General features: G+C 39.8%; 2 protein-coding genes across 2 annotated transcripts in view; both read right to left on the bottom strand.

Annotated features, from left to right (window-relative positions):
- cfap299 (cilia and flagella associated protein 299) overlaps positions 1-26,636 on the bottom strand; it is a 127,057-nt gene extending 100,421 nt beyond the window's left edge. The window contains exons 1-2 of the mRNA XM_053326265.1: positions 26,526-26,636; positions 23,193-23,335 (exon numbers count right to left, since the gene is read on the bottom strand). Coding sequence (XP_053182240.1) covers positions 23,193-23,335; positions 26,526-26,636 — 254 coding nt within the window. The remainder of the gene's footprint in view (positions 1-23,192; positions 23,336-26,525) is intronic.
- Positions 26,637-38,386: 11,750 nt separating this feature from the next.
- On the bottom strand, positions 38,387-63,540 carry fgf5 (fibroblast growth factor 5). Its single transcript, XM_053325460.1, has 3 exons — positions 63,312-63,540; positions 56,648-56,751; positions 38,387-38,800 (listed from the first exon to the last, which is right to left on the bottom strand). Exons 1-3 carry the CDS (start codon positions 63,538-63,540, stop codon positions 38,387-38,389), a joined length of 747 nt encoding a protein of 248 aa, XP_053181435.1.
- Positions 63,541-72,089: the final 8,549 nt, after the last annotated feature.

Raw genomic sequence — 72,089 nt, 5'->3', positions numbered from 1 at the left:
GAGATCATTGCTGTGATGTGATGTACTCTGCTACATACCTCATATACTGTGTATTCACTGGACTGGACTGTCATAATTTTGAAAATGTTCAATAAAAATAATGTTCAAAAAAAAAAAAAAGATTACTTTTATTTCCATTTTTATATAATGAGGGTAATATTAGGAAAAGTTTGGCTTAAAAAAATGTGTATATGCTGTTTTTACAGATCTCAAATGGAAAAAATGGGTCAAATTTGAACCTGAACAGTATGTAAGGGTCTAAGGATATTTCAAGAGCTCTATAAAAATGAATCTTGGTAACTGAATATAGTTGAAAACAAAAGGTAGTTTACATTCAATTGGCTTTAACATTTTACACTTTCACCTAAATGAATATAGCCATAATGGCAGTTATGTCTTACCAGCTCATTTCTGAAAAGTACAGGTAAACTTTGGGACTGACAACCAAATATTTTGAGATAGATAACTTAAGATAATTTAGAATAAATATAATGTTTTAATTATCAAAGTTATGTTATCATCACATGGCAACTGAAAACTTCAATAGTCCCTGGTACCAGTACAGTACAGCTGATATTCAGTGCTGATGCCAGAATTATACTTTTTTAATACATATACATACATTCATAGTTTCATCTTATGTCTTAAAAGCTCAATTGTTAAATGAACACAGGCACACAGTCCTACAAAATAAAATACAGTCTATAATTAGTAGAATTCTTCCAAATCTTTCCTACACAGAAGTTTTAAGAGGAAGCAACAATCACATCCTTCCTTTCAAACACTGAGTTTAAACCAGCAACCCCCTGCTTACATAAATCTGTTTCCTTTATCTTTAACTTTTATTGCTGAATATTCAAAAATGACTGAATCCGGTTCTGTCTGCTACTCTGACAGCTTCAAGTGATTCTACATTTATGGCTCCTTAAATCCACTTTCCATTCCCAAAGCATTTCAAAAAAGCCACAACAGCCACAACAAGCACAGACACAAAGCCAACTTCTGCTCTATTAGTCCATCTTCACATTAAAAGAGCCTCAACAGTATAAAACAGAGAACAGGATCTGAATGTTTAAATTTTCTAGAATTTAGAAATGGATTGTAATTTATACTCGTCGTTTGGCCCGTGCCCCATAATGAAAGTCTTAAAGGAATCACACAGCGGTAAAAGTGCAGGGACAGCACATATTTGGAGGCTGGAACCTCACTCCATCTTCTGAGTGAGTGAAGGATTGCTGCTGGGTCATGGGGGCCGCGGCCCCAAAGTAAACACAGGTGTTGAGGAGGCAAGTGACTGGGGTTACCCCATCCAGTAGCTAAAGCAACACACACAGTCACGGAGAGTGAATAATACTTCAGCAAAACATGTGGACCGCTTCGAGTTTCAGTTTCCCGTCAATTAACAAATTTCTTATCAAGCCTCATTTAGAAGGGATAACAAGAATTTTGCTATTAAATGATGGTTATTAGAGGCTAATGACTAGGTATTAAGCTAGCTGTGATCCAAGCCTGTGTTTTTAAGTGTCTTGTTTTTGGATTGTGGTCAAGGCAGGTGGGCCCTGAAATTAGTACAGAAGAGGTGAGGGAGGGATGTGAACAGTCACCATCTGGCTTGTTGAAACAAGACTATGTCCAAAGCTAGTGTACGCTGTTTGAAACGCTGTAGAGGGCTTTGAGTTTTTAAACGAGGGCCAACCAATAGTTTAAATTCATGGTAAAAGCTTAGTTTATCAGCTAGAACAGAGATGTCAAACTCATTTTCATTCAAGGGCCACATACAGACCAATTTGATCTGATGTGATCATTAAAAAGATGGAAGGAATGAAGGAACGAAGGGAAGGAGTCTAAGAGTGAGGAAGGAAGGAAAGAAGGAAGAAAGAAAGAAAGAAAGAAAGAAAGAAAGAAAGAAAGAAAGAAAGAAAGAAAGAAAGAAAGAAAGAAAGAAAGAAAGAAAGAAAGAAAGAAAGAAAGAAAGAAAGAAAGAAAGAAAAAAAAGAAAGAAAGAAAGAAAGGACAAATGGAAGGAAGACAGGACAGGTGGAAGGAAGGAAGGAAAAGAAGACAGAAAGATAGGAAGGAAGGAAGGAAGGAAGGAAGGAAGGAAGAAAGAAAGAAAAGGAGGAAGGAAAGATGGAAGGAAAGATGGAAGGAAGTAAGGAAAAGAAGACAGAAAGGAAAGATGGAAGGAAGGAAGGAAGGAAGGAAGGAAGGAAGGAAGAAAGGAAGGAAGGATCAAAGAAAGAAAAGGAGGAAGGAAAGATGGAAGGAAGGAAGGAAGGAATTAAGTAACAAACAACGAAAAGAAGGAAGGAAAAGAAGACAGGAAGTGGGCCGGGGGGGGGGGCCTCTCGGCAGGCCGATTCTGGCCCACGGGCCGCATGTTTGACACCCCTGAGTTAGAAGAACTCATGAGGGTTATTCAATGTAGCACCAACTTAACTTCATCACTCAGTCACATGGCATTCAGCCGACCAATGGCGTAACTTCGGATTTAAAGGGTTGGCCAAAACAAACATTTTGTCGATACGAATATAAAACTCCTTGTACCAAGTTTATGTAATGTTGTGCCAAAAAATTTAAGCAAATACTTCAAACCAACATAAATCTAATTTTGAGGCTCCATGAGTGTCACAGTATCTGTTTCTAGAGTGTTGAAACTTTCCTAAGTCTGGAGTTTTAAGATCAAATAGTTTAAATCTAATATGTTTTCCTGCCAAGTGACCTCCAGCAGGCACGTGATCAAAGAATAACAGCAGCATCGGGCTTTTACTACAATGATATGGGTCAAAGTAGCGAACGGATGGCTGGTTGTACAAAGTGAGTGCAATTTATTCAATTTTACATCCTGTCTAGAAAAAACAACACTGGTTTCTTTTACCGGTCACCACAATCTTTCCCTAAACTTAACCACGTAGTCTTAGCCGCTAGATGTACACTGAACTTAGGGGCTGCTTGATTATGGAAAATATCTTAAGCACGATTATTTGGGTCAAAATTGAATTGATTTTTTTTTTTTTTTACTTTAGAAATTGGGCATTTCTTGTCCATTCAGCTTAATTAATTTTCTCTCCAAGCAGCAGCCTTTTATCAACGGAAAATTACAAAAAATTGTTTTATCCCCAAAAGAGATCATTTGGCCCCAAAATCGTAATCACGATCAAATTTCGATTAATTGAGCAGCCGTAACTAAACTTTAATCATGCAGGCAGCAGATCAATTAAAGATCAAATAAGTAATTTATGTAACATCAAATGTGTTGTTTTGGAGATTTTCAACCAAATTTTCTGTCATTTATGTTGAAGCATTTTTGAGTTTTTTTAAATTAAACATAAAATGAAATAAAATAAATTAAACAAACATTGACATAGTAGCTTTTGGAATAGGTAGGGGCAAGAGTATCAGGTATTTACCAGGCGGGGAGTTAAGGTCCTCTGAAATGAGGCCAACGTGGAAGTAACTTAGAGCTGCATTCTATCAAAAGGCCACCAGGGGGCGACCGTCTCTATACAAGTCAATGGAGACTTCACCAACTTCTCACTTGATTTCTAACCTCAGTAAACGTTTTCAAAATGTGTTTATGGTCTCAATCGCTAGTTTAAAGCCTTCTTCAATGCAGTATGATGTTCATTTGGGACATTTTGGACTCCCTGATTTTATATTTGACGATAAAGCAGGCTACGTGGCTACGTTGTGATTGACAGGGTGATTGACCAATGTCCTTGAGATCCAGCCCTCGCAACCAATCGCAGCCTCCCCGCTCCGCCGTTAGTCCCGCCCATACTTCCGTCCATGACTCCGCCTCATGCCCATATAAGTAGAATCTGTGTTCTTTTTTTCCCAGCATGCACCTGAAATTTTCAAGATGGTGCTGCCTAGATTCGAAACTATTGGCTTCCGAGCAGCAGTCCACAAACCAATGGGTGACGTCACGGATGTTACGTCCATTTCTTATATACAGTCTATGCTTTTACTACAATGATATGGGTCAAAGTAGCGAACGGATGGCTGGTTGTACAAAGTGAGTGCAATTTATTCAATTTTACATCCTGTCTAGAAAAAACAACACTGGTTTCTTTTACCGGTCACCACAATCTTTCCCTAAACTTAACCACGTAGTCTTAGCCGCTTGATGTACACTGAACTTAGGGCTGTTCGATTATGGAAAATATCATAAGCATCATTATTTGGGTCAAAATTGAATTGATTTTTTTTTTTTTTTACTTTAGAAATTGGGCATTTCTTGTCCATTCAGCTTAATTAATTTTCTCTCCAAGCAGCAGCCTTCTATCAATGGAAAATTACAAAAAATTGTTTTATCCCCAAAAGAGATCATTTGGCCCCAAAATCGTAATCACGATCAAATTTCGATTAATTGAGCAGCCGTAACTAAACTTTAATCATGCAGGCAGCAGATCAACTAAAGATCATATAAGTAATTTATGTAACATCAAATGTGTTGTTTTGGAGATTTTCTACCACAATTCTTGCATTTTGGTTTTTTTTTAATTAAAATTGACATAGTAGCTTTTGGAATAGGTAGGGGCTACAATGGTGTGCGTAACATAATAAAAAAATAGCTTGTAACCCTAAAATATAGAGCAAGAGTATCAGGTATTTACCAGGCGGGGAGTTCTGGTCCTCTGAAATGAGGCCAACGCGGAAGTAACTTAGAACTGCATTCTATCAAAAGGCCACCAGGGGGCGACAGTCAATGGAGAATTCACCAACTTCTCACTTGATTTCTAACCTCAGTAAACGTTTTCAAAATGTGTTTATGGTCTCAATCGCTAGTTTAAAGCCTTCTTCAATGCAGTATGATGTTCATTTAGGACATTTTGGCCTCCCTGATTTTATATTTCACGATAAAGCAAGGTATGCATTAGGGCGTGGCTACGTCCTGATTGACAGGTTGATTGACCAATGTTCTCGAGATCCAGTCCTCGTAACCATAGCAACCTCCCCGCTCCGCCCATGGCCTCGCCTCATGCCCATATAAGTAGAATGCTTGTTTTTATTTTTCCCAGCATGCACCTGAAATTTTCAAGATGGCACTGCCTAGATTCGAAACTATTGGCTTCCGAGCAGCAGTCCACAAACCAATGGGTGACGTCACGGATGTTACGTCCATTTCTTTTATACAGTCTATGGTATTTACATGTCCTAAAGTAAATTCCAGAGTACCATCCGAAAATAAGTCAATACCTTGTTACATTAGCTCCGAACAACTAGACTTTACAGATGTAGCATTGCAGTCAGTCATGGTTGAGTCAAGTTGCTGCAGCACTTCTGATCAACTTCACATCATAAATTATACTAACTTATAATCAATTACAATTATGGCGTAAAGAAAGTCTCACAATCAGAGACAAAGTAAAAATTGGGTCATTGTTCTTAAACTCTTGGACTGGACTTTATGCAACTCTTTTTTCCACCTCTGCTGGGGGTGGACAGATGTTCCTGCACTGTAACTGTCCTCCAAGTGTGTTTATGCACATATAAACACTTCATAATGTGCTCAACCATACCTAAAACTGAGGGGCCTTCTTCCTGGGCCATGAGCCTCGTAAACTGTTTAAAAATAGCATTTCCTCAGTAATATCTAAGCTCTTATAGCTCTATCGGAAGTTCTGGATTTAATGTATTTGTATATTTCTTTTAGCTCAGACCAGAGGTGTCAAACTCATTTTCATTCAAGGGCCACATACAGACCAATTTGATCTCATGTGGGCCGGATCATTAAAGAGATGGAAGGAAAGAAGGAAGGAAGGAAGGAAGGAAGGAAGGAAGGAAGGAAGGAAGGAAGGAAAAAAGGAGAAGAAGGAAGAGAAGAAAGGAAGAAAAGATGGAAAGAAGACAGGACAGGTGGAAGGAAGGAAGGAAAAGAAGACAGAAAGGAAGGAAGGAAGGAAGAAAAGGAGGAAGGAAAGATGGAAGGAAAGATGGAAGGAAGGAAGGAAAGAAAGAAAAGGAGGAAGGAAAGATGGAAGGAAGGGAGGAAGGAAGGAAGGAAGGAAAGATGGAAGGAAGGAAGGAAGGAATTAAGTAACAAACAACGAAAAGAAGGAAGGAAAAGAAGACAGGAAGTGGGCCGGGGCGGACCTCTCGGCGGGCCGATTCTGGCCCACGGGCCGCATGTTTGACACCCCTGGCTTAGATGGTTCTATTTAAAGATTTAAGCACCATTAAGGTTTTAAAATTGTAAAATGAGATCAGTACCAGCTTTTTCTATCCTGCATATGGGCAATTATTAAAGGTTGCTATGGCGATGAAAGATGGATCAAATGGGTAATACATACTAGATTCTCGTTTTATTCATAATATTTAATTCCAAATTGACTTTCCTGGAAATAAAAGTTCAACAAACTTACAGTGTTTATTGTTTTATTCTCCAAAAAACAAAAAAAATGCAGTGATATTTCAAAACCTTGTTGTTTCACCTGCGGAACTGGCAGAGTAGACTGGATATTGTACCACCATCATGCAGGACTGAAAAGAACCGGCCTTGTTCCAGACCTCTAAATCACTGTTTATATCTAAGATTTGTTCAGAGATAAAAGTAAAAATCTGCTGTTGTGACCACTGATGGATATTTCCACTGGTTTGTTTTCATTGATCAAGAACGTTCTGAGATGATCTGCTCCTGGTAAATATTACTGCAGCTTCCATGACAACTGTAACTAACTGATGATCACACACACATCGCACATCATGGTTGTGTTACATGCTGTCACGTTATCTTATGTGAGGAGATCTAATCTATCTATCTATCCATCTACCTACCTATATACCTACCTCTCTATCTATCTCTATAGTATCTATCTATCTCTATAGTATCTATCTATCTATCTATCTATCTATCTATCTATCTCTATAGTATCTATCTATCTATCTATCTATCTATCTATCTATCTCTATAGTATCTATCTATCTATCTATCTATCTATCTATCTATCTATCTATCTATCTCTATAGTATCTATCTATCTCTATAGTATCTATCTATCTATCTCTATAGTATCTATCTATCTATCTATCTATCTATCTATCTATCTATCTCTATAGTATCTATCTATCTATCTATCTATCTATCTATCTATCTCTATAGTATCTATCTATCTATCTATCTATCTATCTATCTATCTATCTATCTATCTCTATAGTATCTATCTATCTCTATAGTATCTATCTATCTATCTCTATAGTATCTATCTATCTACCTACCTATCTATAGTATCTATCTATAGTATCTACCTACCTACAGTACCTACCTACCTATCTATAGTATCTATCTATAGTATCTACCTACCTACAGTACCTACCTACCTACCTATAGTATCTACCTACCTACCTACCTATAGTATCTACCTACCTACCTACCTATAGTATCTACCTACCTACCTACAGTACCTACCTACCTACAGTACCTACCTACCTACCTATAGTATCTACCTACCTACCTACCTATAGTATCTACCTACCTACCTACCTACCTATAGTATCTACCTACCTACCTACCTACCTATAGTATCTACCTACCTACCTACCTACCTACCTACCTATAGTATCTACCTACCTACCTACCTACCTACCTACCTACCTATAGTATCTATCCATCCATCCATCCATCTATCCACAGTATCTATCCATCTATCCACCTACCTACCTACCTACCTACCTATCTATATATCTCTCTCTCTCTATCCATCTACCTATCTATCTATCTGTTTGAATCCACAGCATTAAATTCACATTTTGGGGTTGTGCTAATTTGACAAAGTCGTGTATAAAATCTTTGCATGTCTTTCTCACACTGTCCTTCTTTTAGAGGCCTCTGCTCGCTCTCTTCACGCTTTAACTTCTCACATCCTTCACCTTTGAATCTTTGTTCACCTAATGACCTACAACCTGAACAATGATGCATCTCTTTTCTGATCTCTTAAGACAATTTCCTTTTTACTGTTTGCACAGAGGAAAATCTATCCTTATTGCAGGGGAATGATGAAGTAACTCAATATGCTGTACTGTAGTAATTTCAACACCCATGCCAAACTAATTTGATCTGTACAAACGTGTGTCCTCTTTCACAAGTGCAAAAAATTTGCAAATAATTTCCAACATAATTAAAGGAATGTCATTAAAAAGTTCTTTGTGGAATCGGGCAGATGGCATTCCTCCTTAATTTGTAGGCAAATAAATATTCACCAACTGGACAAATGGTGGGGGTGGGGGGGTGGGGGGTGGCGGGTTTTGAGAGAGAGAGATTTTCACTTCATGACGGTTAACAGATGTTGTGCTTTGAAATGATTTCTTCTTTTATTCTTGAGACAGATTAACAGATTGAAGCTTTCATTATCCTGCAGCTTTCGATGGTTTGGCAGATGGGAACTTTCAATAATACAGTGATTTCTTATGAAACAACACATACTGTACCAGAATATTTTTCCTCAGAGTGCTTGGGAAAATGAATCTTATGGAAAATATTATTTTGGGCTGGTGAACGTCAAGGGAAATTCCACACAGCATGACAATTTACTTTATTTTGGGCTTTTTCTAAAATCCTCTGTCACCTCTGATTACAATGAGCCGAATGTATCAGTTACACATGTGCCACACATGATATTCTACCTGAGCCTTCTTTGTGTATTGTGGACACCTTAGCTTTTTTGGGGGGGTTGGGGAGGTTGCACATTGCACATTGCCTTCCTGAGTCCTGAGTAGAGTATATTTTTGTTAATGTGGATCAAAGGAATCATTGTCATCTTTTGCATAATGAGCTCTTATTGAGAAACTAGATCTATTCTATTTGGATACAGACTATAGAGTCGAGCTCTTGCTGTATTTAGCGATGGAGAGGTCAAACAGAGAGTGAAAGGAGCCGTAATGATTCAGATTCATGTTTTGAAGTCAACTCTAGTGTGTAGATTTGGAACCGAGCTGCAGGAAACTTCAAAAGTTTTTCTGGAAAAAGAAAATCTATCCCAATGTAAGCTCTCATCCCTGAAAGCCTGCTGCCTCGCACATGTTAACAGTGTGGTTTCCTCCTCATCAGTTTATTAGCTAACAATGTAATGAAAAGCAACACTTATGAAATCATTTAAAAAGTAGTTTGAACTCATTTCAACTGCTGATTAGTAAAGAATGAAAGTCTTTTTTGTTGTAATACACTGCTGGAACTATTCACAACCTGGATCTGAACTCATACAGTACTTTCACTCTAAAATCTGTTGGGTTTTTTTTTAAGAAGAGGTGGCAATAAAGACCAGGTTTCAGTGCAGCAGGCCTCAGTTTTAAGCAGAACCTTACAGTCTGATTAATGCATCACACTCGTCATCCATCCAAAACACTCAGAAGTACAAAAGGAGAAGATGACAGTGCAGCCTGGTAGCCTGATGGTAACGCTTACATGAGGTGGAAACCACTTCCTCCCCTTCATCAAGGGCTCTAAGCTACAGGTTACTAGGTGTGGGGTAAAAAGGCAGATGTCTTCTATCACATGTGATTCCTACTGTATACTGTACTGAGTCTGAGGATATGAACCCAGTAGAGCTCTGAGATCTACTGACTCAGGTCAGATAGGTTAGCCCAGAGTTCAAACTAAACATGATGAAGCAGCTTTTACACAACTGGAACAAACTACCAGCAGAACTGAAATCATTTTTATATCCAGGTTAACCCTTGTGTCGTCCTCCCGGGTCAAATTGACCATGTCTGTTTTGACTCTTCCTACCTTCCTTCCTTCCTTCCTTCCTTCCTCCCTTCCTTCCCTCTTTCTTCCTCCCTTCCTTCCTTCCTTCCTTCCCTCTTTCTTCCTCCCTTCAATTCTTCCTTGCCTTCCTTCCCTCCTCCCTTCCTTCCTTCCTTCCTTCCTTCCTTCTTTTCTTTCCTCACTCCCTCCTTTCCTTCCTCCCTTCCTTCTCCCTCCCTCTCTTACTCCTCCCTCCCTCCCTCCCTCCCCCCCCTTCCTTCCCTCTTTCTTCCTCCCTTCCTCCCTCCCTCCCTCCCTCCCTTCCTTCCTCCCTTCCTTCTCCCTCCCTCCCTTCCTTCCTTCCTCCCTTCCTCCCTCCCTCCCTTCCTTCCATCCTCCCCTCCTTGACTCGAGGACAACAGGAGAGTTAAAAACACTTCTCTTCTCCTGTGCTTATGATTGAGCTCTTTTAAAGCACTTTACATTTTAATCTTTCATTTGCACTCTACATGTCCTTTTAATGATTTTAAAGCTAATCATTATTTTATGCTGAAATCTTATATTTAATGCTCTATTCTAGTATTTTATTTCTCTCTTTCTATTTTTCTGTACTTTGTTTTTATTATGGGGGGGGGGGGGTAATTGTATGTTTTAATGTTTCTCAAATTACATGTTTTTCTGTTTTATATAAAGCACATTGAGTTGCCATTGTGTATGAAATGTGCTATATAAATAAAACTGCCTCACCTTACCTTGCCTTGAGGCTGCAGGATGTGAGAGGTAAAAGTAGAAAGAATCCTCCAATAAGTCATTTAGTCTGTGTCCGAAATCCCTCTCTTGTTCACTACTCGCTATATAATAGATGCTAAATTGTTGACTCAAATCAAGATTTCAGACACTAACTAATCATCATCATCATATTGTGTTGTCACCATCAGCAGTAGAGTCACATAACAGTAGTTGTCCCATCTTTAAAATGTGGAGTATTGCTATTGGGATTGTATTATAAATGCCATGGATACTACTTTTTCGTTCCTATATAGTGGATATATTTACACACTCAGGATTTTGGAAATAAAATGGTAAATGTAGTGCACGGTATAGTAAACAGGAAGTGATTTCAAACATAGCTAAAGTGTTGCAGAATCTGAATATGATGCAAATTAGAAGAAATGACTACTTTAATTACACTCTTTATCATTTCCTGTGCATTTTAAACTAAACCTCTAAAACCCTGTCTGTCCTAGTAGAAGATATTCATTCTTAATATTTTAAAAGCCAAAAGTTTCAAGCCTGATATATATCAGCTAGCAGTTGTATGTACAACTGTAGACCAGTAAGAAAAATAACTTCTCTAATTGGAATTTGGCTGATGAAGCATTTTTCTTGACGCTTTTACAAAACTGTGACTGCCTCAAATTTGTCACCAATTCTCAGCTCGTCTTACGTTACACATGTGTCTAAATAGTGAACAAAGGGTTTAGGGGTAGGGGGTAAATTCCAGATTAAAATGTTTATCATTGACTTACCATTCACACATGGTATTATTATACAATCTCTATGTGGGTATCTTATCTCGGAGAAAAATGCATGTTTATCCAAGATGTAAATGCACCCAAAAACACATTTCAGTCAGACCATATCTAAACAAAATCGTATTGTTTTGCAACTGATGCGATTTAAAGCGTTGGAAAAAGCTCGTAAGAAGACCCGGAGTTCAGATTATTTTGTCGAGATAAATCATAATATTTTTTGTTGTCTCACATATCAAATGTAGCCAGTGAGTGAAGGCAGATGTTTCATTAAATCAAGTCATTACTATGAAATATGCAATGACTTCTAAAATGTGGAAACATCCAGGTCAAACGACAGCTTGTTATTTATTAACTGCTGCACCAGCTGGTCCCGGAGTGGCGTATATGTTGATCTATGTGCTGCTGCGTGGTGGGATGTGGTGGCGAGCTTAAGCCTGGCAGGATGTGTGTGTCTCTGGACTGAGCTTGCAGGGGGAGAGCTCCAAAGTTACACACCCGTCCAAAATCACAGAGTGCAAGGAAGGCAATTGGCTTGACAGCACATGTAATAGAGACTGCAAAACCTCGTCGCCTGAGGGCCCTCGCCAGAGTAGCAGTCGCGGAGAGTGGCGGGGGTTTGGCTGGCTAAAAAATGAGGCTGGGATCAGCTTTGTGAGGCTTCTCATGTCAGTCACATCCACAATCTTATTTTTGCTAAGCATCTGGAGGTCGGATCCGCAGTGAAATGTATTCACTGTGCGTGTTCGTGGCACTGGTTTTACTTGGCACAGCAAGTGATAGCTCACTTTTAATATAGAGTAGAGAGTTAGAGAGCGGAGAATTCTTGAGGCGGACTGTAAAAACGTAGCAGCACAATGGACAATGAGCATGGCTGTGGTTTGGACTGTGGGGAGATCGCGGGGAGCCTGATGGAAACCTCGCAGGGCTGCCGTGAGCACGCGAGGTCAGGACATATGCTGACATGGACTTCTGGGCCCGAGCCAGAGCCGGAGCTGAGAGGAAGCGGAGGCCTCACGTCTGCTCAGCAGTGCTCCCCTTGCTCCCTTTGTTTGTCTCTCACTTTATATCAAATGTTATGCTTCACCGAGATGAAAACGTGAGACTATAAAAAAGGACTTACGATATGGATGTGACACTGAAAGGGTTTTTTTTATTCATTTTTTGAATCATAACACAATTTCCAATGGTAAATAATATGTAATATTTAAAAAAGAACAAGTCTTTATGATGTAATATAACACCACGCCTTTAAAACAAATGGACACACAAGCCTAATTCATTATGTCACTTCATGATCACAACACTTTATTAAATCAGAGTCAAGCTCTTATTAGATTTCTTTAGGTTTAGTTTTCTACAAACGTAAGCAGCTAAGTTAATTACACTGCATTAGTAATCTATTTATAATCATTAAAATAGCTGATTATTAAGATTGTACAGTCATGCTAGCAGCTCTGTGAGGCTGGTGTTTTAACATGCAGGTATGATGTTTGACATAGATTGACTAAACAGCTGAATATCACTAGTTTTTTAGATCATATCACTAAAATAAAATATTATAATGTGAAAGAGAACACTAAGGGATCACGGAGGTTTTTTAAAATTCACCGTGAGGGGAAAAAATAAGCATCTGTACCGAATTTCATAGCAAACCCGTCAAGTAGTGTTTGAGACATTCCAGTCCGAACCACAAATGTAAACATGAAGGTGGCATTGGAGCAAGAGTCACTGAAGTCATTAAGGATTCATCACCTGGGGAACACGAGTGTTTGTACAAAGCTGTATGGAAATCCATCCGGTAGTTGATGAGACGAGGAAACACAGACGGAGCGACCGACACTGACATCTATAGAGCCGTGCTGCTACTGAGGCTGAAAATCAATGTACTGACAATTAACCTTTGTGTCGTCTTCCTTCCTTCCTTCCTTCCTTCCTTCCTCCCTCCCTCCCTCCCTCCCTCCCTCCCTCCTTCCTTCCCCCTACCTTCACCCCTTCCTTCTTTCCTCTGTCCTTCTTTCCCTCCTTCCTTCTTTCCTCCCTCCCTCCTACCTTCCTTCCTTCATTTCCTTCCTCCCTCTCTTCTTTCCTCCCTTCCTTCCTCCCTTCTTTCCTTCCTTCCTTCCTTCTCTCCTTCCTCCTTTACTTCCTTCTTCCTCCCTTCTTCCCTTCCTCCTTTCTTTCCTTCCATCCTTCTCTCCTTCCTTCTTCCTCCCTTCTTCCCTTCCTCCTTTCCTTCCTTCTACCTCCCTTCCTTCCTTGAATTGAGGACAACAGGAGGGTTAAAGAACTAAAACTCAAGTTTCATCTGATTGCATTTGCTGCTTACAACTATCTGAATGCTTATAGTAAGTTTCTCTTTGATAAGAAAAAGACATCTATAGAGCCGTGCTGCTACTGTGGCTGAAAATCAATGTATTGACAATTAAAGAAGTAAAACTCAAGTTTCATCTGATTACTTTTCTGATCTGAATCAAATGGCACTTTTCCACTACACAGTTCCAGCACTACTCGACTTGACTCGACTCGGCTCGGCTCCAGGAACGACCTTTTCCATTACAAAGAAGTACCTACTCAACGTGGGTGGGGTAGTCATAGCAACGGCTCCCTCCTACCTTCCTTCCTTCCTTCCTTCCTTCCGTTTGTCCTTCCTTCCCTTTGTCCTTCTTTCCTTCCCTCTGTCCTTCCTTCCTTTCTTCCCTCTGTCCTTCCTTCCTTCCCTCTGTCCTTCCTTCCTTTCTTCCCTCTGTCCTTCCTTCCTTCCCTCTGTCCTTCCTTCCTTTCTTCCCTCTGTCCTTCCTTCCTTCCCTCTGTCCTTCCTTCCTTTCTTCCCTCCCTCCTTCCTTCCTTCCTGCTGCTGTATGTGGCTTCCTGTCACACACAAAGCAAGAACATTGAGCCGTATGGCTGTAACATTGTTGCCGGTATTTAAAAGTGGCGGGTTTGATTCTTGTGTGGGACGACTCATGACTCTTCCAGCGACTCTCTGACCAATCAGTGGCCGGCAGTCTGTTGACGTCACATTTAGTATCGGCTCGGCTCGCTTGGAACCTCAGCAGAGCAGGTACTAAAAAAGTAGCAGGTACCAGGTACTATCCCTAGTGGAAACGCAAAAAAAACGAGTCGAGTTGAGTCGTGCTGGAACACTATGTAATGGAAAAGCGCCATTAGTACGTTTCTCTTTGATAAGAAAAAGAAGGAAGAATAAATAAATAAATGACTCAGCTTTAAAAAATTCTGTATATTTTACCAACTTGGAATCAGATCCAAAATTGAAGCCGACAAACAACCCAACCCTGTTCTTTTGCAATAGTTGATTCTGACTTTATCTATTTGGCATCCCCCAAACCAAACAACCACACAACTGACTAAGCATCCCATTCATTCATTCAAGTTTCCTTTTTCAATCACGTATTGAATTTCACTTAGGTCTGATGAGAGCACCGGGTCTTTTGTTTGGTCTTTTTCTCTCTTTTTTTTTTTTTGTGATGTGCTGGCAAAGCCCCCCTCCTTTCACAGCCAAATCTGTCAGGAGGAGCATGTTGTCCTTAAGAATGAGACAGGGCAACAACAGGGCAACATCTGATTAGCATTCACGGCACTATCTCCACTCCCTTTGGTATTTTATTACCACAGGTGCAGGGGTATTCATTGATCAGATGCACGCTACAGGCGAGGTTAGCCCTTAATTGAAAACAGCTCTATTTATACACCTGCAGGCACTAAAGGTCTCCAAGAGAGCACGGGGAGGTTGAAAAGAAGAGAAAGGAAGGGGTGGGGGGGTGGAGGGTGGAAAACAGAGAGCAGTGACAGAACAGTGAAAAAAGACATGCCTTGGGAGACATAGGTTAAGGCCTACAAAGGAGGCAAAAGGCATTCCCAAAACAGCATGGCTACCCAGTGCCATGTGGGTGGATATAAGTATGCAGGTGCAAAAGTCTTCAGGGGGAATACGAGGTTTTTTGAAAAAGCAGATTACCATGTGTTGAAAAGAGGCACAATCACATGCAAATCCAAATGCTTTCCAAAGAAGAAGAAGAACTACATTTAGTTTGTTTACCGTGCAACTGCCAGTTCTTTGCAGCCACGCTAATTTTTCAGAACACTGTACTGATTGTGCTTAGCCCCCCCCCCTTTTTTTTTTTTTGCAGGTGGTACATTGCATCTCGGGGGCCTCTTATTTTCACAATGTGACCATAACGCGAGGTCACGGGGTCAGTTTTTGGTGGAAGTCCAATCAGAAAAACCACAGAGGAAAGAGCAATCTGCATTTCAACATAGAAGGTGACACAGCTCAAACTTGTCACTTTTTTTAGATGGAAAGGAGCTGCTAGAAAAAGCTGTAGGGAGGGTAATGGGGGGGGGGGGGGTCTGTCTTGTCAAGGGCCTTTTGCAAAACTTCAAATCCCCAAATGTGGGAAAGCAATGAAAGCTGTTAATTAGTTCAAAAGCCATACTGTTAAAAAAAAAAAAAAAAAAGTCAGCCTATATTCGCCTACAGGTTGTTGGCATTGAAGCAATAATCCAAACAGCAGGTGAAATGTACTGGATTTCTTTCCCCACACTTCAGTCTCAGGTCACATAATGCAAGAGCAAAAAGTGTGAGAAACTCTTAAAACACAAGCAGATGTATCCGATGATTATTTAAGGGTTAAATTTAATATAAAAAAATTAACATTAATTTGCTGTAAAGCTATCACTTACCTAGAACAGGATCACATCCAATGTAAAGTGTTTTCCTTTTGAAATAACATAACACCGCTGCTTAATTACCTTGGAGGGGATTCAAAAACCACTCGCTCCAGTCCAGCCGGCTCAGAACAACAGACTGTAAAATGGTTACGAGTGATGCTTTTCCCAGCAATGTCCGATTATTAACAGAGCGTTTTCATCTGTCCACTGCAGAGCCCTGATGAAAACACAAGCTACTCTATGATTAATTAGGGGTTTTTGTGTTTTTGTTTTTTTTAAAAAGGGCCAAATACTTCATTTCTAGAACAGGTGCTTTAATATTCAAAATAAAAAATCATTAAGATGACCGATAGGCAGATGGAAAGCAGCGAGTGATTAAACATATCTTCCCCATTGTTTCATATTAATGTCTCCTGTACGCGGTCCCTGTCAAATTTAATATAAAATAAGCCAAAGGGAAACAACTCTGCACCCTTATTACACTTGTGGTGTTGACATTCATTGAACACTTGCCTAGTTAAGACTAATATCCATTAATCCAGTGTAGCTTTGTCATAGTCGAGGCAAAGCTTTTAAGGAATATTTGACTGAAAATCGAGATTTTTAGTATTAAATAATAAATATTGCTGGTGTGGTTGAAAAATGGCTCTCAGAGTGGAATTGGAGTTGTTGATTAATCAGTAATAATCCTTTAAAGCAGAGGTGTCGAACTCATTTTCATTCAAGGGCCACATACAGACCAATTTCATCTCATGTGGGCCGGATCATTAAAAAGATGGAGGGAAAGAAGGAAGGAAGGAAGGAAGGAAGGAAGGAAGGAAGGAAGGAAATAAGAAGGGAAGGAAGGAAGGAAGGAAGGAAATAAGAAGGGAAGGAAGGAAAGACAGATGGAAGGAAGGAAGAAAGGGAGGAAGGGCAGAAGGAAGAAAGGTAGGAAGGACAGATGGAAGGAAGAAAGGAAGGAAGGAACAAAGAAAGGATAAAAGGAAGGTAGGAAGGACAGATGGAAGGAAGGACAGATGGAAGGAAGGAAAAGAACACAGGAAGGAAAGTGGGCCAGATCGCACCCCTTGGCGGGCCGGTTCTGGCCCACGGGCCGCATGTTTGACACCCCTGCTTTAAAGTCACTTTTCATCCTAGGAGGCAGACTGTATGTCTTGCTCTTTATTCATCATGATGCACAGTATTTCCATTGTATCGATATATTTATATTTTCAATTGTGATGCTGATGTGATGTGATACTCAATGTAATTATAACATTGGTTTCTGTACTATTGTGCCTTACCTCCTAATAAAAATATGAACATTAAAAAAAAAGTCACTTTTCAAGCAAAATGCCAAACTTTTTTTTTAAATTCAAGCTTTTCAACTGTGAGGATTTACTTGTTTTCTTTGATCCCATGTTGACTAGAGGACACATTTTGCTTTCAATGTATGTGAATGTTTCGAGATGATAAGAAAGAATATTAATCTTACTCTTGAATTTAACCCTCCTGTTGTCCTCAGGTCAAGGAAGGACAGAAGGAAGGAGGAAAAGAGGAAGGAAGGAGGGAAGGAGAGGAGATGGAAGGAGGGAAGGAAAGAGATAGGAGGAAGGAAGGAAGAAAGGAGTAAGGAGGGAGGGAAGGAAGGAAGGAGGGAAGCAAGGAAGGATGGAAGGAGGAGGGAGCAAAGAAAGAGAGGAGGAAGGAAGGAAGGAAGGAAGGAAAGAAAGAAAGGAGTAAGGAGGGAGGGAAGGAAGCAAGCAAGGAAGGAAGGAGGAGGGAGCAAAGAAAGAGGGGAGGAAGGAAGGAAGGACGGAAGGAAGGAACGAAGGAACGAAAGAAGGAAGGAAGGAAAGGAGGAAGTAATTTAGGAGAGAAGGAAAGGAGGAAGGAAGGAAAGGATGAAGGAAGGAAGGAAGGAAGGAAGAGTCAAAAGAGATGGGGTCAATTTGACCCGGGAAGACAACACAAGGGTTCAAATATTTCATTTTTGGGCTGTGGGCTCACCTTCAGCTTTAGGTAATGATTATATATTCTGCAGCGTGGGACGATGATACGCTGTCATCTTTGATTCATGACAGTTACATTAGGTTTCTATGGTAACCCACAGTCACAGTCACAGAGGAATATAATATCAAGAAACATAAAAACTTATGTTATTCATGCTATAGAAACCTCTTTAACCACTCCTGCAACATAATCCGCTTCTCCACTAAGGCTGGCTGGGTTTGCTTTGAAATGTTCTGCTACTAGTGTGGATACTTTATTTAGGTACAGACAGACAGCCACAATACCTATTTCAATACCTCACTCTGAGAAATATGAACATGTTTTACTATGCAAACCTTTTTCCAACAGAAGTCAAGGTTGTCTCGTCTAAGGCGGTAAAATCAGACACATAAAATATTTAACAAAAAGAGACCCCAAACTCTGGAGTGAACTTCATGTGGACATTAGACCGTCTTCATCAATGTCAACATTTACTAAACCTACTTTTTTTAGGATGGCATTGTTGTAATATACTCATGATGAGAGCGTGTGTCCTCGTTTTTGGCCTGCCGAGAGGTCCACTTCGACTCACTTTTATTCTTTCCTTCCTTCCTTCCTTCCACGTGTCCTTTCTTCCTTCTCCTTATCTTTCCTTCTTACCTTCCTTCCTTTCTGCCTTCCTTCCTTCCACCCATCCTTCCATCTTTCCATCCTTCCATCTGTCCTTCCTCTCGTCCTTTCCTTCCATCTTTCCTCCCTGTTTTCTTTTCCCATCTTTCCTTTCTTCCTTCCTTCCTTCCTTCCTTCCTTCTTTCTTTCCTTCCTGTCTTCTTCTCTTTCCTTCCTTCCTTCCTTCCACCCATCCTTCCATCTGTCCTTCCTCCCATCTTTCCTCTCTGTCTTCTTTTCTAATCTTTCCTTTCTTCCTTCCTCACTTTTATTCATTCATTCCTTCCTTCCACCTTTTTCCAACAGAAGTCAAGGTTGTCTCGTCTAAAGCGGTAAAATCAGACAAATACAATATTTAACAAAAAAAGAGGCCCCAAACTCTGGAATGAACTTCATGTGGACATTAGACTGTCTTCATCAATGTCAACATTTACTAAACCCTACTTTTTTTAGGATGGCATTGTTGTAATATACTCATGTTGAGAGTGTGTGTCCTAGTTTTTGGTGTATTTTATTTTTAACTTATATAATCTCTTCAATACTCTCTTTAATATTCTATTACTTTATGTGTTGTTGCTGTCTCTACTCCAGGGGTGTCAAACATGCGGCCCGTGGGCCAGAACCGGCCCGCCGAGAGGTCCACTTCGGCCCACTTTCCTTCCCTGTCTTTTTTTTTCTTCCTTCCTTCCATCTGTCTTTCCTTCCTTCCATCTTTCCTTCCTGTCTTCTTCTCCTTCCTTCCTTCCACCCTTCCTTCCATCTTTCCATCCTTCCATCTGTCCTTCCTGTCTTCTTCTTCCACCCATCCTTCCATTCTTCCTTCCTTCCACCCTTCCTTCCATCTTTCCATCCTTCCATCTGTCCTTCCTGTCTTCTTCTTCCACCCATCCTTCCATCTGTCCTTCCTGTCTTCTTCTTCCACCCATCCTTCCATCTTTCCTTCCTCCCTTCCTACCTTCCATCTTTCCTCCCTGTCTTCTTTTCCAATCTTTCCTTTCTTCCTTCCTCACTTTTATTCTTTCCTTCCTTCCTTCCTTCCTTCCACCTGTCCTTTCTTCCTTCTCCTTATCTTTCCTTCTCACCTTCCTTCCTTTCTGCCTTCCTTCTTTTCCTTCCTTCTTTTTAACGGTCCGGCCCACATGAGCTCAAATTGGGCTGTTTGTGGCCTTCAAATGAAAATGAGTTTGACACCCCTGCTCTACTCTTATGTAATCTGTGGCCTGTGAAACACTTTGTAACATTTGTTTTAAAAAAAGTGCTGTATAAATAAATAAAGATGATTATGAATATTATTATAAAATGGCAGAATTTTGACTCAGATTAGGAAACCAGACGAGTAAACGAGATTTCAAATCTGAGCAGACACTTGATACAAACTGTCGGTACTTGGAGTTCAACAAACACATGCCAGTAACTAACCAAAAACATGGCCAAGAACTACTCTGCTATTGATTATATGTCAACAGTGGAGAAATTAATTACGCAGCAGCGGTTTGAGAAGTTGGACAATTAGATGCTTTTTTTTTTCAGATGTTTCCGAACTTTTCAAGGCTGCAGGGTGCAAATGTTTGCTATACTCAAAACACGGGATGTCGGTGGAGCGCTTCTTCAAACTCCCAATCTGCCTGGATGTTGTCAAAGTGAAGCATCTGATCCCGCACTCCAATCGAAAAATTTGTGACCTTTACAACCACACATTTTTACAGATCACAGACTTCACAACAACCTCGACACAGAGATTGTAGATCTTGGAAACTGAACAAACTGCTGTGTATATAACATCCCCGATGTTCCCGTACAACATTTCCCTGGATCCTGTTGGGACAAGATGAAAGGCTTTGTGGCCTAATATCACTATAACTGCAGGTGTGGAGGCTCCCATTTCACCAGTGTCACTGATGTTCACAGACATTCAGAGGAGGGAGGTAGGGGGGGAGGGGGGGTGGGGGGTGACAGCGGCGAGACATCTGCACATTTGGATAAGCATCTGAGGGTTCAATCAAATTCAACACCTAGCAGGTAAATGTTTGGATACCTCTAAAACCCCTCAGTGTGTGTGTGTGTGTGAATAAGTTGTGTGTGTGTGTGTAGTTACTAGTCTTGTTTGGAGTCTGTTCTGGCTTGTCATCAAAGGCGATACCACAAGCACATGGCTTTATCAAAAGGGGAACAATATCTGTGTGATCACTTTCCTCAGGAGGGGCAGTTTATAGAGGTCTCCAGTTTGTAGTTTTGTCATTCGGCTTGTTTATATTAACATTTTTGATCTGGATTTAGACAGATGGCCGGGCCTTGTTCAAATAACAGCCATGTTGATACCAGGTCACCTTCTTGATGAATTACTCCCATTTGCCTCGTCTTTTATTAGATGCAATCGCAAAAGATTAAATAAGCTGCTCAAACCGCTACCGCACCGGATACAGCTATCAAATATAACAACACTTCCTCGTAATTAAAAAAAGGACCACATAGGTTGATTGTACCTCAAGCTCCAGAACGACTGATAGGAGCATTTTCTGCAATGCCGGATTAGTCTGTGCTTTCTAAAAGGGTTACAAATCACTGTTAAAAAACAATAATGATGTTTTATGGTGTGACAAGTCTAGTTGGTTAAGGTCTGGTTATGTTTAGGCACAAAAAAACACTTGGTTAGTGTGGTTACGGTAAGGAGAGATCATGGTTAAGGCTAAAATTATGACTTGAAACATAATGTCATGAATGTATAAAGAGAACTGGATACAGCGTTGGAGGAAGAACCCCACTCATTCCTATGAAAGCTGCTCAGTGGCTCATGAAGTCAAAAAACTTCCTTTTTTTACATCATTGGGCCCATAGAGCAAGCTCACTAGCAACTTCCTGTTTAGCTCACCAGCTAACTTGAATAAAGATTAAACAATCTAAATGTGCAGCTCTTCTAAACTCTCTAAATGTAATCAGAGTCAAATTTTGAGTCAAAAATTCATTTTGGGCCCAATAGCAGCATGTGGCGTTGTAATTACACAGTTTGGCCACTATGTCAAATTGGCTTCAAAGCCCAGCGCTCTACTTGGGGTCTTGCCTACTGCCATATAATTAGACAACCTTCGTCATGATGGTAACAGTAAACAACACAACAACTGTAATTATGTTTTTTAAAAAGCTGTCCTAACTCGCGGTTGGAAATGTGACACTTGCAGTTAGGAACAGTGACAGTCTCCTGCAGCGAGTCCACTTTTTTGCAAGCCGCCACCTCCAATAATGGGAATTTGTCACCTTATATAGTCGTCAACTGCATCACTTCTGCAGGTTTTTACTACAGCTACTGGATGCCAGTCTCGAATGTAAGCGTAAGTCGTTTTTGGTGACTGAAATTATGACCTATACTGTCTTTTTTTTGTTTTTGGGGAGGACAGACTGAAGATTTTGACTGAATGACCTCTCAATCTTTGATTACCAGTCAGTCAAAAACACATTTTACATTTCCTTCCATACATTTTACTGCAGCAGCTCACTGCAGGAAGAATTTAATGCCTAAAGAACAAAGAAAGAAAGAAAAACACCATTGTATATCTTAAAAGTTCACTCAAACTTTGACTTGGCAACTAGCACCCGATAAGGGGAAAGTTGTATAAGTCCTTGGATGTTCTCTACAGTGTAATTGGTGATTCAGCTTGTTCGGCTGTTCTCTTGTCAGACAAGTGTTATGGATTTATATGGTGTCAAAGCCCAATTAGTTGAACTTGAAATTGTATGTGTGTGCCACTGTGGCCGTGCAGCTGCCCAAGATAACACATCCACATCTAAAATATGGGTCTGGCTCAGCACAATAATGAACTTGTGTGTCTGAAGGGAAACAGCTATTGTTTTTTTTATACTAGACAATAGTAGAGCATCAAAATACAGCCCCCTCATTCATTTTGGTAAGATCACTGCATTGATGCAACACAAGTATCTACACAGGGCCATGTGACATAATTTGGCTCAACAAATATGCAAGTGCAACATAAACTGAATACTTTTAGTTTTTCATCAAGTCGAGGGATCAAGTAATTTTCCACAGCTGTGAAATGTCCCACTATTACGTAAGGGAGAAACAGAGAAACAAGGAGGGTCAAAGGTCAGAGGTTGGAATGAGCTATACAACAACAGTCCTGAAGCTGATAGTCAGTGTCTGTCTTTGACCCTGTTTTTGTTTTTAACACTTAACAGATTTCACTTTGTGCAAAACACCTTGACAGTAAGGCAAATGTTCCAGTGTTAATGTAAAACTATGGACAATTCATGTCTGGTTTGCAGGTAAATCTGGCTGAATACTAGTCTGAGGACTGCAGACCACTCGTCTGAAATCCCCTCATCTGTTCTTTCACACTGAATGAGAAGTCAGTACAATGAACCACAGAACACTAACATAGACAGACAGAGAGGAGGAGAGAAACGTTTCTTCTAGCCACAGCGACTGATTAATTCAAACATCCTCTGACCACATTCAGACTTTAAAACAGCCAAATTTCATTTTCAGAATGTAACTGAACTTCCTGATATCTAGCTTTTGTCTGGTGATTTGGGTGTGCAAACTTGTTGCCCCCCCCCCCCCCACTCCCCTCCCTGTTACTCATGCAGATGACACCTCGGCGTGGTGGGGCTGTTGAGAAGTTAACTCACATTGGCCGGCTCCTGTTATAGAAAGCGTTGGTCCTCGCAGCCTCTGCAGCCTGTGCAGCTGCTTTCCTCTCCTCGAATTCCTCCCTGCTCAGGACCGTGCCCTTGTGGCCGTGCTCCACCAGCTTGCGGGCCAACTCCCTGCTCTGCGAGAGAGAAAAGAATAGGAGAGGAGTCAGTCAAGGAAAGGTGACACGGCCTGCAGTCAGGGCTGGAGATTCTCAGCGTTTGGCAGCAGTCCATGGTGTGATTTTGGAAGTGCACTTCCTAGAGATAACTGCCAAGGCTGCAACTAACAGTTATTTTCAGTACTGATTGATCTGTGGGTTTCATTCAATTAATCATTTACTCCATAAAATGTGATGATAGTGAACTTGATAGATCTTCAATTTGCTTCATTTGTCTGAAAAACAACTGGACAAGTTAATAAAATAAAAGTAGAGAAAGATTGTAAATTCTCACATTGAACAGGCTAAAACTAGGGCTTGACAAAAGACTTAAACAATACATTTTTCTGTGAGTTAACTACTTGATAAACTCACTAATCATTTCAGTACTAGACTACCTGACAAACAGTTTGGCGTATATTCAGATGAATATGATCTCCTGGATTTAAGTGAGTGAGTGGACTCATCACATTAAGTACAGACAAATGAAGACTGATATTTTGTCAGAAAATATGATTCAGGATCTACTCTGCCCTGTGTTTTCACTGCACTGTCTAAAATATTGAATTTGTTCTGCAACATTACAACCTTCAAATATACTTTAGTTGTACGGGTTTAATGTGATTTTATGCTTATGCACAGGTCAAATTATTGTCTTAGTGTGTGTGTGTGAGTATGCATGTGTCCGTGTCTCCGCAGGGATTGTTCACTATATTATTCCAATCACTGTTTGCAGACCCAACATCATTAAAGCTCAGCCATAAAGTCATCATCTAAAAACCCAAATCTTGCTGTCAAATCCTGTGGTTTGTCAGATCAAAGCTCCTGCCACATGTCCTACTACCCAAAATCCCAGCAGCCAGGCCTGAAGCGTCCGCACCAGAGAGGAAAAGTTATATTTTCCTTCAACTTTGATGTGGCTCACTAGAAATGAGTCTCAGACATGTGCTGGTCCTAAAATTGGCCTGAAAATCATTATCTTTATTTTCAAGGCTCATTGAATAAGTCTAGTTGAATGAGCTGCTTCTCGACACAGCAGGACCTGGACTAATACACCAGAACATCTATCCTGGCAGAGGAGGTAGTGACTTTGTAATATAACCTCTTTAACCATTTCAGGTTTCTGAGTAGACAGTCATAGTTTGTGAAGAAAGAAAAAAAAGTCCTGAATAACATCATCCAGGAAAATTTGGTTTATAATTAGCAGATTTATCAGAACTTGGTCCTTATCAGCATGACTGCACAGGTTAGATGACCTGTGATGCCCACGTTGTGTCACAACATAGGGGTGATTGAGTTTGATAGTGATTGACTGCAACTGATTATCAGGTCAGATATGAGTTGTTCTCCTGTCTGTGTGGACACAGGTGTTCAAACAAAGCGGCCACTACAGTAGCTGTGAATATCATTAGCAAGTGTGCCATCTGCTGGACAAAAGGCAGCTTAACCACTCCTGACAATCAGATTCCACTATTAAAGATCCACTATTATATTATACTGTGACATAGATTTGCTCTTTTAAATATAGGATGAGGCCAACATGTTTTGCTGGCTACACTAAAGCTTCAACAGCTTCTGAAAAAAATGACAATTTGACCGCTTGAAATGCTTGAGTACAGACAATTTAAGACAATTGGGGCTTTTGAAGATAGTAGTCTCAATGTCTGAACATACCAGACTAAAGCTCGTTATAGGAGTGGGGACCATGTTGTTAAAATGTCTAAGTAGTAATTTGCTAAACATGAATATCACTCACACTAGGTCATTAAGTCAGGAACTCATTAAGAAAACATGTAGGCTATATATCTCCTTTTTCTAATTGAGTAGTATTCAACTGACTGTGTTAAACTAAATCCCCTAGAGCATGGGGTGTCAAACATGCGGCCCGCTGGCCAGAACCGGCCCGCCGAGGAGTCTAATCCGGCCCACTTTCCTTCCTGTGTTCTTTTCCTTCCATCTTTCCGTTCACCATTTCTTCCTTCCATCTGTCATTTCTTTCTTACTTTCTTTCTTTCTTTCCTTCCTGTCTCCTCTTCCTTCCATCTTTTCTTCTTTCCTCCCTTTCACCTTTCCATCCTATCTTCTTTTCCTTCCTTTCTTTTTTCTTTTATTCCTTCCATCTTTCCTTCCTGTCTTCTCTTCCTTCCTTCCTTCCTTCCATCTGTCTTTCCTTCCTTTATTCCTTCCATCTTGTCTTTCTTTCTTCTCTTCCTTCCTTCCATCTTTTTAATGGACAAGCCCACATAAGATTACATTGGGCCTTCCTTTATTCCTTCCTTCCACCTGTTCTTTTTTCTTTTCTTTTCTTTCTTTCATGTCTTCTCTTCCTTCCTTCCATCGATCTGTCTTTCTTTCCTTCCTTCCTTCCTTCCATCTTTTTAATGGACTGGCCCACATAAGATCAAATTAGGCTGTGTGTGGCCTTTGAATGAAGATGAGTTTGACCCCTCTGCTCTAGAGTAAACCTGTGTGTTACCGCCACCTAGCGTCCGACTAAAACAATTACACCAACAACCAACTTATATCTCCATGTCAGAAACTTCATGGCTTTAAATGTCAAAAAGGTTTATGAGTGCTACCGATAATTGTCAATAAAATAACGACAATGTATAAAACTCTTACTTGTGTAATTGAACTAGTAAAGCAGCCTCTTAAAATATATCGCTCAGTAGAAAGACGATCACACACCAGACTTCATGCACAATTTTGACAAGTGTGTTGCCTTTCTCAACCTCGGTCAATTGCATACCTTGTAAAACATCTATTAAGGCAATTTTACAAGAAACAATGTTCATTAATGCATATATTAAACTCGTTAAACTACAAGTAAAATCAACTTGTAAAAGCGTTTATCGTGCTCCACGTTTTCTTCCGCCAGAAGAGTCTCGACAGTAGCAGACCTGCACAAAGTGACTTAATTTATTGTTTAAAAGAACATATTATTGGTTTTATTTATGCCGAATTCAAGACGGTGTCTTAGTGAGTAGAAAACAATCAAAAATCATGTTTTACCGATGCGCACTGTTGGAGAAAGTTTTAGTGTATCTTCATTTCGCAGTAAAGTGAATGAGGTTTTGACTTGGCGTGCAAAACGGGACCAAACATTTCAATTAGCGGTTAGCTAACAATAAAGCTTACGTCAAATATTTTGTAAGAGGGTGAAACTCACTTTTAAGTAAAACAAATCCATGGAAGTGACTTTGGAGTCGAGATAATCCTCATAGACCTTAAACTGCATGGTAGAATAGGAGAAACGACCGGCTGCGTGGTTGTACTCCATCTTCCTGCCGTCTGTGTTGACAAAATGCTGCTATAGCAACCTCCTGAACTTTACCTGTACTTAAAGTAAACCAAACCAAGAGTTTACACTGATTTAAAACCACTGTAAACCACTGCCTCAGGTGGCTTATTGCTTTTATAAAAGGTTAATACAAGGCAAAGCGTTCATAAAATAAACACTCAGCATGGTTCTTCAGTGATATTTAGCAGAATGGTTGCCAATCAATATACAGATGTACAGGCTCCTGGTTTAGCCATGGCCAGATCTAGGCCTACTATATGCAATATGGCCAAGTGCCCTGGGGTCCTTAAGCAAAAAGGGCCCCTCAATGATAGGAGGGGGGGGGTTTGTTGGGCTCCACAGAAACAAGACACAAGACCCATATTCCCAAGACCCATCTTTTTGATGTTGATATGGTCACTGTCAGAAACCTAGTACGTCCAAAACAAAATATGGAATCCATTCAAATGTTTTCACATAGCATATTTACATATAGTTTAGACTGGGCTCACAGAAAGGTTATAATGAAAATGCAGGAGATTAATGGTGATGATCACTTCTTCTGGTCTGACAATACCACATCTAACCTCTTATAAAACAACTGTTCTTTTTTAAAGAGATTGAAAATTTCAAAGATCCCTTTCAAACATTTTGTAAAAAGTACAATTATCTTATTAAATCATAGCCTATTCCTTTTTTTTCGTTGTTTTTTTTTTTTTTTTTTTTTAAACAGAATTGATGAATACGCAAATATTGTTCATTTCAAAATTTCAAGTGCTGCACAAAAGTCCAAGTGTATATGTGCACTTTTGTAAGTTGCATACTGGATCATGATTAGCTTTCAAACTAGTTGTGATATCACAACTCATGTCCATGGCCCACTGAGAAACATTCCCTCTTCAACTGGTTAATGTGAAACCAGCCCTCTAGTATCAAACTCTGTACATACATCATTCTGCACAGTGAAGCTGAAATATCCAAGTGAAGTAACAATAAAACACATTTAACAACATTTTGAGCGGAAGTATTCAATAAAATAAAGTTTGTGGTTTTCCAGCCAGCATTCTTACTATTCTTACCAACTTCATTTCTAACAGCAGCAGACAGCTCTTTTCACTTATAAAGCTCTAAAAAAATCACTGTATGCTACCTGAACAACAGGCAGGCAAAGTTAGCTATTTTCTGGTTAGAAAAATGGGGCATTTTGCAGCTAAAGAGACAGATATACTTTCACAGGAGTTGTTAAAGACTCACCCAACGCTAATATAAATGTAAAGTTTAACTTTTTGGATGGCCAGAAAACAGTTTAAATGAATGATAATGTTGATCCTTGTCTGCTGGATATGTAAATAATAATAATTTGCTAACACATAAGCAAATAACTTTAGAATGTGGTATGTTGTTTGTCAACAAAAGTTTTGTGTTTTCTGCTGCCCCCATGTGGCCAGAAACCTGTCATTGCACATTGTAAATGAGAGGTCTACATCTGTACTGGTATGAGTGACTTAGCTTTAAGCCTGTTTATTGTGCATGGAGTGTTTTATAATGTTTAGGATTAAATAACCCTATAACCACTGGTGCAAGCATAGTCTATCTGTATTTTATAAGTAATATGTCTCTAGGCTCCGTTTCACCTGATAAAATTCATTGAACCTAACTTTCACTTCATGTTGGGCCCAAACCTGGAATAATCTACCAGATGACAAAGTCATCCAGTCAGATGATGTCACTCCCTGAATCCTGGCAAATCTACACTATTTGGCACCTTATTGACTGTAAAATACAGAATAAAATGTTCAGTGGGAATGTTCTCGGCTCCATTTACCGAAATACTGTGACTCTTGGCTGTAATTATCATCTTTTATTATCATTTTGTTTAATTTTCTCATGCAGCATGACTTTTAATGGGTCTGCAATGACGTCCACGGAAAGTGAGGTAATGATAAAAAATATTGTAATGAATATGCGCTCATGCGGTAGCCATGTAACTCTCAATGTGGTCATACGACCAAAATGAAATATACGCAGACAGACAAATAAGATTAAAGGAAGTGAAGGCAGATGGCAGACGGGTTGGTGGGCAGAAGTTGGTTAACGAGGGAACCTGCTCCTTCAAGATCAACTTCAAATAAAGACTGTCACGCAAGCTTCGTCTCAATTCTGAGGTCACCAACTGTTTTCTTACCTAGAAACAAAGGGCCGCTGCATTATTTAACACCGTTATGAATTATGAAAATTTAATTTCCGTTGTTCTCATTCTAAGTTGACCAATCTTTTTCATGGTGATTGTTCCTTCTTTCGCCGTTTCATGTCAGAAAATATAAATACCAGTCAATCAACAGCTCGGTTGTCAAAAGGATTAGACAACATACAGTAGATCAGGGGTGCCAAACATGCGGCCCGTGGGCCAGATACGGCCCGCCAAGGGGTGTGCGATCCGGCCCACTTGCCATCCAGTGCACTTTTCCTTCCTTCCATCTGTCCTTCCTACCTTCCTTTTGTCCTTTCTTCGTTCCTTCCTTCTATCTGTCCTTCCTTCCTTCCTTCCATCTGTCCTTCCTTTCTTCCTTCTGTCCTTCCTTCCATCTGACCTTTCTTCCATCTGTCCTTACTTCCATCTGTCCTTTCTTCCTTCCTTCTGTCCTTCCTTCCTTCCTTCCTTCCTTCTTTCTGTCTGTCCTTACTTCCATCTGTCCTTTCTTCCTTCCTTCTGTCCTTCCTTCCTTCCTTCCTTCCTTCTTTCTGTCTGTCCGTCCTTCACTATCTCTCTTTCCTACCTTTCTTCCCTCCTTCCTTTTGCCTGTCTTTCCTTCCTTCCCTCCATCTCTTTAATGATTCGGCCCACATGAGATCAGATTGGTCTGTATGTGGCCCTTGAATGAAAATGAGTTTGACACCTCTGCAGTAGATACTCACTAAGAGTACGTCCACATTAGTTGGTTTCGAAATGGCTTCAAAGACTAATAACAGCAATCACATTTTCAGCCTCTGGAGACCCGTTCTGCGTACACCAGACGCCTCTGCGCATGTATGAGAACACGATTCAATTGTTTCGCTGGCTTGCTCTTCTACGTCTCACAACCTCTTGGTGATTGCAGTTATTAGTCATTTCAAAACAAACTAATGTGAGCGTGATTTTCATGAAGAAGGAATATGTTTGTATAATGAGAATACATGTTTTTTAAATAGTTTTTGGACAACAGCGGACATCTATGACACAGAGGAATAAGTTATATTAGGCTTTGGAGACGCACACAATACGTAGATCAATTCATTGTTGGTTGGAGATTTGTTAACTATAAGAAATATATTGAAAATTGACAATCTTATCCTTTATGTCAGTGATTTAAAAAAACTCAAGAAGCATAAAGAAAGAAAAACTGCTAACTTACAAGACAAGATGTAAACTGAGCTCATCACTTTCCCCATGTGTAGCTCACTAATTTGGCTCCACTACACGTGTTTTGTCAGTTCTCTTAGTTTTGTTTTATTAATAGGAGTCATTCAACTTTCAAAACTTTCTTAAAACTTAAAAAAAAGTGTGTCTCCAGCACGTAATCTGAAATTTGTGCTTAATTCATGCAACATTTTAAGACTCTGTTCCTCTTCAGGTAAAATGTGACTATAGCATATTTGTAAAATACATATCACACGCACTAAATGGTAAATGGACTGTACTTATATAGCGCCATTCTAGTCTTTTACACGTCATTCACCCATTCACACACATTCATACACTGATGGCAGGAGCTACCACGCAGGGTGCTCATCAGGAGGAATTCAACCATTCATTCACATTCATACACCGTTGGCGCAGCAACGGGAGCAGTTTGGGGTTAAGTGTCTTGCCCAAGGACACATCGACATGTGGAGTGGAGGAGCCGGGAATCTTCCAATTGGAGGACGACCGCTCTCCCTCCTGAGCCACAGCCGCCACTATATACAAAATACATCTGAAACCTGGAAAATTTACTACCTTTGAATATTGCTATCCTTACATTACATTAACCTAGTTTCCAATGCAGGTCAAATGCGTCATATGTAATGTACATTTCTGTGCCGCACTACCGCAAAATCAAATCATCAAATTAGCTTCTATGTTGCTCCTGTGAGCCGAGCGATGTTAAACATGGTTACAGCAGTGAGTGAACAGGGGGCAGCAGTGGATTAAACATTTATACGTCTGCATTAGCTTCACCTCAGCGATCAGGTTCAACTGTGGCCGCTGTGTTAAATTACAGTAAGTGAGTAAGATGCTCACACAAAATCTAAATCTGCATGCATTTTGGTAAATTAGGCAGATAGATTATAATGTTGTGAAGTCGATGAGACTTTTGAAAGATGTGGAAGGTACAAACCTCTCAGGAAGTGTTACTAAACCTTGTTAGAGAGCTGCTGTGGCCTGTTGATTGGGCTTTACTTAAGTCAAACAATAATTCAATTTTGCGTTAATTAATCTGACATTTAATCTTGATTTGATCTGATCGGGCAAATAAATGAGAACCATTCTTCTTTCTCAGCTCTTATCACCACAGTGCCACTGAACAAGTTAATCATAACCCATCAGCATCTGTATGCGGAGCAGCTAATGAGGCAACAGCTGGGTTGTTTAAGAAACTGCAGTTATGATAACGTAAATAAAGCTCAGCTGCACATACTGCTATCCAACAGATACTGTAAGTGAATGATACCAATTTAAAAAAAGGGAAAAAGGGTGAAAAGCACGTCTTTTGTTGGCTAATTTTGATAATATTCTGTGCTCATACAATCTTATCTTTAATATTGCACTTCTCTGTGAGACTTTATTTCAATATGTCATGAATTCAAAACTTACTATTTCCATCAATATTTTTTAAATTTGAGCAAACTTTAAAGACTCATCTTTTAAAGGTAGGATATGTTCTTGATTTATTTTGCTTTCATATATCATGCATAACAGTTCGGAGGCAGTAATGGCGGCCATGCTGAGTGATGAAACATAATCACCATTAATGGGATGGCATAACTGGCATAGTGAGGACAGAGACTTCAGCTGGAGCACCCAAGGGTCCTGACTTGTACATATCACATCATTTACTGCTAAAGCTCCCTGTATGGCTACCAGGGCTGCTGTTCTTGTGCTGGATCTGACCTCTGACCCCTGTGTTAGTGGATGAAAGACAAATTCTCTTGCGGTGGTTTTGTGGCAAAGGAACTAAGATTTTAATGAAGTTAAATGTCAAATCATTAGTGTCATGGGAGGATAAATCCTACTCATGCTCATATCTAAAAGAAGATGAATAATGATGGTCAGTTATCAGCACTCAGGTAGTATTACGTCAACCCTGCACTCTTTCTGCAACTGAATCCCCCTTATTCAACTTTATTTTAGGGTTTAAGATAAATGAGTTATACAATATACACATATTTCAGCACCAATTTCCTTCATCAATAAAAGTTAGTTTCCTTGTTAATCTAAATTAATCTCTTAACCCTTCTGGTGTCCTCAAGTCAAAGAAAGAAGGGAGGAAGGAAGGAAGAAAGGATGGAAGGGAGGAAGAAGGAAGGAAAGGAGGGAGGAAGGAAGGGAGGAAGGAAGGAAGGAAGGGGGGAATGAAGGAGGAAGGAAGGGAGGAAGGGAGGAAGGAAGGAAGGAAGGAAGGAAGGGAGGAAAGGAAAGGAAAGAAAGAAGGAAGGAAGGAAGGAGAAAGGAAAAGAGGAAAGGAGGAAGGAAGGAAAGAAGGACAGAGGAAAGAAGGAATGTAATGGGGAGGAAAGAAGGAAGGGAGGAAGGAAAAAATGAAGGAAGGAAGGAAGAAAGGAGAAAGGAAGGAAGGAAGGAGGGAAGGAAGGAAGGAGAAAGGAAAAGAGGAAGGGAGGAAGAAAGGATGGAAGGGAGGAAGAAGGAAGGAAAGGAGAGAGGAAGGAAGGATGGAAGGAAGGAAAGAAGGACAGAGGAAAGAAGGAAGGTAATGGGGAGGAAAGAAGAAAGGGAGGAAGGAAGGAAAGAAGGACAGAGGAAAGAAGGAAGGTAATGGGGAGGAAAGAAGGAAGGGAGGAAGGGAGGAAAGGAAAGGAAAGAAAAGAAAGAAGGAAGGAAGGAAGGAAAAGAGGAAAGAAGAAGGAAGGAAGGAAGGAAGGAAGGAAGGAAGGAAGGAAGGAAGGAAGGAAGGAAGGAGGGAGAAAGGGAAAGAGGAAGGAAGGAAGGAAGGAAGGAAGGAAGGAACAGTCAAAACAGACGGGGTCAATTTCAACATTTAAATAAACCGAAATGGATTCATCATCATATAGATATATAACCACCTACTGTCACATATAACATGATACATATTAATATCAATTGATATATTTATTTGTAATATTCATATTACATTAAAAACTCTTATTCATACATAAGTTTTTATAAAAACATTTCGGTACAAAAAATATTTCTTTGGGATGTGTATGAGAACCGCACAACGAAATGACACAGAACAACACAGAAGATCATGAAAAATAAAAACAGCATCAAGATATCTACAGTTTTAAAAAGGCATGAAAGATGGTTTGTTAATTTGCTGCAGACAAAAAAAGAGCAACACTCGACCACAGTGACTCTATTCCACTGATTTAACCTGGGTATCAACCTTATGACAACATTTCATGCTTTTAAGTTATTACTTATTTAATTTGTGGTAGTTTTTGTGTGTTTTTGGCTTCTGTAATCTTCCCATGGAGGTTATTTTGCTCATTAACTGTTGCATGATCAATCAAAAAATGGTAGAAAGCTCAGGCATGGGTCATTGAGAGGTGATTAATTTGGTTTTAAACATTGCAAAAATGGATATTTAAAGAGTTTCCTCATTAAATACGGACTTTAACCCTTTATAGGACACTCATTGAAAGGGAGGGAGGAAGGAAGGAAGGAAGGAAGGAAGGATGGATGGATGGAAGGAAGGAGGGAGGAAGGATGGAGGGAGGAAGGAAAGAAAGGAAGGACAGAGGAAAGAAGGAAGGATTCTTCCTTCCTTCTTTCCTCTGTCCTTCCTTTCTTTAGGTAGGGGGGAGGAAAGAAAGAGAGAAGGAGGGAGGGAGGAAGGGAAGAAAGAAGGAATGAAGGAAGAAGAAAGGGGGATGGAGGAAGGGAGGAGAGAAGGAGGGAGGGAGGAAGGACAGATGGAAGGAAGGAAAGGAAGGAAGGACGGAGGAAATAAGGAACGAGAGAGGTAGAAAGGAAAAGAGGAAGGGAAGAAAGAAGGCAGGGAGGAAGGAAAGGAAGGAAGGAAGGAAGGAAGGAAGGATATTTTGGGATATTTACAGAAGTTACCAAATATAATTATTTGCCCAATAAAGGGTTAAAGCCACAAATCTGGAGCTTATGTCTCATTATTGTCCATCTCTTTGTGTATTTATAGGCAGATTTGGTTTCAGATGAAGAATAAATATCTTTAAATCAACATTGAATTGTTTAAAATATGTTTTCACGGTAACATATTTAGATTTAGCAGCATTGGTGTTGAGTGATATCTGGTTATTTCCTGTTTTATTCATGATTGTGTATTATTTGAAACCACATCTGTAATGAGATAACCCTAACCCTAAACCTTAACCCATTATTCCTAATAAGTTAATGCAAATAAAATGTGTATACAGATGTTTTAGTACTTGCACTTTGTTGTTAAATGCTTATTAATATGACACAGATATTTGAAATGTTCATCTCAGTTGTCAGATTATATAAAACATATATTGTGATTTAATGTATTAAATTAATGTAGGTTAGTACTCAGGTTGAGACAGTGGATTAAAAGCCAAAGTAAAATTGTGGCACACTTTACATCAGAGGTGTCAAACTCATTTTCATTCATGGGCCACATACAGACCAATTTGATCTCATGTGGGCCGGATCATTAAATAGATGGAGGGAAGGAAGGAAGGAAGGAAGGAAGGAAGGACAGACAGAGGGAAGGAAGGAAGGACAGATGGAAGAAACGGAGAGAGGGAGGGGGGGGAGGAAGGAAGGAAGGAAGGACAGATGGAAGAAACGGAGGAAGGAGGGAGGGAGGGAGGGAGGGAGGGAGGAAGGAAGGAACAAATGAACGAACGAACAAGAAACAGGAAGGTAGGAAGGACAGATGGAAGAAACGGAAGAAGGAAGGAAGAACAGAAGGAAGAAAGGGAGGAAGGACAGATGGAAGGAATGAAAAAAAGGAAAAAAGGAAGGTAGGAAGGACAGATGGAAGGAAAAAAAGGAAGGGAGGGAGGAAGGGAGGAGAAGATGGGAGAAACGGAAGAAGGAAGGAAGAACTGAAGGAAGAAAGGGAAGAAGGACAGATGGAAGGAAGAAAGGAACAAAGAAAGGAAAAAAGGAAGGTAGGAAGGACAGATGGAAGGAATGGAAAAAAGGAAGGGAGGGAGGAAGGACAAATGGAAGAAACGGAAGAAGGAGGGAAGAACAGAAGGAAGAAAGGGAGGAAGGACAGATGGAAGGAAGGAAGAACAGAAGGAAGAAAGGGAGGAAGGACAGATGGAAGGAAGAAAGGAAAAAAGGAAGGTAGGAAGGACAGATGGAAGAAACGGAAGAAGGAAGGAAGAACAGAAGGAAGAAAGGAACAAAGAAAGGAAGGAAGGAAAAGAACACAGAAAGGAAAGTGGGGCCAGATCGCACCCCTCGGCGGGCCGGTTCTGGCCCACAGGCCGCATGTTTGACACCCCTGCTTTAAATTGTTCATTTAGATTTTTCTCTGTATGGTTTTGCAAAAAAAAAAAGAAAAGAAAAGAAAAGATAAAAAAAAGTAAAGTAGCTCAAGCTCAAGTATTTCAAACAGTTTAAATTAAAGACAGCATTTAATTTGTAGTTGAGTCCAGCTTTGTTCTTCACCACCAAACTCTCCCTGCCTTCCTCCCCAGAGATCTCCACTCCACGGCTGTTTGCCATCCGATACACCTACAGCTTGAACCTTCCCCAAAACACGGGTCCGGGTCCGCTCTTTCTCGGCATCTTTATCCCCGTGGTGACGGCGGTGCGCGCTCGTCCTGGGAGGAATGCTGCGAGGTCGTGACTCTGGATTTTTCGGGGGGACAGCCGGTGGCTAAAATGATAGTTTTGATGGACAGTTTTTCTCCTTGATCCCTCACAGCTGTCTGGGGAGGAGGAGGAGGAGGAGGAGGAGGAGGAGGAGGAGGAGGAAGAGGAGGAGGGGGAGGAGTGGGGGGGGGCACTCTCAAAAAAGCCAGACCTTGTTTTTTATGTTAGTTATCACAAATCTGCTGTGAAGGAAGGGACAGTTGGTTGCCAGGAGACATTATAAGCCAGGTTTGAGAAGTTTTAGTCTCAAAAGTGGCAGAAAAATATGTCTCAAAGTCAAATTCATCACATCATTTATAGTTTTAACAGCAGAAAAGAGCAAATATGATATAACAATCATGTTTTACTGTTGAAAGCTGAAATCCACAACTTATTTTTGGTTATAATATCCTATTAAATTCACCGTTTATATGATACATGACGGTTGGATCCAGGTTGGAGCTGCACAGTCTGTTGAGCACTTTAACCCTCCTGTTGTGTTCGAGTCAAGGAAGGAAGGAAAGGGGGGAGGAAGGAGGGAGGGAAGGAAGGAAGGGGGTAAAGGAAAGAAGGAAGGAAGGGAGGAAGGAAAGAAGGAAGGAAGGAAGGACAGAAGGATGGAAGGAGGAAGGAAGGAAGGAAAGGAGGAAAGGAGGAAAGAAAGAAGGGAGGAAAGTAGGAGGGAAGGAAAGAAGAAGGGAGGGAGGAAGGACAGACGGAAGGAACGAAGGAAGGAAGGAAGGGACGAAGGGAGGAAGGAAGGAAGGGACGAAGGGAGGAAGGAAGGAAGGAAGGAAGGAACAGTAAAAACAAACGGGGTCAATTTGACCCGGGAGCACGACACAAGGGTTAAAACACTGCTGAAAACCTCTTCATCTTTTCTCCTTGGCGTTCAGTCCCAGCTTCTTACTTTTTATTTTTACTCTTTTTTTATTTGTTTTTATTCAAATTTTTAGTTTTTAAACTGAGCTCTTACTATCCCTTTATTGTTTTTATTTATTATTATTATATTTGTGTGTGATTATATTGTATTTTAATAACTGTGCAGCACTTTGGTTCAACTGAGGTTGTTTTTAAATGTGCTTTATAAATAAAACTTGACTTGGACTATAAAACATACGTACAATAATGAATTTGGACTTGCTGATTAGTTAATTCCCTAAAATTACATTTTGCAATAATTATGATTTTTACTTCTCGCCTCATTATAGATGGGTTAAATAAATGTATTAGCTTGTGTTTAAATTAATTCAATCAATATGATACATGGCGGAGTGAATTTTAAAACATACGTGCATAATGAATTTGGACTTGCTGATGTGTTGTTGTGAGTTTTAATTAAATTAAATACAATTATTTTTTACTACCCTCCTCATTATAGATGTGTTAAGTAAATGTATTAATTGTAACTGTAATTTAAAATATCTCATTTGGCTTTAAATGTGTTGGATTTTGATTGGTAAAATGCTTTTAGAAATAAAATCTATTAATTAATAAATTCTGTTCTGTCCCACACAATAAAACACACTCTGAGATAAGCTTTGTATTTTTTTCGAAATCTGCCTCATCCTCGTTTATTTGGTGTGTCATCACTTTAGAGACGTACAGTTACAAGGGTGGGGAGGTTGGTAGGGAGTTTGGGCTGGAAATTATGTTTCACTTTTTCTAAAGAGCGAAATCTAAAGAGCAGATGTGATCCATTGTTAGTAAAAAAAGAAACGTGTTCAATGACTAATAATTATAAAGATCCAGATGTATTCTGACATATGACATAATATATCAGTCCTGTTATAGCTATTAGTTATTATAGCTGTGATACGGAGATTGTTGTTTTGAAAGGACGGAGGAAGGAAGGGAGGAAGAAGGAATGAAAGGAGGAACTAAGGGAGGAAGAAGTAAGGAAAGGAGGGAGGAAGGAAGGGATGAATAAGGAGGGAGGAAGGAAGGGAGGAAGGTACAGTAGGAGGGAGGGAGGAAAGAAGGAAGGAGGGAGGGTGGGAAGGAGTGAGAAAGGATAAGAGGAAGGGAGGAAGAAGGAAGGAAAGCAGGAAGGAAGACGGAAGGGAGGAAAGGAGGAAGGAAAGGAAGGATGGAAGGGAGGAAAGGAGGAACTAAGGGAGGAAGAAGGAAGGAAAGGAGGGAAGAAGGAAGGACGGAAGGGAGGAAAGGAGGAACTAAGGGAGGAAGAAGGAAGGAAAGGAGGGAGGAAGAAAGGAAGGAAGGCAGGAAGGAAGGGAGAGAGAGGAACAGTCAAAACAGACAGGGTCAATTTGACCCGAGAGGACGACAGGAAGGTTAAAGTTTCTATCACAGCTGTATAATCAAAAAAACACTTTTCAGTTACATCTGACCAACGACATGGAGGAAGTTATGGATTTCAGCTTCGACACCATTAATCTCTTTTTCTTTTTTTTTAAATCAAACCGAGGCTCTGCTGAACTTCATGTCCATGGATGACATCATTAAAACAGAAAAAGAGAGTATCATCAATTCAAGAAGAGAGGAAGAGACAACATTTAACCATGATCATAGCTCCATAGATGAGTCCGACAGCCCTTTGAGGTTTCTCACAAAAGTCATAGATACCCGGAATGCTTCGAAGGTGATAAATGACCCGACTCTTTTTTTTTTTAGACGGGTCTGTTACTTATATATATATCCAACGTCTCTGAACCCCGCCCACCGTATCCACCCCACATAGATGTAGATCCAAACTCCATCTCATCTATCCAAACCGGTACTTGGGCCAGTACTTGACTTGCGAGCGTCTCGGCGTCGTTCCCGCATTAACGTTAGCTTTCACCACGGAAGGTTTGGGAGGCGGAGCCAACGGTTGAGGTTGCGGTTGCCGTGGAGGTTGAGGTGGAGGTTGAGGGGTTTTCCGCCTCTCTTTACTCCTGTCTGTGATGGTGAAGCCACGCTCGCCTTTATCGTGCAGGTTGACTCTAGGTAGGAAGTGAGTGGAGACGTGCTGGGATTTGACCCGCGGGCTCGAGCCCATCTTAGCTTTCCCTCGCTTGTTGAGGGCCACGAACCAGTCGCGACCGGTCCTGTGGTTCCTGTGGATGACGGAGGCGTAGGTGTTGTAGCTGTTCTCCTGGAAACGCTCCCTGAACTTACAGTCGTCTGTAAACAACTCCTAGAAAAAGAGAAGGAAGGAAGGAAAGTGTTACTACTTGTTCTTCTCATTTTAATTGGGTTAAAATAATCAATTAATATGACATCACTTTTAAAACCTGGGCAAGTGCACGGGGGTCCTGTCGTCCTCCCGGGTCAAATTGACCCCATCTCTCTTTTGACTGTTCCTTCTTTCCTTCCTTCCTTCCCTCTTTCTTTACTTTTCCTTTGTTCTTCCCCTCCTCCCCTCTTTGTTTGCTCCCTTCTCCTTCCATACTTCTTTCCTCACTTCCTTCCTTCCTTCCTTCCTTCTCTCCTTAATTCCTTCCTCTTTTCGTCCTTACCCCTTCCTTCCTTCCTTACCCCTTTCCTTCCTTCCTTCCTCCTTTCCTCCCTTCCTTCTCTCCTTAATTCCTTCCTCTTTTCGGCCTTCCTCCTTTCCTTCCTTCGTTCCTCCTTTCCTCCCTCCCTTCCTTCTCTCCTTCCTTGCTCCCTCCCTCCTTCCTCCTTTTGTTCCTCCTTTCCTTCTCTCCTTAATTCCTTCCTCTTTTCGTCCTTACTCCCTTACTTCCATCCTTCCTTCCTTCCTTCCTTCTTTCCTCCTTTCCTTACTCCTTTCCTCCCTCCCTCCTTACCCCTTTCCTTCCTCCTTTCCTCCCTCCATCCCTCCTTACTCCTTTCCTTCCTTCCTTCTCTCTTTACTTCCTTCCTCCTGTCCTTCCTTGAGGAGGGTTAAGCAAAAATGGGGCTCTCAATGTTGGACTCCACACTTTGCTCGACCCTTTCTCTTGATTTTGATAACTACGGTCGCTTTCCGAAACCTAATATGGAGTTACGAGGTCTCCACCTAACAGCTTATCCACTTGGAAGAAAATAAAAATTTATTGTTTCCAATAAAATAAAATCTTTCTCGCTGCCTGCAGAAAATATGCTGCATCCTAAAGGACTCATCCCAAACCCACGCATCAGCTATTTAAACGTCGGCCCTCCGGCAAACATTACAGGCCAATAAAAGCAATCACTACAAGAGTAGAGATCAGTTTTTATCCCAAAGCCATCGTCACACTGAACGCTGACACTCTGATGTCACTCACACACACACACACACACACACACACACACACACACACACACACACACACACACACAAGCGCTCATTTCAGTCTTAACCTTCTTTAAAGCACATATTAGTGAATGTGAACTGATGATATGATAAATCTTTCTTTTTATGTATATATCTTGACTTCTGTTTTAGGCAGTGTATTAAATTCTGTTGTGTATTATATAGCTTAAACAGGAAACGTGCTCCAGGAGATACATACTTATATATTTTTTAAAACCTTAATAGGAGCAATGTATCCTGGGTGAGATACAATTCATAAAATCCAATTATCCAATTATTTTTTTAATTATTTGTGGAAATGTTTACTGAGGTGCAAATGAGATACATAGTAACATCACAATAAATAAAAATTAAATAAATACAAAAATCTATTATCTATAATCTTATTTTCCACTCCTGCCTGTTTAACCTTTGTGTCGTCCTACCAGGTCAAATTTACCCTGTCTGTTTTGGCTGTTCCTTCTTTCCTCCCTTCCTCCCTTCCGTCTGTCCTTCCTCCTTCCTTCTCTCTTTCTTTCCTCCCTTCTTTCTTTCTTTCCTTCCTTCCTTCCTTCCTCTGTCCTTCTTTCCTTCCTCCCTTCCTCTTTTTCTTTCTCCCTCCCTTCCTCCTTCCTTCCTTCTTTCCGCTGTCCTTCCTTCCTTCATTTCCTTCCTCCCTTCCTTTTTTCCTTCCTCCCTTCCTTCTGTCCTTTCCTCCCTTCCTTCCTCCCTCCTTTCCTTCCTTCCTTCCTTCCTTCCTTCCTTCCATCCTTCATTCCTCCCTCCTTTCCTTCCTCCTTTCCTTCTTTCTTCCTCCCTTCCTTCCTTGACTCGTGGACAAGAGGAGGGTTAAGGGAAATAGTGATCCTGATTCTTGAATCGTGTTAAGTGATGATTGTGGTTAGGTTGTATCACATTAATGTTAGGGTATGGGGAAAATGATCAACTAGCGGGAAATGGACAGCAGCTCCACTAGTAACCACAAACCCATCAGGGCAACCAAAAGGGAAAAAAACCCAAAAGGTTTGAACATAAAATGAATTATGTGGGAGTTTTGGGGCTTCAGCTGCCTCTGCAGTGCCTATTGGCCCGTGGTGGTATTAATCCAGCGTTGCCCTTGGTTCTGATTTGTACGCTTTGCATGCTACCAATGCGGACATCAGCTAGCAGCTAGCAGCTAACCAGAGAGTGAATCAAAATCCGACTTGGACTACTGTAGCAATGGTATGTACAGTATGTAATCTTCTTGATATTTGGGCATGTACTTCCTGTATTTATGTTCTTACTAATCCACTGATTCAGACCCCAGCAAATGAACTGTAGGTATGAAAACATGTGGATCTCAGCATTGCCAACACATGGAAAGTCTGTTTGCATGCTACCATGTAACCTAACCCCGTGTTTCTCTTGTTAGCTGCTGCTTAGATAATTGGCATCAAGTCAGGGAAAGAAAAAGTAATGGCCCCTATTCCTTTACAAGGAAGCTCTCATCAACAAGCATCTGGAACCTGACCTCTGCCAGATTCTCCCCACTGATGCAATTTTTATTTCCTCGTTAATACCGACCTGACACAAGTGCACACTCATACTCTCGCACACATTCATTGCCGCTGTGAGAAGCTTTACGTGATGTTATAGTAGGTGTCCTTACACGCTGAATCACTGAGGCTTCACTGTGACTTTTGTTCCTCTTTAAACCTGCAGTAACACATTATTTTGTCCACTAGTTTTTTGGCAGAAGTCAGCCTATCATCACCTTTTAAGTTGAAATGTTGATGTTTATTTCTACATTTAGCTGTTACGGAGCAACATTATCATTCATTTGGAGTCGTGTTTTTGTCCACCTGGTGAATGTAAGTCCAATATTCACTCTCTTTTAGCTTTGTTTTTGCTTTCTACCAACTCCTGGTAGAAATATGGCTCCACTATGTTCAACTGGGCCTGTTTGCTGTTTGGTGCTGAGCAGGTAGACTATGCTGGGTTTTTAGAGCCTTTGCCTTTCCCTGCTGCAGCCAAAAACACCACCATAAGAGCGGTAAGAGTGAACCAAAACAGTAAAGTTGCAGCCAGACAGCCAAAAAACTTGGTGAAACTCACTATTGGCGCATTATATACAGTTCTAGCACGACTCAACTCGCTACGGTTCCAGGAACGACTTTTTTCATTACAAAAAAGCTACCTACTCAACGTGGGCGGGGTTGTCATAGCAACGGCTCCGTGATACAGCCACGACTTTGTTTTATAGCGACACAAACACATAAACAATGGAGGACATGGAGGCGATGGTGTACTTGCTGCTGTATGTGGCTTTCTGTCACACACAAAACAACTAAATTGAGCCGTATGGTTGTAACGCTGTTGCCGGTATTTAAAAATGGCGGGTTTGATTCTTGTGTGGAACGGCTCAAGAGTCTTCCAGCGACAACTCTTCTGACCAATCAGCGGCCGGCAGTCTGTTAATGTCACATTTAGTATCGGCTCGGCTCGCTTGGAACCTCAGCAGAGCAGGTACTAAAAAAGTACCAGGTACCAGGTACTATCCCTAGTGGAAACACAAAAAAACCCCGAGTCGAAAGTTGAAAGTGAGCTACAGATTTGCTGATCATTTTCTGTAGGTTCATCACAACGAGTGACATCTCTGATATTACACAGTCATCATTTCATACATTGTAATAATGAGAATGAAATAAGAACAGAAGGAGAGGCTGATATTAGACCTGCTCTGTTCTCCTGATCTATAAAGCTGAAGTAGAAAACATCATTTTAAAAGAATCTTGAATTTCTAACAACACAGAACACAGAGCTGAATCTTATATTTAATACCGTCATTACAGCAGCATTCAGAGAGAGGGAAACGTGTAATGCTCGCTCATCTCAACCTGTAATTGCTTCCTTCGCTGCCTCTTTGTAGTTGGCAGGACAGAATAATATCATCTGATACTGGGTTAGCTCTTGTAGAAATTGAGATATCTCCAGACTGAACTTTCACGTTGGGGTCAGGTTTCAAAATCATCTAAATGACTTTTCTTATCCAAGTGATGCTCTGACTGAAAGTATCTCAGCATCTGCTTTGAACTGGCCCAAAAACTCATTATGGCAAACTTATTAAATCCATCAAGAACTTCAAGATCAAGACACACTCTCTACATTTCACCTAATTGGGCCTCAGTTACTGTAAGTAAATTATAACAGTTTATTGAACATATGTGACGTTAAATAGACGTATTTGGCATTTCAGAGGTTTTATTTATCATATATGTGTTGCCATTAAAATGATTCAGCATATTTGATGTTTCTATTTCCAGGTTCATAACGTTATGTTACCTGATTTGGGTTAAACAATGTCGACAGTTTTCCCATTAATCTTTGTCCAGCGCTGCCAAAAATATCCCTGACAGGAGATGATATCGACTCGGCTCGGCCTTCTCATTTGTGGATGCGATGCTAATCATGCAGTAAGTATGTCCTCGAGGAGTTTTGTTAAAATTAAACAAAAGATTTTAAGATGCTTCTGCTTCATGTCAGTATTTCCATTTTCCAATACTTACTTCATCACATACTTCTGCTCTGCTACCTTAAACTAACTGTAAGCTTTAGATGATCTTATAGAGCACTTTGTTATAGTTTACACCTTCCTGTCGTCCTCCCGGGTCAAATTGACCCCGTCTGTTTTGACTGTTCCTTCTTTCCTCCCTTCCTTCCTTCTCTCTTTCTTTCCTTCCTCCATCCCCCTTTCTTCCTTCCTTCTGGCCTTCCTTCCATCCTTCCTTCCTCCCTTTCTTCCTTCCCTATCTCCCTCCTTTCCTTCCTTCCCTCTTCCCTTCCTCACTTCCCTCCCTCCCTCCATTCCTTCCCTCTTCCCTTCCTCACTTCCCTCCCTCCCTCCTTCCTTCTTCCTCCTTTCCTTCCTTCTTCCTTTCCTTCCTCCCTTTCTTGATTCCTCCCCCCTCCCTCTTTTCCTTCCTTCTTCCTCTCTTCCAACCTCCCCTCTTTCTTTGCTCCCTCCTCCTTCCATACTTCTTTCCTCACTTCCTTGCTTCCTTCCTTACTCCTTTCCTTCCTTCCTTCTTTCCTTCCTTTCTCATTTCCTTCCTCCCTTCCTTCTCTCCTTTCCTTCCTTCCTTCCTTCCTTCACTCCTCCCTCTTCCTCCTTTCCTTCCTCCCTTCCTCCCTTCCATCCTTCCTTCCTCCCTTCCTTCCTTGACTCGAGGACGACAGGAGGGTTAAACAAATAGTATATGAAGTAGTAGTGGCGGCCTCCACTTTGACCTGCTAGAATATGAACATACTGCTTATATATTAATGCATTAATTACAATACTCTAAAAGATCTGAGTACTTCCTCCACCGCTGCTGGTCTAATATGACTGTCACAGTTTGACAAATAGACCTAACACCTGAAATACAGCCAAAAGCATTACAGGTGAAACTCACACCAATTTTTACATTTGAGAGCTGTAAAATGTATTTTACCTGGACTTTTCTCAATGTGGCTCACAGTATACAAAAATGAAAGTAAAATGCATATTTTTTTAGTAGTATTCAAACATGTTGTTATATTCATCATATTCACTAAAATGTTAACCTGGATCATAAAATAGTGATTGTGAATGTCTTTTAATCAAACATGTATTAATGACTAATGGTGAATTTATGAATGTGAATTAGTGAAGAGACGAATTATGAGTCAGAATATGAACAGTATGTAAAGAGTTAAAACAAACTGCAACAATATTAGAATTTAAATACTTGATTGATCAACTCAAAGTTTCGGGACTTTACATTATTACACCCTTGCTTACACTCATATGTTTACATTTGACAGCTGTAAAAACACCATATTACACATTTCTTTGGACTAATGTGACCTATAGTATACAACATTTTAAGTAAAATGCATCTTTTTTTGTGTTTTTGTGCAGCTGACACACATTTTTATATATAACAAATGTCTAAATTTGACCTGTGGACCATAAAATAGTGATTGTGAATGTCTATTAATCAAATAATGGTGAATTTATGAATGTGAATTAGTATAGAGGCTTATTATGAGTCAGAATATGAACAGTATGTGAGGGTTAAAACAAAGACAATATTATAATTTAAATACTTGATTGATCAATACTAAACTAAATATCATGTATAAAACAGTTTCGGGACTTTGCACCACTACAGCCTTACTTACACTCATATGCTGCTACACCATATCTCTTGTCAGGACCTGGCATATTCATTGAATGTTCCCCGTTTCGTGCCTAAAAATATCTAGGGTGGGAAACTCTGACATGTACCCAGGGATGCCTGCTTTCATGCTTTCATGCTGCAGTATGACTTCCTTGTATAACCCTCCTGCCTTTCTGAAATAAAACAAACTGTTCTGCTTTGCTGAGGAGTGCAGCATAGCAGAAAATGATGCCATTACAGCGTTTGGTAAACATGCCAGTCACAAGAGAGCGGTGCCGCGGCCGCAGACGAACATTTAAAGTTATTCAAAGTGACCGACAGTTCCTTTTGGCTGTTGTCTTAAAAAGGATGATTAGAAAATTGTACAGAGCTCCAGAGTCAATGCTATGGGTGGATTGCAATGATTTAACAGAACGCTACATTTAGGCAACATACCAGCTCTGGTACCAGTCAGGGAATTACACATTTGGAAACAAATCCACTGGAGCATGAATGAATGTACTTACACACACACAGACACACAGACACACAGAGAGGCATGTATGCACACACACAAGCACAGGCATGCATACCAGGAAGAAGCTCTGGCCCCTGCAGTGTTTCATAGGATTTAATGGTTGCGGCCAGATTCCAGAGATCTTATTGTTAAAATCATAATGCTTGTACAGCTGTTTAACCTGGCTCTTTCTTGCCCTGCTGGATTGGTCACACTCTTTTAAAAAGGACCTTTCCCATGATCCTCGGGGGTATGGAGGGCAGAGGTGGAAAGTTACTGATGACTTGCTTTTACTTTTCCTCTACCCAAGTCATATTTCTTCTCAAATGTGCCCTTACTGATTAGTCAACACTTAAAAAGTCTACTATTAAAAGCATATTTAGTGCTGTACTGATGGAATAAAAACATTTCCAGACAAAGAAAATATGACATTTAATCCTGATGCCAGTCTGTTTTTATATTCACTCAGGTAGCTCTTTCCAAGGAAACCAAATATAATAAAACCAGACTAAAAAAGAACAGCCATGCTAACAGCTGCATGAGTCTTACAGACACAGAAATGCTTTGAACTGAATACTGATGTATGTTCATGTTCGTGTACTGTAACAGTCGAAGGTTTGGACACACTTTCTTGTTCATGGAAATAGGAATGTGTGTGTTCAAGCTTCTCAGAATGAAAATACTAGCATGCTGATGTTTTAAATCCAGGTTTTAGTTTGTCTTTCTCTCTTTTCTATTTTTCTGCACTTTTGTTTTTACCCATCAGAGACTGTACAGACCCCCCCATACCTTCAAATCACCCCTAAAAACATACCTTTTTAAACTGGCTTTTAACCTGTAAACTCTTCTTTTATCCTCTTTCCATTTTATGTCTTTTTTAACCTTCTACATTGTTGATTCTTTCCATTTTATGTCTTTTTTAACCTCTTACATTGTTGATTCTTTCCATTTTATGTCTTTTTTAACCTTCTATATTGTTGACTCTTTCCATTTTATGTCTTTTTTAACCTTCTATATTGTTGATTCTTTTCATTTTATGTCTTTTTTAACCCTCTACATTGTTGATTCTTTCCATTTTATGTCTTTTTTAACCTTCTACATTGTTGATTCTTTTCATTTTATGTCTTTTTAACCTTCTATATTGTTGATTCTTTCCATTTTATGTCTTTTTTAACCTTCTATATTGTTGATTCTTTTCATTTTATGTCTTTTTTAACCTTCCACATTGTTGATTCTTTCCATTTTATGTCTTTTTTAACCTTCTATATTGTTGATTCTTTCCATTTTATGTCTTTTTTAACCCTCTACATTGTTGATTCTTTTCATTTTATGTCTTTTTTAACCTTCTACATTGTTGATTCTTTCCATTTTATGTCTTTTTTAACCCTCTACATTGTTGATTCTTTCCATTTTATGTCTTTTTTAACCCTCTATATTGTTGATTCTTTCCATTTTATGTCTTTTTTAACCTTCTACATGGTTGATTCTTTTCATTTTATGTCTTTTTTAACCCTCTACATTGTTGATTCTTTTCATTGTATGTCTTTTTTAACCTCCTACATTGTTGATTCTTTCCATTTTATGTCTTTTTTAACCTTCTATATTGTTGATTCTTTCCATTTTATGTCTTTTTTAACCTTCTACATTGTTGATTCTTTCAATTTTATGTCTTTTTTAACCTTCTATATTGTTGATTCTTTCCATTTTATGTCTTTTTTAACCTTCCACATTGTTGATTCTTTCCATTTTATGTCTTTTTTAACCTTCCACATTGTTGATTCTTTTCATTTTATGTCTTTTTTTGACCTTCTACATTGTTGATTCTTTCCATTTTATGTCTTTTTTAACCTCCTACATTGTTGATTCTTTCCATTTTATGTCTTTTTTAACCTCCTACATTGTTGATTCTTTCCATTTTATGTCTTTTTTAACCTTCTATATTGTTGATTCTTTCCATTTTATGTCTTTTTTAACCTTCTATATTGTTGATTCTTTCCATTTTATGTCTTTTTTAACCTCCTACATTGTTGATTCATTTCATTTTATGTCTTTTTTAACCTTATACATTGTTGATTCTTTCCATTTTATGTCTTTTTTAACCTTCTATATTGTTGATTCTTTCCATTTTATGTCTTTTTTAACCTTCTATATTGTTGATTCTTTCCATTTTATGTCTTTTTTAACCTTCTACATTGTTGATTCTTTCCATTTTATGTCTTTTTTAACCTTCTACATTGTTGATTCTTTCCATTTTATGTCTTTTTTAACCTTCTATATTGTTGATTCTTTTCATTTTATGTCTTTTTTTAACCTTCTACATTGTTGATTCTTTCCATTTTATGTCTTTTTTAACCTTCTACATTGTCGATTCTTTCCATTTTGTCTTTTTTAACCTTCTACATTGTTGATTCTTTTCATTTTATGTCTTTTTTAACCTTCTACATTGTTGATTCTTTTCATTTTATGTCTTTTTTAACCTTCTATATTGTTGATTCTTTCCATTTTATGTCTTTTTTAACCCTCTACATTGTTGATTCTTTTCATTTTATGTCTTTTTTAACCTTCTACATTGTTGATTCTTTCCATTTTATGTCTTTTTTAACCTTCTACATTGTTGATTCTTTCCATTTTATGTCTTTTTTAACCTCTTACATAGTTGCTTCTTTTCATTTTATGTCTTTTTTAACCTTCTATATTGTTGATTCTTTCATTTTATGTCTTTTTTAACCTTCCATATTGTTGATTCTTTCCATTTTATGTCTTTTTTAACCTTCTATATTGTTGATTCTTTCCATTTTATGTCTTTTTTAACCTTCCACATTGTTGATTCTTTCCATTTTATGTCTTTTTTAACCTTCTACATTGTTGATTCTTTCCATTTTATGTCTTTTTTAACCTTCTACATTGTTGATTCTTTTCATTTTATGTCTTTTTTAACCTTCCACATTGTTGATTCTTTCCATTTTATGTCTTTTTTAACCTCTTACATTGTTGATTCTTTTCATTTTATGTCTTTTTTAACCTTCTACATTGTTGATTCTTTCCATTTTATGTCTTTTTTAACCTTCTACATTGTTGATTCTTTTCATTTTATGTCTTTTTTAACCTTCCACATTGTTGATTCTTTCCATTTTATGTCTTTTTTAACCTCTTACATTGTTGATTCTTTTCATTTTATGTCTTTTTTAACCTTCTACATTGTTGATTCTTTCCATTTTATGTCTTTTTTAACCTTCTACATTGTTGATTCTTTTCATTTTATGTCTTTTTTAACCTTCCACATTGTTGATTCTTTCCATTTTATGTCTTTTTTAACCTCTTACATTGTTGATTCTTTTCATTTTATGTCTTTTTTAACCTTCTACATTGTTGATTCTTTCCATTTTATGTCTTTTTTAACCTTCTATATTGTTGATTCTTTCCATTTTATGTCTTTTTTAACCTTCCACATTGTTTGTTCTTTTCATTTTATGTCTTTTTTAACCTTCTACATTGTTGATTCTTTTCATTTTATGTCTTTTTTTGACCTCCTACATTATTTACTCCACTTTGTTCTATATTTTTTTTTCTGTCCTTTGTAAAGCGCCTTTGAGCACTTGTAAAAGCGCGTTAAATAAAATGTATTATTATTATTATTATTATTATTATGATTATTATGTCTATTAAAATTGGGTTCTTTTTTTTTAATTGTATGTTTTTATGCTTCAAACTCTTACTATTAAATGTTCGTTTTTATATAAAGCACATTGAGTTGGGTATGAAATGCTCTATATAAATAAAGCTGCCTTGCCTTAGTTTAGCATCTTAGCATGTTAGCTATCATTAGCACTGAACACAAACTGCGGACAGGGCTGATGATGAGAGGTATTGCAGGTATTTGGTCATAAAGAAAAGTTTTTGACGAATTTGATTTTTTGACTCTTTCTATTTTTCTGCACTTTGTTTTATGTCTATTATAATTGGGTTATTTATTTATTTAAATTGTATGTAATTGTTCATGTTTCCATTTTTTTTACTATAATTAGGTTTTAAAATTGTATGTAAAGTGACTGGGGAAAACCTCATTATCATTACTTATTATAATTAGGATGCATTGTCTGGTAACTTATGAATATCTGTGCTGGTCTATCTAGTAGATGATGAGATATTTAACTGCATATCTCAAGAGGAAACTTTGACCTACTGGTGGCATCAGAGAGGGTTAGATAGTTGCAAAAGACTTAAAGACTTAATTAACCCTTAAACTGGCAACGTGCACCAGGAGATACAGACTCTTTAAGGAGCATGATTGGTTAAGGTGGTTGTTTAATTGTATGTGAGCCTTTAATTGGTAGAATTTAACTTTGATAGAAATGATAAAAAAAATCAGTTTAGAAACTAGTATGTGTATTAATGAGCAGAATGTATCACTTTTATATGTTAAATAATACATTTAAGTGTTTTTACCATTATCACCATTTTATACCTTAATAAGGGCAACACATCCTGGTGGAGATACAACTCATACAATCCAAAATATATTAAAAATATGAGTGGAAATGTTTTACTTTAGGTGCAAATGACATAACTAGTGACATCAAATTAGGATTTTTTACATCTAATTTTCCACTCCTGCCTGTTTAAGGGTTAAAAAACATGACTGGAATGAAAAACATGAGTTAATTAATATTGTGTTTCTAATAAAATACTTACTCTATATCAGCTTTTTTTTTTTGGGGGGTGGAATATGTTGTAATTTCAGATCTCATTCATGTACTCTCTCTCTCTCTCTCTCTCTCTCTCTCTCTCTCTCTCTCTCTCTCTCTCTCTCTCTCTCTCTCTCTCTCTCTCTCTCTCTCTCTCTCTCTCTCTCTCTCTCTCTCTCTCTCTCTCTCTCTCTCTCTCTCTCTCTCTCTCTCTCTCTCTCCTGCCTGATCACTCACTGTTTGCTCTACAAACACAGATGACCCTTTCACCTCCTCCAAAGATTATGTTTGTGATGGCTTGCTGAGTTCGGGGTCACACACAGCCTAACGTGCATCTGTCTCCTCGCTCATTATTCAGCCAATAAATTGCCTCTGTGAAAACATCTAAATATTAAATATGACAGACGATGCAACAAGATAAGGCTCGGGGGTTGTTACCTGACACCACGGCATGAGGCCCGAGTCTAGTCTGTGGCCCCCCAGGTTTACATCTAACCCCAAACCATCAAAGCGGGTTAAACAGCACAGTGCAGCTGGAGCCACAGATTGGAGTTTTACTTATACAAATATTTCTCAGAGGCCGAGCTGCTGAAGAAATAAGGTCCAAATGCAACAGTTGGAGCTTTATGAATCAGCGCTTGATTTAACTGTTATCAGCCTGTTGAATAAGCTGATAACATAATATATGAGCTAGTAGGAGCCTAAAGGTTTTACTAGGTTTACTAGGAGGCTGTTATCTTGTTATTCAGTATTGCAGCAGTATAAAATGGACAGTGAAAGAAGAAGAGAGTCAATAAAAAAAAAGAATAAAGAACAATAAAAAAAAGAAAGAAAAGAAGCTGACTTTTCCTTAACCTTCCTGTCGTCCTCCCGGGTCAAATTGACCCCGTCTGTTTTAACTGTTCCTTCCTTCTTTCCTCCCTCCCTCCCTCCTACTCTCTTTCCTTCCTTCCTTCCTTCTCTCTTTCCTCCTTCCTTCTTTTCTTCCTTCATCCTCCTTTCTTCCTTCCTTCTGTCCTTCCTTCCTACTTCCCTCCTTCTTTCCTTCCTCCCTTCCTTCTATCCTCTGTCCTTCTTTACTTCCTTTCTTCCTTCCTCTTTTCCTTTCTCCATCCCTCCCTCCTACCTTCCTTCTTTCCTCCCTTCTTTCCTCCATCCTTCCTTCCCTCCCTATTTTCCTTCCTTCCTTCCTTCTTTCCTCCATCCTTCCTTCCCTTCCTTTCCTTTCCTTCCTCCCTTCCTTCCCTCCTTCCTTCCTCCCTCCCTTCCTTTCTTGACTCGAGGACAACAGGAGGGTTAAATTCTCTGTTGGCTGTTATCCTATTATTCAGTATTACAGCAGTATAAAATGGACAGTGAAAGAAGAAGAGAGTCAATAAAAAAAGAATAAAGAACAATAGTAGTGAAAAATATGATAAGTAATCGTAACATTATGTACAAAAATCAGGTTTCTGTCTGCGAAAAAAAAAAAAAAAAGAAGAAGAAGCTGACTTTTCCTTAATCTTCCCGTCGTCCTCCCGGGTCAAATTGACCCCGTCTGTTTTAACTGTTCCTTCCTTCTTTCCTCCCTCCCTCCTCCTCTCTTTCTTTCCTTCCTTCTTTTCTTCCTTCATCCTCCTTTCTTCCTTCCTTCCTTCTGTCCTTCCTTCCTACTTACCTCCTTCTTTCCTTCCTTCCTTCTCTCTTTCCTCCTTCCTTCTTTTCTTCCTTCCTTCTGTCCTTCCTTCCTCCTTACCTCCTTCTTTCCTTCCTTCCTTCTCTCTTTCCTCCTTCCTTCTTTTCTTCCTTCGTCCTCCTTTCTTTCTTAATTCCTTCTGTCCTTCCTTCCTCCTTACCTCCTTCTTTCCTTCCTTCCTTCTCTCTCTCCTCCCTTCCTTCTTTTCTTCCTTCGTCCTCCTTCCTTTCTTCCTTCCTTCTGTCCTTCCTTCCTCCTTCCCTCCTTCTTTCCTTCCTCCCTTCCTTCTATCCTCTGTCCTTCTTTACTTCCTTTCTTCCTTCCTCTTTTCCTTTCTCCATCCCTCCCTCCTAACTTCCTTCTTTCCTCCATCTTTCCTTCCCTTTCCTCTCCTCCGTCCTTCCTTTCCTTCCTTCCTCCCTTCTATCCATCCTTCCTTTCCTTCCTTCCTCCCTTCCATCCATCCTTCCATCCTCCTTCCCTCCCTATTTTCCTTCCTTCCTTCCTCCTTTCCTCCACCATTCCTTCCTTTCCTTTCCTTTCTCCCTTCCTTCCCTCCTTTCCTTCCATCCTCCCTTCCTTTCTTGACTCGAGGACAACAGGAGGGTTAAATTCTCTGTTGGCTGTTATCTTATTATTCAGTATTACAGCAGTATAAAATGGACAGTGAAAGAAGAAGAGAGTCAATAAAAAAGAATAAAGAACAATAAACAATAAGTATAAATGCAATAAAAAGCAATAGTAGTAAAAAATATAATAAATAATCGTAACATTATGTATAAAAATCAGGTTTCTGTCTGAAAAAAAGAAAAAAAGAAGCTGACTTTTCCTTAAATCCTCAAAGAAAAATGCAATATTTCAACATGATTTCATTATTAAAACTGTTGAGTGATGATAATGCCCATTCAATAGGCTGATATCAGTCAAATCGGGGGCTTCTTCTCTAGATTTAACCGTCGCAGTTGCATCTTTCAGCCTGCAGAGTGTCTTACTCCAACAAATGAACTTTAAATTTGCTGTATATATCGAAAACACAATTTATCATTAGGAATTAGTTTTCAAGGAAAGAAGCTACTTCCTATTGGGACACATTATATTCTGATGTCTATTTCATCTGTAAAAGAGGAAACTTTGGCCTGATGGTGATGCTACAAAGGAAAGCATCATCATTCATCTACAGGGGACGGTGCATATTAAAAAATACATTTCATCATTTCATGGAAATCTGGTTATTAGTTTTGAGATTCTTTGCCATGGACTAAAGTGCTTATTAAAGGGGAAAGTTCAGGCAGTAACCAAAATCATTAGGAAAAGGAAATGTTTTATCTGAAGACCAAGACCAATGTTGTCAATCCACATTTACTCCATCTTTTATTTAACCCATTTGAGCCGGGAAAGCAGTACCACATTTCTACCATTAAAACCGGGAAAGCGGATTTAGCATCTTAGCATGTTATCTATCTAGTTTAGCATCTTAGCATGTTATCAATCTAGTTTAGCATCTTAGCATGTTATCTATCTAGTTTAGCATCTTAGCATGTTATCTATCTAGTTTAGCATCTTAGCATGCTATCAATCTAGTTTAGCATCTTAGCATGTTATCAATCTAGTTTAGCATCTTAGCATGTTATCTATCTCGTTTAGCATCTTAGCATGTTATCTATCTAGTTTAGCATCTTAGCATGTTATCTATCTAGTTTAGCATCTTAGCATGTTATCTATCTAGTTTAGCATCTTAGCATGCTATCAATCTAGTTTAGCATCTTAGCATGTTATCTATCTAGTTTAGCATCTTAGCATGTTATCTATCTAGTTTAGCATCTTAGCATGTTATCGATCTCGTTTAGCATCTTAGCATGCTATCAATCTAGTTTAGCATCTTAGCATGTTATCTATCTAGTTTAGCATCTTAGCATGCTATCTATCTCATTTAGCATCTTAGCATGTTATCTATCTAGTTTAGCACCTTAGCATGTTATCTATCTAGTTTAGCATCTTAGCATGTTATCTATCTCGTTTAGCATCTTAGCATGTTATCTATCATTTGCTAATTAACACTAAACACAAACTGCGGACAGGGCTGATGGGAATATCTTTAGTTTTGCAGGTATTTGGTCATAAAGCAAACTGAAGATGGCAGTAAATGAAAAGTCAAGGGGTCACCAAAGTTATTAAAATATATCCCATATGGGACACAAATACATCATTTTTTAGTATTTGTAGTTTTTTCCACCTATTTTCGGTCTCGTCAGAGTGTCGCAATGAGTTTGTTGAATGTTTTAAAAACTTTATTGAAGGTTTGGACAAATAAACTCAACTTTTCATGAAAGCCATGACAGGTATGCGCCGTCAAATACTTTTCAAATTTCATTTCTATCTGCTACAGAGCCTGAGAAATCAATTATTTAGCAGGCGTTGACACTTCTGTTGAATTTCCAGAAAAACTTCAGGTTTTAGGGGGTTATTTTAAAATCGATCATTTTTTCCAGGCATTATTTGTGAGATTCCTTTCAGTGGACTAAAGTGCTCATATAAGGGGAAAATGAAAGCAGTAACTAATAGGAATTATTTTATCTGGGGATCAGGAACAATACTGTTAACCCAGATTTACTGTATCTTTTATTTAAATCTTAACACAACTGTGCAATATAAGTGTTTCTATGATGTGAACACTCATAACTCATTAACACAGGAATCATCGTTAACTCAACTCTTCTTTACGCTCCACCTTCTGACCTTTTACTCAACCAGTGAGACTTTTTTTCTGCCTCCAGAGCAGCTCGGCCACATTTCGACAGTTTGGAACAGGAGATGGGGGCAGATGAGACTGAACTGCAGACACGTTTGAACCACAAGAACGAAAGTCCCACTGAGTCAGACCATGGCTATGCATGACAAACTTCCAGCGGAACAAAAATGATCAGGTCTTTATTTTGTGGCATTACCCCCGCCGAGCTTCTTTCTCGGCTCATGTTTAAATCTTTTTTGGGATGTGCTTCGACCCGGAGAAAGTCTGCAATTTTCTTATATAAGCTGGAATGACAACTGAATATACATCTGCTGGTGGAGAGCTCGCAGTCACATTAGTACGTTTCTAACAAGCAGTGGCTATAAATGCACTTTGATGGAAGACGCCACATCACTCCCCCCCCGTTGACAGGGTTTCGTGAAACAATACTAGGAGCTGAGGGGGCATAAATCGCCGTCTCTCAGCAGGAGCTCCACCGGCAGCTCGCAGCCTCACAGACGCTCCGACTCTCTGATTGTTGCTTGCCTGGCTGATTGTTTACCCAACATATTGATTTTCACTTTGTGGCTCACTCTTCTGTATATTATCAGCCTTCCCAGACAGGACTTAGTCTGCTCTTCCCATTAACACATGCTAATAGGGAGCCGCTTCTATCTCTACGCTTGCCAAGGCTCCCACAGATGACTTGTCAGTGGGGCTGGCTGCTGGCTGGCTGGCCGGCCCGCTGACGGCAGCGAGGCCAAGCTGCTGTGAGCAGATTTGGGCTTACTGTGTGTTTGGGGGGATTTGAAAGTCTTCGAAACTGTGGCTAAAGATTACAGCAGTATGCCATGACATGCCGATGTCAGATTTAGGGATTTTGTCATGCAGCACAGATGCAAAGCTGTTCAAACTAATAAATAAAACAAATATAGCCACACTGGGCAAGGTTTTAATGGTGGAAATGCACTTGTTTCACGAGTCCAAATTGAGTTGGGCTGCAGCAGAAGAGCAGAAGAGAATCATATCAGGACTAAATGAGAAGCATATTCACAGATTTTGGACCAATTTGATTCAGGCAGTTGGTATGAACCCTGTTTGGAAGTCTGCTCAGAACAAGTAAATGATTGCTAATCCAATAATCTAACCATGAAAAGAAGTTGAAAGCTCAGAAAAGCTAGAAGATGAAACAAGACACTCACTCCTGAACAGAGCAAGTGTGCAGTCATGTATAAAGTGAACTGACAAACCATCCATGAACACCTTCAATACATCAAACAACACTACAAAACAAACCTACAGGAAATTATCACCCAACTCAGCACCGTTAGCCTCTTCTTCATAATGTTGATTTATTTAACAGAAAAGTGACTTCATAGTTCATCAACCTCATTTCCAGCAGCTACAAACAAGCACTGATAAACCCACTGTACACTACCTAGACTAGCAGACTACATTGCAACTAGCAGCTCAAGAACCCGGTGTTTTTCTCAAGAGTTGGTGGAGACCAAACCAGAGCTAAAAGGAAAGTGAATATTGGACTTAAGTGGGATGATAAAGGTGGTTGTTGCTCCCGTTAGCCAAGTTCATAAAGTGAAAATATGTCAGAATATGTGACCATCAGTGCTCAAATAGCCCCCCAAAAAAATCATAATGAATGCAACTTTATCACAAATAACTAATTTGATGAAACCTGTGCATTGACATCCAATTAGAGACAAGCATCAACATCAATTTCACTATGACAGTGTAAACATTGGCAAGGTGCCGAGGGTTGTTATTTATAAACCCAAACCCATCAGAGCTAATTTAACACTTTAAGAAACACACACAGATTAACACTCGTCACATGCAAAAGGGAGTCCACTCAAGATCACATGAAGCAGCGCTGCACAGTTTGCTGTATGGATGTGTGTTCAGAGTGAATTTAAGAGTGCATGTGGACATACAGAAGCAGTTTGTGGAGCTGCAGGAGAAGCATGCGCATGTGGGATACTTACGGTGGCGTGTAGCCGTCCTCTTTTATTCATGGCCAGGAATCTGTTACTGTAGACCCCTTTGATGCCGATGACCCCCTGAGAAACCGCAAAGAGCTCCAGGACACCTGGGAGGACAAACAACACGCTCTGTTGATTGATGGCTGACAGCATGTATTTTTACTCCCACTGTCATTTTTCTGTAGCTCGTCGTCGCTCCTCCAGAGGTGACGTGACCTGCTGTCTGCTGTCACGTCACCTCTGTTATCCAACTCAGCTGCAACTTTTTACACTGTTTTATATTTATTAATATGTTTCCTTTTTTAGATAAGCAATTGAATTAACCCTCCTGTTGTCCTCGAGTCAAGCAAGCAAGGAAGGGAGGGAGGGAGGGAGGAAGGAAGGAAGGAAAGGAAGGAAGGAGGGAGGGAGAAAGGAAAAGAGGAAGGGAGGAAGGAAGGAAGTGAGGAAAGAAAGAGAGAAGGAGTGAGGGAGGAAGGAAAGACAGATGGAAGGAAGGGAGGAAAGGCAGGAAAGAGGGAGGAAGGAAATGAAAGGAAAGAAGGAGGGGGAAAGGAAATGAAGGAAGGAGGGAGGGAGAAAGGAAAAGAGGAAGAAAGGAAGGAGGAAGGAAGGACAGATGGAAGGCAGGGAGGAAGGAAAGAGAGAATGAGTGAGGGAGGGAGGAAGGACAGATGGAAGGAAGGAAGGAAGGAAGGAAGGAAGGAAGGAAGGGAGGAAGGAAAGAAAGAGAGAAGGAGGGAGGGAGGAAAGAAGGAAAGAAAGAAAGAGAGAAGGAGTGAGGAAGGAAGGAAGGACAGATGGAAGGAAGAAAGGAAGGAAGGGAGGAAGGAAAGAAAGAGAGAAGGAAGAAAGGAAGGAAGGGAGGAAGGAAAGAAAGAGAGAAGGAGGGAGGGAGGAAAGAAGGAAGGAAAGAAAGAGAGAAGCAGGGAGGGAGGAAAGAAGGAAGTGAGGAAAGAAAAAGAGAAGGAGTGAGGGAGGAAGGAAGGACAGATGGAAGGAAGAAAGGAAGGAAGGGAGGAAGGAAAGAAAGAGAGAAGGAGTGAGGGAGGAAGGAAGGACAGATGGAAGGAAGGAAGGAAGGAAGGAAGGAAGGAAGGAATGAAGGAAGGGAGGAAAGAAGGAATAGTCAAAACAGAAGGGGTCAATTTGTCCCGGGAGGACGACACAAAGGTTAATCAATGAGCAAATAAAATCAACCTCTACTGGCAACCAGAGGGAATTTCAACAATTAGAGATGTTGATCAAATTAAGGAAAGACCCAAAAATAAATAATTACACACAGAACTAATAATAACTCTGCTTCTGCATTTCTTTTTGTAGCTTCTTGGCTGAAATGATAAGTCGTATAGCTTCACCATCTGCTGTTAAGAATCTCAGCGTGGCGGCTTCCTACTGTGTCGACTTTCTATTTGATCACAGTTTTTAATCACTCGTATCACTGTCACGCTAAAATGAAGCTGAGTGTAATTATGCTGCCGATCTTCTACCAAGGTAAAGCAGCTGCAATCCAGAGGGAAAGGAAGGATGAAAAGAGGAAGGGAGGAAAGGAGAGAAGGAAGGGAGGAAGGGAAGGGAAGGAAGGAGGAAGGAAGGAAGGAAAGGAGTAAGGAAGGAAGCAAGGAAGGATGGAGGAGGGAGCAAAGAAAGAGGAGAGGAAGGGAAGAACGAAGGAAAAATTAAAGAATGAGGGAGGAAGGAAGGAAACAAGGAAGGAAGGAAGGAAGGACGAAAAGAGGAAGGAATTAAGGAGAGAAGGAAGGGAGGAAGGGGAGGAGGAAGGAAGGAAGGAAGGGAATGAGTAAGAAGGGAGGGAGGGAGGAAAAGAGGGACTTACTTACTCATTTCCTTCCTTCCTTCCTTCCTTCCTTCCTCCCTTCCTTCCTCCATCTTTCTTTCCTTCCTTCCTTCCTTCCTTCCTCATTTCCTTCCTTCCTTCCTTCCCCCCTCCCTATTCCTTTCCTTTCCTTCCTTCCTTCTTTCCTTCCTTCCTTCCTTCCTTCCTCCTTTCCTTCCTTGACATGAGGACAACAGGAGGGTTAAACATTGTGTCTCTTACTTTGAAGTGGTCCTGGTTGTATTTCCTGTCTACTAAAACATGCTTTTTCCTAAGATGCATGTGTGCATAACTCTAAAATGTTATATATGTGGAATTAACCTTAAAATTAAATTTAACCCTAAACTCAAATATAAAAGTATCCATAAAACCACTGTGGGTTCATTTCAGAAACTCAAGCATAAGCTCGGCCCGTTAAACAAATAATTAAATATAATAAACCCAGTATTGAGCAATAAAATAAACAGAGGAAATGTATACAGGAAGTAAAGCTCCATCCATCCATCCAGACATTTATGGCCGCTCATGTTTCCTGCTTACAATACTTTCATATGTTCAATAATCCCAAAACTGCAATAAGAGAACATTTCAAGTTTAACTGGAAGGAGAGAAGGAAGGGAGGAAGGAAATGAGAAAGGAAGGAAGGAAGGAAGGAAATGAGAAAGGAAGGGAGGAATGAAATGAGAAAGGAAGGGAGGAATGAAATGAGAAAGGAAGGAAGGAAGGAAATGAGAAAGGAAGGGAGGAATGAAATGAGAAAGGAAGGAAGGAAGGAAATGAGAAAGGAAGGAAGGAAGGAAATGAGAAAGGAAGGGAGGAAGGAAATGAGAAAGGAAGGGAGGAATGAAATGAGAAAGGAAGGAAGGAAGGAAATGAGAAAGGAAGGAAGGAAGGAAATGAGAAAGGAAGGAAGGAAGGAAATGAGAAAGGAAGGGAGGAAGGAAATGAGAAAGGAAGGAAGGAAGGAAATGAGAAAGGAAGAAACTCAAGCATAGTTAGGCCCGTTAAACAAATAATTAAATATAATAAACCCAGTATTGAGCAATAAAATAAACAGAGGAAATGTATACAGGAAGTAAAGCTCCATCCATCCATCCAGACATTTATGGCGGCTCAAGTTTCCTGCTTACAATACTTTCATATGTTCAATAATCCCAAAACTGCAATAAGAGAACATTTCAAGTTTAACTGGCTGTATTTATGAAGCTCTGATCAGATATCACTCACCATTCATAAAATACTGATATTCACACAATATTCTTAAACCCGGCAAATCAATGCGACTACTCATGTGCACCAGTTGTTGAAAAGTGTTTTTACGACCTGAGATCTTCTTCCTATAGCAGTTATTTGACATCTAACTTGTATCTAAAGCACTCGGATGGTAAAAGAATCTTCATATTACAAAATCTAAGACATCCAGTCTGTCGGTCTGGTCGTCTCCGGTCGTCTCCGGCGCTGTCATGCAGGAGCCGAAGCCACATGGCTGTCGCCTTGAAATCCATGTAACCTGACAACTCTTCTGAAGGCGAGCATGAAATGGAGGCACAAGTGCACTTTCACGGTGAGCTTTCGTCAGCAGATGAGCGATGAGGGATCTGATAGTGCAGCAAAAACCAGTAAAAATTTGATTTATGACTTTTAGTCTTCTGGGATAGATGACACATAAGAAACGTCTGAATGCAGGATGGTAATGATGTCATGTTAGTATTTGAAATAGAGAAAAAGTTGAAGCCAAAACTCCAGATATTAGACTTTAGCTTGCTTTCTTGTGTTGTTGTGCTGAATAACTTCATAAAATCTCAGTATTTGAAGCACGTTCTAATTTTTAAGTAAAGACATCAAGTAAAATCTTAATGTTAGTCATAAAAACATCAAATCTGATGTATTGGAATTGATTTTGCCTTCATTTTCCAACCTCTTCTTGTTCAGTATTTGAAGCACTAAAGTTTTGTTACTTTCTTATTAAGACATTTTCAAACTGAGAAAAATCATTTCCAGTTGTAACATATTAATTTAAGACATTGCCACCTCTGAATGCAGGATGGTAATGATGTCACTTTGGTATTTAAAATATAGAAAAAGATGTGGAAGTCAAAACTCCAGATATTGGACTTTAGCTTGCTTTCTTGTGTTGTTGTGCTGAATAACTTGAAGCACTAAAGTTTTGTTACTTATCTTATCAAAGTAAGGAGGGAGGATGGAAGGGAGGGAGGAAGGAAGGAAAGAAAGACAGAGGAAAAAAGGGAGGAAGGAAAGAAGGAAGGGAGGAAGGGAGGAAAGAAGGAACAATCAAAACAGACGGGGTCAATTTGACCCGGGAAGTAAAGACATCAAATAAAATCTTAATATTAGTCATAAAAACCTCGAATCTGTTATATTTGGATTTGATGAAATGAAGCAGAAATGATGTTGCCCTAATTTTCCAATCTCTTCCAATCTTGTTCAGTATTTGAAGCACTAAAGTTTTGTTACTTTCTTATAACCCTTAACCCGTAACCAGGCAACGTACACCAGGAGATACAGACTCTTTAACACCCTGTTAGGACAATGATTGAACTAGACTGGTAGAGCTGAAGCTTGTGGTGGATCTATACTTTATAAACTAGTATGAGTTATATTAATCAGCAGGGACATCAAGAATGTATCACTTCTCTTTATCAAATAAAACATTTAATAGTTTTTACCATTATGAGCATTTTTTATACCTTAATTAATAGGGACAATGTATCTTGGAGGAGATGCAACTAATTAAAAACCCAAAATTCCCATAACTATTATCAATAGTTAAAAAATGTGTTTATTTAAATGTTTAACTTTGGTGTACATGAGATAACTTGGATTTTATTCTTAATTTCCATTCCTGCCTGTTTAGGGGTTAAGACAGAAGTGATGTATTAGTAGAAATGATCTTGAACCCATTTTTAATCTCTTGTTAAGAAGAAGAACTTTCTACTAGAGCTAGACAAATAAATCAGCTGATTAACTGAAGCCATTACATTGGTATATATCCAATCACAGATACATTTTATTATCAGCTGTTAAGATAAATTATGAAAAACTGCAACACAGAAATATTTGATATATTTGAGGTCATTTAGAAACGTGTGTCTCCAAGTTTGTCCGTCAGAGAGAGCTGACAAGTTATGTTAGTCATAAAAACCTCTGATGATCTGATGGATTTGGATTTGATGAAATGAAGTATAAAATGATTTCCCCCTAATTTTCCAATCTCTTCTTGTTCAGTATTTGAAGCACTAAAGTTGTGTTACTTTCTTAATAAGACATTTTCAAACTGAGAAAAATCATTTCCTGTTGTAACATCATGTCAAATCTTGATATTAGTCATCTGAGTAATTTAAGACATTGCCACTTGTATAAAAAACCTCAGAACTGATTCTACTGAGTATTAGTAGAAATGATCTTGCCCCATTTTAATCTCTTGTTAAGAAGAAGACTCCCCAACTTTCTACTAGAGCTAGACAAATAAATCAGCTGATAAACTGAAGCCATTACATTTGTCTTTATCCAATTATACATTTTATTATCAGCTGTTAAGTTATATTTGAGGTCATTTAGAAACATGTGTCTCCTAGTTTGTCCATCAGAGAGAGCTGACATGTTTATTTTTCAGCTGCAAAATGTTTACTTAATAAGTCGGTCACATTTTTAACAACTGACTTTAAAGTTTAAAAAAATGAATATCATCTTTTTTTTTTTTAAACAGTCAAATATCAACATTGTTATCAGACTTTAAAAGTATTTGGCTGTGTGTTCATGCTTACATGATCCTGGAGGAGTCAATAGTACTGATGTCAACCATCTGCACTGCAAAATAAGATCATTCCTGCTGTCATATATTTATTAACCCTCCTGTCGTCCTCCCGGGTCAAATTGACCCCGTCTGTTTCTACTGTTCCTTCTTTCCTTCCTTCCTTCCTTCTGTCTGTCCTTCCTCCCTACCTCCTTCTCTCTTTCTTTCCTCTGTCTTTCCTTCCTCTTTTCCTTTCTCCCTCCTGCCCTCCTTTCCTTCCTCCCTTTCCTTTCCTCCCTTCCTTCCTTCTCTCCTTCCTTCCTTCCTTCCTTTCTCCCTCCTTTCCTTACTTCTTCCTCCATTCCTTCCTTCCTCCCTCCCTCCTTTCCTTACTTCTTCCTCCATTCTTTCCTTCCTTCCTTCCTTCCTCCCTCTCTCCTTTCCTTCCTCCTTCATCCCTCCCTTCCTTGACTAGAGGACAACAGGAGGCTTAAATCAATTTAGACTAGATTCATATAAGAAAAAACGAATTTTAAGAGTTTTAAGGCATTTTTTTTCTTTTTAGTTTTAAGGCCAATTATTAGATCCACTAACAGACAGTAATGACTCCTCTCTGTAGTAGTGGAAGTTGTTTTAAGAGGTAGATATTTTTTGCAGTGTTTGGAGTAGAGTTGTTGTGATGACAATCGTGCTGATTGGCAATCCAACACATCCTGGTGTCTGACTGCTGCACCTGTTACTTCCACAAATAGTGTACCTGCCAACATCTCTGAGCGACACAAACAAGCCTCGTCAACCAGATGGCCGCTGCTCAGATATTTCACAGGGTCAGCCAGCCTAAGTTTAGGTGCGCGCTCCTTACACTCTTCCTGTGTAAATGATTATTGTTATTACTTCCTGGGATGTCATTTTTAAATAGATGCGAGATGCAAACAGAAGGGAATCAAATTGGATAAATCCAGAGTGCGCATTCTCAGCGGGACGCACCGGATCCATTCCGCGCGTAACGATGTTTGTAATTTATTTAGTAGTCATGCTGCTCCATTATACCGTGAAACCGTGAGTGAATGACTTACTCAGCTGGTTGGGTTCATGGCTGCCGTTGACTCTGCCATCGGGATGAATCTGGAGATGGAAACCGATGCCAACCCTACAGTAGAGCCTGCAAGTCCTGCGTCCCGAACTGATCCCCTCCTCTAGAAGTTGGCGCTCCAAAGAGACGTGCTGTGCTCCGGCTGCGGCGGCGGCGGCGGCGGCGAGAATCAAGTGAGCAAAGGTCAGAAGAAGGTAAAGAGGAACATTCATTCTTCCACAAAGGAGACACTCGCTAGGCCACTTCTAGCATTTTGGTGTCGCTCCTGAGGTTTGGGCACCAGAAACCGTGCGTACACACGTGTGGAGTCCCTGCACGCAGCGCTCCTGGACATTACCCCGGCTGCAGTAGCTGGAGCTGTTCTGCTGGCACGGGGATATTTATAACGCCAATGATCTCACTACTCGATGCATGCCTGAGCTCTAAAGGACGCTCTTTCATCCAGATTTTGTCGCTGAGATGCCACTCCTGCTCAGCACCGATCCACAGCAGCGGGGCGTGAAGGAAACACGACTGACACCGCACATTTTCCAAGGAATCGTCCGCGCCAGGACGCACTAAGCGTGGCATTTTACGCACAGAAAAACATCGTATTAACACATCGAGGATGCCATTAAATCATGCAGGGGATAGTAGTGAAAGTGACTCTTCTGATAATGCTGATTTCTGTATAAGAACAGTTCAATAAATGAATGGAGGGAGGGCGATGGGGGGGGGGGGGGGGGGCTCAGCCAGCAGAGATCCTCAGGTGGCGCAGCGGAGTTTAAGCTCACCGGACACTCAGACAGCCGTATTTATAGGCTTTAGTCCACCTTATCATCTGATACGTCCGCGTGCTTATAGGAGAAACGTCTGTCAAGCTGCCTAATGTATTCTGAGCTGTGCACAACAGCAGGGAGGGTAGATAATGATCAGATTGCGGATTAATGCGAAAATCTAAGAAGGATTATATCATTCACACAGTTATTCTCTTTTTTCTTATCATTTCTGTCATAAAACTGCACCTCAGGCTTCCTGGTGAGTTAACATAGACCCTAAAATCCTCTAAATAACTGTTAGGATGGCAGTTGTTTTGCAGTGACAGTCATGTGACCTGCCAAAGTGTCCTTGAGCAAGACAGTGAAGGCACTATAATTAGAAGTTCACCTATATCACTAAATAGTAACATAAAGATGTCATGTAAAGGCAGATCTTTTCTCCTGGTTCATGTTATTCAGTAGTTTCATATTAACACAAACTAGAAGGTGTTCAACCCTTATATACTGTTCACGGTTCAATTTGACCTATTTTTTACATTTGAGAGCTGTAAAAACACCCAATACACATTTCTTCTAAGTGGACTTTCCCTAATGTGACCCTGAATATACAATAAATGGAAATAAAACACCATTTTAGTTCATTTTTGTGCAGCTGATATCCACATTTGACCTGTATGTATTACAAAATTTAAAAAAAAACACCATTCAAACATCATCATAGTCTATAAAATGTTCTCCTGGAGCATAAAATAGTGATTTTAAAGGCATTTTTCCTCCATAAATAAACAGAATACACTCTTCATTAAGGATTAACCCTCCTGTTGTCCTCGAGTCAAGGGAGGGAGGGAGGGAGGGAGGGAGGGAGGAAAGGAAAGAAGGAAGGAAGGACAGAGGAAAGAAAGAGAGGAGAGACTGAGGAAGGAGGGAAAGAAGGAGGGAAGGAGGGAAGCAACGGGTGGAGGAAGTACAGACGAAAGGAAGGAAGGGAGGAAGGAAAGAAGACGGGGTCAATTTGACCCGGGAGGACGACATGAGGGTTAATTAAACATTTATTAACGACTGATGGGGGATTTTATGAATGTGACTTAATGTAGAGACTAATTATAAGTCAGAATATGAATAATAAGGGATACTAAATAAATTAAATAAAAAGGTATTCAGCTACAAATCTCCTCCTCCTCCAGCAGGTGGATGGAGTAAAATATCATCCCAGATATCCAACAGAAACTTTATTTTATACTCTTGTTGGTAAGTTTCAAGTTTCCCCGAGCAGCGGAGGGAAAAATGAACTAGAGAACTTTTTGAGTTTCTTTTTTTTTTCTTCTTCGTTTGGCAGCTTTCCAAAGTCCAATCCTCTCCTTTGAGCCTTTGAGCAAGATGAATGAGGCAAACTGCTCAAGAATGAAAACAAGCAAACAAACACATAAACATATTATGTCATTCTGACAATATAAACACTGCTGTACATAGAAACCATAACTCATGGGATGGTTGAACAGCATTTGAACCCCCCTTTCCCCTCCCCTCCTCCCCCCCTTCCTCAACTGGGGGGACTTTTGTAACTTTTTTTTTTTAATGCCCAGTTTACACAGTAATTTGGCCGATGTGTGGAGCTGGGAATGGGTTTGTCTTTCTCTCTAAAGCTCTTTTTTTTAATCATTTTTCACACAGCTATTGACATATTTCATCTAAAGAATGAATCTGAGGAGGAAACATGATGTCTGAAAACGTGTCATTATCCCACTTTTAAACATTTATTCTCACCATCTCACCACTTTCCTATAACTACAGGTTTTGAGTGTGACACATTAAACTGAGCACTGCCAGTAAAACCTTGTTGAACACCCTGAATTTGACTTTTAATGTCAGGAGTAAAGGAATAATACGTAAATTGAGAAATATTTGTGTTCTTTTACATTGAAAACTTGATCCTTAAGCTATTTACTTATTCATTATGTAGGAGCCAAAATATGTTTAGTTTATGTTTATATTTGCTTCAGCTGTAGCCAGGTATTGCGTCACATGTATTGATTGACACATGGGTGTGGTTTCCCCTTATTTTACCAGTTCACTTGGGTGGCGGCGGGAGTTTGGGACAAAGGGAGTTAAGTAGAGCTCCGATATTTTCTGTTGACCGTCACCATGGCCATCATCATCTCCATCGTCTTTCATCACTTTATTCTTTATAGAGTCGGATCACATCAGGGTTTTTATACGTTTGTGGAACAGCTGATTGTCAGTTTGTCCTTTTTGATTTTTTCATTCAAATAAACTGCAGTAAAAACGTCATCTGGACTTCAGTATGATTTTGTGGACGTGTCACAAGAGAGAGATAAGAGCCGACTAAGTCTCTCAGCGGCCTTTCAGAAAAGTAAGCACTACACATAGGGCTGGGCGATATGGACAAAATCAAGTATCACGATATATCTGACCAAATACCTCGATATCGATATTGCAACGATAATGTAGAGATGACTCTTGATGCTTTCACTAAATATTTCCATGATGAAATGTTTGATAAATAATCATCGGTAATGTGCTTATAATGACAAAGTGAGTAAAAAGTAAATAACAGAACAGTCTGGTAAGTTCAGAAAAATACACGTTTTTACAGTAATGCAACATTTAAAAGCAGGAAGAGACAACTCTGATGACATATCACGATATTACGATAGCCGAAATCTAAGACGATATCTAGTCTCATATCACGATATCGATATATATCAATATATTGCCCAGCCCTAACTACACATTAGTTTCTTCTAACGTGTGTGTAAGTGAGTAAAGAGACGGATGAATAGAGGTTTTTTTAAGAGAGACAGTGAGTTTCATTATATGTTAACATGTAATGACAGTAAAGGTATCCTATTATATCCTATTATATTCTATTAAGAAGGATAAAAGATAAAATAATTCACTACTTAAGTCAAATTTTCTTTTTCTTTTTCTTTTTTCTTTACTTGACAGAAAAGGGTTTCCATACTGTACAACTGGATCTATCAACTGAATGAGTTTTAATCGAACAGTAAAGTCTGCCAGCCCTTGGTTCATTAAGTTTTAAAATGCCTTTTGATAGTTTAACATAAGTTTTTTGGTCATTTATGTGTAAAACAGAAGATAATCGTTAATTCCTCAGAGTGATAATAACTTAAACTTTTTACTACCATGAACTAACATTCACCTCCACGGATTATGTGTTAAGTGTTTTAAATTATAGTAACTTACAAAACTCACTGATTTCACATCGTCCATCACAAGTCTCCCCAAGTTTTAAATGTCTTTTGATAGTTTAACTTAAACCCTCCTGTCGTCCTCCCGGGTCAAATTGACCCTGTCTGTTTTGACTGTTCCTTCTTTCCTTCCTTCCTTCCCTCTGTCTTTCCTTCCTTCCTCCCTTCTTCCTTCCTTCCTTCCTCCCTACCTCCTCCCTTCTTTCCTCTGTCCTTCTTTCCTTCCATCCTTCCTTCCTCCCTCCTTCTTTCCTTCCCCCTTTCCTTCCATCCTTCCTTTCTCCCTCCTTTCCTTCCTCCTGCTCTCTTTCCTTCCATCCTTCCTTCCGCCCTCCTTTCCTTCATTCCTCCCTCCTTCTTCCCTCCCTCCTTTCTTTCCTCCCTTCTTTGCTGTCCATCCTTCCTCCCTTCCATCCTTCCTCCTTCTCTCTTTCCTTCCATTCTTCCTTCCTCCCTCCCTCCTTTCCTTCCTTCCTTCCTCCCTCCTTTCCCTCCTTTCCTTCCTTCCTTCCTTCCTTCCTTCCTCCCTTCTTTCCTTCCTTCCTTCTTTCCTTCCATCCTTCCCTCCTTTTCTTCCTTCCTTCCTTCCTGCCTTGACTCGGGGACAACAGGAGGGTTAAGTTTTATTGATTTCCTCGTAACTAAAAGACAATCTTTTAATTCCTCAGAGTAATAACAACTTCATCTTTTTCTTTCCATGAGCGATTCTTCTCCTCCGCTGACGGCTGCTGAGTGTTTTAAACTATAACAACTCACCAGATTCACACATTAGAGGTTAATGATTGAGTGATGATGAGATCCTAATGAGATGTGGGGCTTTTATTAGCTGTTTTAGAAACGTCAGCTCTCTAAAGACACACAATAAACATTAGCATTATATATATACAGTTACATTATATTGCCTTTCCATTATTTTAAATATCTAAAAATACAAATAAAGAACATTTTGAAAACACTTCTCACCCCTATCTTCCTTCCTTCTGTCCTTCTTTCCTCCCTCCCTCCCTTCCTTATTTCCTTCCTTTTGTCCTTCTTTCCTCCCTTCCCTCCTTCCTTCTTTCCTTCCTCCCTTCCTTCCTATCTTCCTTCCCTCTGTCCTTCTTTCCTCCCTTCCCTCCTTTCTTTCTTCCTTCCTTCCTCCCTTCCTATCTTCCTTCCTTCTGTCCTCCCTCCCTCCCTTCCTTCCTTCCTTCTGTCCTTCTTTCCTCCCTTCCTTCCTTCCGTCCTTCTTTCCTCCCTTCCTTCCTTCTGTCCTTCTTTCCTCCCTTCCTTCCTTCTGTCCTTCCTCCCTTCCCTCCTTCTTTCCTCCCTCCCTTCCTTCCTTCTGTCCTTCTTTCCTCCCTCCCTTCCTTCCTTCTGTCCTTCTTTCCTCCCTCCCTTCCTTCCTTCTGTCCTTCCTCCCTCCTTCTTTCCTTCCTTCCTCTTTTCCTTTCTCCCTCCCTCCCTCCCTTCTTTCCTCCGTCCATCCTTCCTTCCTTTCCTCCCTTCCTCCCTCCCTTCTTTCCTCCGTCCATCCTTCCTTCCTTTCCTCCCTCCTTTCCTGTTTTAGAAATGTCAGCTTTCTAAATACTGTTAATATATACACTCTATATATATATATACAGTTACATTATATTGCCCATTACAGATGCCTTACCATCTAAAAATACAAATAAAGACCTTTTTGAAAACACTTCTTACCCACAAAATACTTTCGAATCCTCACATTTAAATCCAAACACTGAAATATAGGCCATGTGAAGCCGTATGTTTTGAAACATGGTCACTGCAGCACATGTTTCGGGGGAGTTAAGCTTATTAATTTTCTATCTTGACATGCATTCATTGTACTGTAATCCCGTCCCTCATTGTTTTCAAGGGGCCCAGCTATGTTTGAATTTGATTACCTCGCACCCGGGCGGTGGATTACGGGCCTGTATAGGGGCCTAATTGTCTCTGGCACACAGAGCCGAAGCCGGGCCCACATTACCTTTTATGTAAACAGCGGGGCAATGTTTAGTCCGACTGTTCTAATGGCCAGTCATTCCTGTGAGGCCATTCCAGTAACAGTGAGGTAATCCTCCTGAGTCTTATAAACACGGATGATCCTGATTGATTCTCCCGCCCGATTGATCCCAGCTTTTAGCAGCTTTTTTAGTCTAAGCAAACAGCAGACAGCAAAGTTCTGCCGCGGCCCTGAACCGTCTGAGCCCGGAGACGGTGATCAATCTGAGGGTCGAGGGCACAGTTTGGGAACATCCGACCAGGCCAAGGCTTCAATTATCAACATAATTACAATACTCTCGTGGTGTCCGTGATGATTATAAATAGTCTTTGTGGTGTTTTGTACTGTATGTATGACGCTCTGGCACTTTGATCCACATTAGCACTATTATATTCAGAGATGCTGATGTATTTTTAATAAGTGGACGCTCTCTGGAGACTGTGTGTTGGGGTGAAATCAAACTTACACCATTATACTTTTAGCAGCCTGGACTCACAATCTGGGTTCAAATAACTTTACACTTTCAAAAGTATTTTATTTGTCATTATTACAAGAACCAACGAGATCTCTATCCATCTCTAGAAAATAGGCAATAAAAGTAACATTTGCAATACTAACTAAATAAAGAAATATATTTTACATGCAAGTGTTAACGCCAATTTAATGCAACATTTTTAACCTTTTTGTGTGATTTAATGCCGATGTTCAGACACAACAATGCTGTTTGTTAGGTTTAGGCTTATGGGTAATGAAAGCTTGGGTTGGTTTCGGTTAAGACACTAAAATATGGTAAAAACGTCAAAATATGCCAAATGTTACTTTAAAAATCAGTTAAAATACCTGTGTGTGATGGTAAAAATTGTTCAGTTGGTGGTCTCGAACAGTGCTTTGAAGATTTTTGCCAACAGGAATTTCTTTTATACAGTCTATGATTTGAAGTAATAATTATCAGAACAAAAAATTGTGTTTCAACAGCTTTACAAACATACTGTAGATAACACTGTATGTTAAGTCTCCTTATATAGCATTACTAAGCATTTATTATTATCCATTATACCTGCTTAAAAACACAGTGATGCCGGTAATATGACGTCTTTTTTCAGTAACTACTAATCTAACGCGTTACTATTTCCAAACCAGTAGTCAGATTAAAGTTTCTTAAATCCAAGTCACTGTGCGTTACTATTTTTTGTCATTGTCCTTAGGAAACAGATATTATTTGATTTCTTCTTGCGGCTCGGAGAGTGACGTCAGGAAGGAAGGAAGGAAAGTAGTAAGGAAGGAAGGAAAGGAGGGAGGGAGGAAGGAAGGAAGGAAAAGAGTAAGGAGAGAAGGAGGCAGGAAAGGAGGGAGGGAGGAAGGAAGGAAAAAAGAAAGGAAGGAAGGAAAGGAGTAAGGAGGGAGGGAGGAAGGAAGGAAAGACGCAAGGAAGGATGGAAGGAAGTGGGGAAAGAAGTACAGAAGGAGGGGAAGAATGAAGGAAAAATTAAAGAGAGAGGGAGGAAGGAAGGAAGGAACAGTCAAAAGAGAGATGGGGTCAATTTGACCCGGGAGGACGACTCGCCCACTACTATCAATGCCGAGCCGCCTCACAGCACATCTTTTTCTTCTTACCTGGAGATGGAGTAACTAATAAAGTAACTTGTAATCTAACTAAGTGACTTTCCAAAATGAGTAAATCAGTAGTCATTATTAATCAGATTAGTTTTTCAAGGTAACTATGGCAACACTGTTAAAAACACAGTGAGTCTCAAGAAGCTCTTGAACACTCACTGAAGTCCTTTAGTTGCCTTAATCCTCACTGTCCTGAGAATACCTGCACACTAAAGCTCCTCACACGTTGGACAGTGTGCAGGTTTCCCACTTTCATACTTTACCCTGAAGTGGACAAATGAGTTGGTTTCAGCGTGCGGCTCGTTCTGCATGTATGGGTCAGAATTAATGAGCTGTGCCTCAGATCCTTGTATATTATTTTGCTCTCGGAGCTCAATCGCGGTACTCAGATTTCTCCGGCGCACTCAGTCCATGTGTACATATTCTTCTGCCACTTAATATTTTAAGCTGGTTCGTCAGGCTTCTTCTGTGGCGGCTTGGCTTAGACATTTGCTACAGAGGTCAGCCAAGTTCCCCTCGTGTTAATCAACCCCCCCCCTCCTCGTTCATATATGATTTACAGTGTTTATACTCCTGCTTCGTACAGGAATGAAGAGATGACCTGGAGTGTGAAGAGGCCGTTTTCATCCACACAAACAAACAAATTACTGCCAAGCGATGGTGATGATGAAAGCGTGACGTCACCGAGCGTCACTGAGTCCATAAACATGTCTCGTGGGTCGTCCCCGACAGCGTTTCCCACCGTCAGCGGCTCCTTTGAAGTCTCGCTGACTATGGGATGTCTGTCTTCAGGGTTCAAAGTTAACCAGTTCAAATCAACCCTGTCTGGTTTGACTGTTCCTTCTTTCCTTCCTTCCTTCCTTCCTCCCTCCCTCCCTTCCTTCCTCCCTCCCCTCCTTCCTTCTCTCCTTCCTTCCTTCTGTCCTTCTGTCCTTCTTTCCTTCCTCCCTTCCCTCCTTCCTTCCTTCCTTCCTCCCTTCCCTCCTTCCTTCCTCCATTCCCTCCTTCCTTCTTTTCTCCCTCCCTTCCTTCCTTCTGTCCTTCCTCCCTTCCCTTACTTCTTTCCTTCCTTCCTTCCTTCCCTCCTTTCTTCTTCCAAGTGATGATGAAAGCGTGACGTCACCGAGCGTCACTGAGTCCATAAACATGTCTCGTGGGTCGTCCCCGACAGCGTT

The sequence above is a fragment of the Scomber japonicus genome, chromosome 9 (genome assembly GCF_027409825.1).
Source record: "Scomber japonicus isolate fScoJap1 chromosome 9, fScoJap1.pri, whole genome shotgun sequence".
NCBI classification, from domain to species: domain Eukaryota; kingdom Metazoa; phylum Chordata; class Actinopteri; order Scombriformes; family Scombridae; genus Scomber; species Scomber japonicus.
The sequence above is the reverse complement of the archived record's forward strand: the minus strand, read 5'-3'. Positions and strand labels throughout refer to the sequence as shown.

Coding starts and splice junctions, on each gene's coding strand:
- fgf5 (XM_053325460.1), bottom strand. CDS start 63,540: ATGAATGTTCCTCTTTACCTTCTTCTGACCTTTGCTCACTTGATTCTC. Junction 56,752..63,311: donor CCATGAACCCAACCAGCTGA/GTAAGTCATTCA, acceptor TTGTCCTCCCAG/GTGTCCTGGAGCTCTTTGCG. Junction 38,801..56,647: donor GAGGACGGCTACACGCCACC/GTAAGTATCCCA, acceptor CTCTTTTTCTAG/GAGTTGTTTACAGACGACTG.